This window comes from Podarcis melisellensis, assembly GCF_964234715.1.
Source record: "Podarcis melisellensis genome assembly, chromosome: 4".
In the NCBI taxonomy this organism is placed as follows: Eukaryota; Metazoa; Chordata; class Lepidosauria; order Squamata; family Lacertidae; genus Podarcis; species Podarcis melisellensis.
Genome location: NC_138531.1, coordinates 45,817,962 through 45,890,050, shown reverse-complemented (window position 1 = coordinate 45,890,050; position 72,089 = coordinate 45,817,962). Strand labels below are relative to the sequence as shown.

The 72,089-nt window shown below is 41.7% G+C and overlaps 1 protein-coding gene across 1 annotated transcript; it reads left to right on the top strand.

Moving 5' to 3' along the window:
- The first annotated feature begins 35,104 nt into the window (after nucleotides 1-35,104).
- Nucleotides 35,105-65,312, top strand: TMEM47 (transmembrane protein 47). The gene is made up of 3 exons (XM_081908842.1): nucleotides 35,105-35,696; nucleotides 55,427-55,567; nucleotides 61,979-65,312. Exons 1-3 carry the CDS (start codon nucleotides 35,471-35,473, stop codon nucleotides 62,155-62,157), a joined length of 546 nt encoding a protein of 181 aa, XP_081764968.1. The 5' UTR covers nucleotides 35,105-35,470; the 3' UTR covers nucleotides 62,158-65,312.
- The last annotated feature ends 6,777 nt before the right edge of the window (nucleotides 65,313-72,089 follow it).

The following is a 72,089-nucleotide window of genomic DNA, read 5'->3' as shown; positions in this document are numbered from 1 at the left end:
TTAAAACAGAACAATTTGGATGGCATTGAAAGAGGATTAGATAAATTAATGGAGGATAAGGGTATCAATTACTGCTATCCACAATGACTATGTTTTACTGAGGCAGGATGCCTTTGTACATTGATTTCTGGGAGTCACAAGTGTGCTTAGGTCCTGCTTTCAGGCTTCCTATAGGCATCTGGTTTGCTGCTTTGAGAACAACATACTAGACTAGATGGGTCATTGGCCTGATACAGCAGGTCTTTTCTGATGTCCTTAGTAAACTGATATTAGTCTGTAGCTACTACTTTCTTGTGCTGCCCTTATGCCTTTATTATATGCAAAATATAGCAGGTGTTCTGGCACAGACATAATGTGACTATTTCTGTGTGTCAAAAGGTCTGTTTACTGAGTACCACCCTCAACAATACTTTAATAACAGAATAAGCTTAAGCTACATGATCTCCAATACAGCATATTGCTGTTCTGCCTTGCTGTGGTCATTTTATAAAGCAGCCTGTGAACCTGCTGTGAACTATGGACTAGACATCATTGTTTCTGAACTTCATTTGTGCCCTATGACCAGATGAGGTGGTCCAATAAACCCATGGAGCTGGACAACCTTGGTAACAATTGCACTTTTGCTCTGTACTCAGTTGCCCTAAGCAAGTAATTGAGAAATAAATAATATTGACTTTCACTCTCCGTAGGATTAAGCAATACTTTAGGCGACTTGTAGAAAATTACAGGAAATTATTGTAGTGCCCTTTACCCTGTTAAGCAACCATGTAAAAATGTTAAGTTTCAAGATCTTAAGTCTGAAGTTTTGCCCATTTTCTGAAAAAGGAGCAAATCACAGTCTGTCCTCTGTCCCCTTTGTGGGAGCGACAAACATCATTTGTTATTTTTTAAATGACTGTTCCCTCCTGTCCCACATAGGTTTTCTGGCTCTAATATAATACAGGAAAGGGAATTTAGATTATGTCCTTCATATCTGCATAGGATAATATCAGCTACCCTGCTGAAAATGTTTTCCCTGCTGCTCTGTTATTCTCAGCTTCACCAGACAGCCAAAGAAGAAAACCACCAGTTTTATATACCTCTGTTCCCCCTATTATAGCTTCACTGCACAGATAATGTTTAAGACAAAGACCTGGGCCTAATCTTTCATGAAGGGTCAAAACACAAGCTGGAAAATTGCTATCTATATTAGTAAGCATTTTTTTAGTTTTTAATATTCAGTGCTAAAATAAGGTACAGCCAAAAAGTGGTGTGGGCGTGTCCTATACTGTGTGTATTTGCAATTTATGACTGACATTAAAATAGGGCACATAACGTAAAGGTGTACACCTTCCAAGCCTGTATGTTGAAGCTTTTACAACCAAGGTAAGAAATTGGGTTTTAATCATGTTCAGTCATGAAAATGCTGGCGTGGATTATGTTCCTAATCACTGCCCATAACAGTTAAGAAAAGGTGTTGTGTGCTTTCTTCTGCTATTACAGTGGGAATTATCAAATCAGCCGCAGGAACAGTCTCAATGATCCACAGCATTGTGAAAATGCACCTTGCTTAATCACTTTCAGATATGTAATAAACAGCCCTCAGAAAAAATTTCAGCCAGTTAAAGAATGCATTAAATCCCTTCCTTGCTCCACATGCTTTCTGTTAACATACTACCGTACAAGGTTTTTAATCCAGAATGTTTAACCTGAAGTAATAAAGGCACAGAAAACCTTCACAATGCAGCACATCTCACCTCATTAGCTGTGTGCTGGTTGGCTGATTGTACAGAGATTCAGAGATGTTGCCTTTCTCCAGTTATGGAGAAAGTAATGTTCTTTTTTATGTGTGGATAATTAAACATGTACAGTACAATCCTATCTATACATGTCTACTCTGAAGGAACCCCCATTGAGCTCAATAGAACTTATTCCCAGGTATGTGCACATAGGATTTCAGCATACATCACTATCAATGCCATCTGACATGCACCGATAAATATTAGCAAGACCAGTGCAGCTTGGTTTTAATAAAACTTGGTTGCCAAAATTAGTAGAATTGTATTTTCCAAACTATCTTATACAAGAGAAGGGGGATTTACCCTCTACCCTTTAGAGACATGAGACACAGGAGGTGCTTCCATACTTGAGGTTGTCTCCAGCTAAGAACTCAAGTCAGTGTGCAAAGGAAGACCCCTGCTGAAAGCAAACCCTGCTTTGGTAAGGATGGGGTTATGATGTCAGGTGGGCATGGCTTTGGGAAAACCTCAAGGGTCAATGGAGGACACCTGTTGGACATAATTAGGTCTGTGGGCTGGACACTCTTCTCTGTGGTTGTGTAGTGTACCAAATGGAGCAGACCTGGCCCTGCAACTTAAGTCAAGAAAAAATAGAAAGTCTTTAGGTATACAGAAGTACATATATCGAGGGCACTCGAGAATAATCATGGAAGCCATCGAGATAGAGAAACACCCTCACAACATGAACAAGCGTGACGACACATCCCGCTTGCCAGACATCTGGAAATTAGCCCTCCCCACAAAAACTGACACCAGATCCAGAGGCACACAGAACGCCATCACCAATCAACCACACCAGACCCAAACCCAGACCCTCTCCACAGATAAATTACAGACACCATCCAGTAGCCAAACCATGGTGGCACCTCCGGATGCTGCACCCCCCTGCAATCCCTACACAGATCTGGCTGACACAGGCCACAAAACCACAGCTCGCCCCTATACACGAAGCCAAGCCAGAGCACAACTAAGTGCAGTACAGCCATCTTCTCAGAAAAACTCTTCACAAAGTTCAAGAGGTCAAGACACAAAGACTTTAGCAACTAATCCACACCTAATGACCCACCTAAGTGGTACTCAGGATATCACTCAAGAAATCACTCAAGATATCCCTCAAGTAATTAAGGAACAAAAGAAGAAAAGGCACACTAGCCTGGGAACTTCCTCTCTGCCCAGAACATTGGAGGCTATACACCACACCCCCTCAACAGTATTTATAGGAACTCAAACACTGAGATCCTGCTCTGTTCCAGTAACAAGAAGCCGAAAGCACCAGCCTGAAGATGACGAGTGAGACCTCGTCGAAACGTCGCCTAGACACCCCAACTTTTACACGGGAAGACACCCGAGGACACCAAAACCTGCATATATATATATATATATACATAAGGTAAAAAGGTAAAGGACCCCTGGATAGTTAAGTCCAGTCAAAGGCGACTATGGGGTTGTGGATCTTGCTGTCAGGGTGAGGGAGCCGGTGTTTGTCTACAGGCACCTTTCCAGGTCATGTGGCCATCATGACTAAACTGCTTCTGATGTAACGGAACACTGTGACAGAAACCAGTTTGAAAGCACGCCAGTGCAAGTAGTTAAATAGGTTTTGCTGTGGCAGGAAGGTAAATATGTTTTTTATGGGGGGGGGGAGGAGAGGAAGAGGAATTGCCATTGGGCAGCCAAAAGTGCTTGCACTAGTGGAACTGTTTCGTTGGATACTATGCTTTATATCCAGGAAGAGCTGTAAAGCGTGTTCTCATTAAAAAGAGAGCACGTGTTGCGGTTGGGGCCAGCAAAAGCATTCCTAGTTGCCAGCCGGGCTGTGGCAAGGTAATTGATTGATTGGTGGTTGTTGTTACTAGGCTAAAACTGATGTTGCCAGTTAAGGGGTGGGATCAGAGGTTATTTATACCAGGTCCACAGAATGTTCCTTTCTCTTTCGCTGTGGACACCGGATCACATGGAGCACTGGGACTGTCTGGAGGACAGTGTTTCAATCTTCTCATTGTCTGGTTACATTTATTTATTTCCCCCTTCTTTTAATCCTCTTTAGTCCCTTAAATAATTTAATTCCCCCCTTTTCCTGTTCGATTTCCCACCCCACCCCTTACCCTGCCCTGTGGGAAGATTCTCCCTGTATCTCTGGCTTGCCTTTCCCAATAGGGAGAGGGCCCCTGGTAGGGGCTTCCTTTCGCAAAAAGGTTTCCCCCATTTCTCCTGTTGTAAATTGTGGGGCTAGTCAGGGCTGTTCCCAGCTTAGCTGGAATCATTTTCGTTTATAGCACCCCCGAAGATTGGCTTTATTTGAGTGTGTGCAGCGCTGTTGGCCAAATATTAATCTAGCCTTGGGCGGGAGCACTATTTTGAGTTCTTTTAATATTGCTATGAGACTAAGATTCTCAAGAGCAGAGGCGGGGAGGCCTATTTGGCCTGCACATAACTTCCAAGCCTAAGTCTGCTACAGGTAGCAGTTAATTGTTAAGTCTCTGACCTCTCTTAAGAATGTATCTTCTTGCAGGCTCAGTTGCTGCTAATGTATATCTGAGGCAGACAGGGCGGTAGAGGCTCTCTGTGCCTCCAATGACTATGAGCACTCTGTATATGCTCTTGAACTATGCTGTTTCTGAACAAGTTTATTTTCGTTAAGTTTGTTTTGCCCTGATAGTGGCGACTGCCATTTTAGAGACGAGCCATTGTGGCTTAGTGGCTAAAGTGTACGACTAGGACCTGGGAGACAGGGTTCATATCGCCCTCTTAGCCATTGTTATAACAAAACAAACTGCTCCTTTTGGGCTATTCTGTAGTTCGGCCCATTTGTGGTAAAAGAACTTTGGGTTTCTTGAAGGGGTGCTTCCCTCTAAAAGGGCAAGCAGGGGTACCTGGACAGGCTGTGGGCTACCTCAACTCTGCTATTTCACTGGAGACATTTATGCCTGGCCTAGCAGGTGATCCTAGGGCTTTGCCCTAGAATTCGTTGGCCTGGAAGCGTTTCCGGCCTGAATAGTGTCCCCATGTGGTCCATGAAGCATTGGTTTCACCGGTTCCTTACATGGTTAGTTTTTGCAGACTATGACAGGGTTTTGCAGATGCCTCCAGAGCTTGCCTCTCCTGCAGGGGATGACTTGCGGACGCCCCAGGTGCCTTCTTCCATAAGGAAGCATCTTTGGAGGCTGCAATCCAGGAGGAGGGCAAAGAGGAGCAGGAATGATAATTCAGACATCACCTTGGACCTCTACAGGGGTCAGGGTGTGGCTGTCCTGCATCTTTAGGGATCATCCTGGATAGCTCAGCTGGTCAGTGCATAGTGCCGGTAATGTCTAGGTTGCAGGATTGGTCCCTATATGGCACAGCTCCATGCTCCCCCATTGTTCTACCTGGACACTTAGGCCCAATGTCGAGGGACTTTTGGTGGTTCCCTCCCTGCGAGGGATGTGACAGGTGCCACGTTTGCAATATGCAAGCAGGAGAAAGCACCTTTCTGTGCCCGCACTGCAGTTTGCTCTGTGCGTTGCAGGACACGGCGCTGCACGGGCTACATTTGCATTGCATTGTGTGAGAGATTTGCATTTGCATTGCACGGAGGTGTGCATTGCACAGAGGGTGTGTGTGCATTGCACAGAGGGTGTGTGTGCATTGCATGCACAGAGTGTGTTGTTGCATTGCACGGAGTGTGTAGTTGCATTGCACCAAGTGTGTGAGCATTGCACGGAGTGTATAGTTGCATTGAACGGAGGGTGTGTGCAGCGCACAGAGTGTGTTGTTGCATTGCGCAGAGCATGTTGTTGCATTGCACGGAGTGTGTAGTTGCTTTGCATGGAGTGCGTGTGCATTGCACAGAGGGTGTAGTTGCATTGCACAGAGGGTGTTTTTTGCATGGCACAGAGTGTGTAGTTGCATTGCACGGAGTGTGTAGTTGCAGTGCACTGAGTGCGTTTTTGCATTGCACGGAGTGTGTAGTTGTGTTGCACAGAGTATAGTTGCATTGCATGGAGTGTGTGTGTGCTGCACGGAGTGTTTTTTGTTTGTTTGTTTGTTTGTTTTTTGCATTACACAGAGTGTGTGTCTGAAAAGGAAGCTGGCTCGGCGGCAGCTTTGTCGGAACTTCTTTAGGGGTTCTGGCCAGCGTAAGTATTATGATGGCAGCACAAGATGCCCCCTGCCCATGAGGGGGCTGGAAGCTGGCAAGCAATACCTCAATACCTTTTGCCATATTCCCATTTTATTTGGGGATCCAGATGGATATCGTTGCTAAACATACCACTTGCCTATGGAGAAGCTGTCTGCCTTGAAGGAAGCTATTTTGTAATACTTCCTCTGTGGCAAGTGATGCTTCATCAGATCCGATCTTGCTGGATCACTTAATTAATCTTGCATGCAGAGTGGTTGCCCCAGGTCGCCCCTTCCCTTCCCACTAGGCCAGGCTCCCTGCGGCCTGTGGTCCCCTTACCTTTCTCATGCAATGGTTGCAATTCCTAAATGTTGAAGTCCTCTTGCCTTTCTCATGCAATGGGATCTCATGCAATGGTTGCAATTCCTAAATGTATGCAATAGTAGTTGGCCATGGCAGGATACCTGGAACTTGCACAGGGATTTTCAGGTTCATGCTGATGCTGCTGGATCTTTGCCCTTTGGATTTTTAATTTATTATTATCATTTATTTATTTATTTATTTATTTATTTATTTATTTATTTATTTATTTATTTCAGGAGCTGCTGGTGTGCAAAGCCATGGCCTCAAGCCCGGTGTGGTGAGGCAATCATGTGACCTAACTTTTCTTGAGTTTTCCCCATTGTAGTAACAGTTCACATGTGGCCCGAGGAGTTCAGTGAACATCGGATCTGCTTTTGGTCTGATAACCAGGCAGTGGTGAGCGTCTTGGCAAAACGGTCCTCACGCTCCAGCTGAGTCTCCGCCCCTCCACTCACGCTTTTGAGCTGCACCGCTTAAGGTTTAATATTGTGCTTTCTGCTCCTGATTACGGGATCCTCTAATGATGTCACTGACACTCTATCCCATTTTCAGATGGAGCGCTTCAGATCCTGGGCTCCAGACACTCAGCTACTGCCAGACTTTTCCAGACCACCTGTGGCATTTTGACAACAATTAGTAATTACAGAGAGCAGCAGCTTCCATTTCCCCTTCTGCTTTTAGCTCTTATGGGAAGGCCTGGATGGATTTCTTAGCCTTAAGCTGGCAGTCCTTGGCCATTCAGATGAACTGGCCCCCATCCTCTGAGCAGATCCTGCAGTATTTGGTCCACCTGCTGCAGATTGGGCATGCTGTTATAACTATAAGGATTCTGTCCGCTGCAATGTCTGTTATACTGAAGCTTTAATTTTCAGAGACCCTGGTAAGGTTTGTGGTGTACAGGGCCTTGGAAGGTTGGAATAGGCTCCAACCTCATAGGACAGTGGGCAGAAAGTCGGTCAATTTTACCTATGCAGTATCTGCAACAAGTTAAAACTTATAAGCTGGTAAAAGATCAAGGCGAGTCTCCTTTCAGTATTCCATTGCATTTTGGTGCACTGAGGGTTGGGGTAATGGTTGTTGGAGCTAGCACGGGGCTGAGAGTCTGGAGGCTTATTGCTTCAGGACTTTTCCTTATCTGGCTTTGGAGCTTGTCATTAGAGTTGGGAACTCTAAAACAGACTTAGTGGGCAGGAGTGCCACAATCTGGCTTCCTGTCACAGGTAAGGAGGGCCCTTGCCCAGTTATGGATACCAGAAATATTTGGCTTTTCATTACCGTCCGGAGATTTTCCCGGATCATCTCTGGAACCTTGGCAGCACTTAGTTGTACAGGGAGTAGCTGCATCTGTTGCCCCATCCACTCTGCGGTCATATAAAAAGGCCTGGGCTGACTTTTTATTGTTTAATGGTCAGCCGGTCGATGGGGTACTGACCACCCCCCACTCTACCTCGCAGGTGCTCAAGTATTTGGCCCATTTATTCCAGATGCGCCGAGCGGCTAGGACGCTGCGACTTCATTCGGCAGCGATTTCCTTTTTTAGTAGGGCAAATTTTAACAGGGACCCGTGTGGGAAGTTTGTGGTGCGCAGAGCTTTGGAGGGATGGGGGCGTCTCACTCCTTCCAGGCCTCTTCCCAGACGGCCCATTACATTTGAGTTGCTGTCTCAGATGCACGGTAAGTTGCGTGGCATCTGTTGGTCTAAGTTTGAGGCTCGCCTATTTGCTGCAGCCTTCTCATTAGCTTTCTTTGGGGCCCTGAGAGTGGGAGAGGTGGTCCTTTAGCCTAAGAGGGACGGAGGCTCTAGGGGTTTGTTGCTGCAAGATGTGAGTCTATCTATGACAGACCTGCAGCTTAATGTGCGAAATTCAAAAACAGACCAGCTGGGTAGAGGAGCTCTCCTCAGGCTCCCGGCGACTGGGGAAAGTGGCCCTTGCCCGGTAAAGGATCTTAGAAAGTATCTGGCGCTGCGGCCTGAGGGTGAGGGGCCCCTGTTTATTCAAGAAAATGGGCACCCGTTGGTACGGCATCAATTCACTAAAGTGTTGCGTAAAGTTATTGCAGCTTGTGGCCTGGCGGCCTCTGAGTTTGCCCCCCACTCCTTCCGGATTGGTGCTGCTACGACGGCTGCCCATTGGGGCTTATCGACAAAGAGGATAAAGAATTTGGGCCGGTGGAGGTCGGATGCATTCAGAGCATATGTGCGGAAATGATGTGTGTTGTGTACTTACATTTCTGCTTTAACCCTAGGTCTGGCCACTATTCGTATCTGGATAGTGGGGCACAGTATTGTGCATTGGGCCGCTGTCAGAGCTCGCCAGTCTGGATTGGGAGATTGCCTGGGCCTTCCGCAGCACGTTCAGGTGTCCTGGATTTGCAGAAGGGGGATGCGCTGGAAGGAATTCTTACCGCTCATGCAAAGGCGTGTTCTCCGGCTTGGCCCTCCTTCGGCGATTGTGGTGCAGCTTGGGGAAAATGATTTGGTTTCCTCTTCTTGCTATGTGCTGCGAATGGCTATTTTGCAGGACTTAAGGGATCTGGCGGCTATGGTGCCTGATTCTACACTGATTTGGTCACAGTTGCTGCAACGCCGCATCTGGCGGGGTAGTCCGTGCCCTGCGTCCACTGAGAGAGTTCGGAAGCGGATTAATTCCGCGGTGGGCAAGTTGGTGGTGAGCTTGGGTGGATTGGTGATTCCTCATCCTATGATATCCTTTAGGGCTGCTGATTTATACAGGGATGATGGGGTTCATCTTTCTACAGTTGGGAATGGTGTGTGGTTGGATGCGGTGGTGTCCAAGTTGAAGGTGTGGTTTGGTTTGTGAGTGGTTGGCGGCGAGCATAAGGGCTCGGGTGGCGGTTAGGCATTGGTTAAATTGGTTGGTGGAGGGGTATGGATTGGCTGTGCCTACCCCTCCAATGCTGCTGCGGAATGGGAATTCCGTTAAAGGAATTCTGGGGCTTACCATCCCCCTTGTCCAAACCCCTGGAATCGGGTGCGGGCCGTGTAAGACGCCAAGGCGCACGCAGGGAGGAACTGAAGGGTCTGAGTCGCAGCCCCAGTTGCCCTGCCTGTTCCTCCACACTGACTTACGCTGGAATCCGGGAGTCAGTGCTATCCCCAAGGCAGGGGGATAGCTAGTCATAACCAATGCCTAAGCAACCATTCACAATCTTGTATGATAATAAAGTTGTGGCCAAAATTATGCCAAAAACCTTAAACAAAAAATTATGTGTGATGTGTGAGTTATTTGGGGAAGGGATGTTTTGGGGACCTCAGCACGCAACACAGTAATTCTTCCAGTTCTTCCTGGTTTATTATATCTGAGAATCACTTATAAATTTCCAGCCACCAATCACCACTGAATTTGCTCATAGAACTGCAACATTACACATTTATAGAAGGTACAAAGGAGTAAGTTACAAGACTCAAAATATTTCATGGAGTCCAGTGCACACCTCCACTGCATATACAACATGCAAGCAGACAGCCTCTATGTAAACAATTGGCATTATATTTCTAGAACGTCGACTAGGCTAAATTGTTCAGCAGAAATCTAATTTGATGGGTAACAATCAGTAATAATTTTACCATAAATGACCCCATGCCCTCCCTAATCTCTGTGGGTAGTTTTGGCAGTTTCCTTACTTACCTCTTGCAGCTCTCCTGAGTTTAGGGAAGAGGGGCTAGGAATTAGATAAGTCTGCTTTTAAAAGCAAACCAACCCAATTCACATTTTCTGTAACAATACATGAACAAAAGCAGAACCATACAGTACTTCAAAACTCTTCTTTGAATTTTGAAATGCTTTCCTCCAGCCAAGTAAAGAGGACAAAAACACAACCATCACCATATACTAGGATAATGTTGTTGGCACCCATCTGTTTTGAGAGACAATGGAGTGTGCTTCTACGGGAGAAGTCAAACCTGCTGTGTTAGCAGCACTGACGTGACCTCTCCAGGACGCAAGTCTGGGCAGTGTGTGCGGAGGTCCTGGGCTCTCAAGACGACATGACCCCCTTATTGGCCTCACTAATGTGGTCCAAAGTAAAATAGAGCAATACATTTGGCACCAGCTTGGCTGCAAGAGTTGCCAAAAGGAGGCGTACAAGGCACCATCCAACCATCTTAGGGACTCTGCTCAATATTTGCTTTCCTTCTGCTTGATGGGCCCCATCTGATCCTCACTTTCTTCTACAGCACATACAAAAATCACCTTCTTGACTACTGGGCCTTCTATTGGTCTCGTCTGCTCAATATCCCAGAAACTGTCTTCACATTGCAGAGGAAGTCCCCATCTCACCAAGGGTTTGATACCCATTGGCTACCCTGGCCACATGACCCAGAAAATTGCCTGTGGACAAATGCTGGCTCCCCCGGCCTGAAAGTGAGATGAGTGCCACAACCCCATAGTCACCTTTGACTGGACTTAACCGTCCAGGGGTTCTTTACCTTTACTTCATGTGGTTTAGCCATCCAGTCAAAGCATGTTATATTCATGAAAATAACATACAAAAATGTATTATGTTTGGGGAAATTAGTTTGCAAAAATGTGTATAGTGGGAGAAATTCACACTAAGACACCAATGAATTTTTGTGAGGTTTTCTCTTTTAAAAAATCATTAACTGATGGGGAGACATTGAGAACTGAACTTAAGATTGGAAAATGAGAAGCTTGAAGAAATGAAAATGACAAATTCGCCCATCCCTACAGCGAAATTAACTCTCCATGCAGTGAATAAGGCTGATTCTTGTTGCTTTTTATTAAACTAGCAGCAAACATAGCCTGAAGCTTATGGCTTATAAGTTCCAGTGCCAGGCCTTATTGTTGCTGATTTGGCTCCTTATTCCTGATCTCTTGCCGTTCCACTGCAAAGCCATCTTGTCTCTTTGAATACAGTGGCCTGTCAAGAAGCACTCATTATGCAAAATGTGACACCGATTTCTCTCGCATATGCTGCTGTCAACAAACCCAGGGGATGCCGAGTGTGGAGTCCCCGTTTCTCCCTTTTGTTCATTATGCTTTTTGATGCACCATTGCTAATGGCTTGTGAACATTCTTGTGTTGAGCGCTGGGTGCCTTTAGCAGAATTCCTGCATTTGGCAGAGGAGGAAATGGGCAGCTGCTGGGTTCTGTTACACCATCTGGATGGCTCTTTTTTTCCTGAACCCGGCAGGGACAGGAGATTGTAAATTTTGACATGCCACTTTTCAAAGGGTTAACAAAAGAATTAAGGAGCTGCATTAGCATCAGCAAGGGAGGACAGCTCTGCTACCATGGCTTACATATGTAGGGTGTTGAGAGGAATTTGTCACTGTGCAGTTGAGGCAGCCAAGGAGAAGGACAATGAAGAGAGTTATGGAACCAGAGAAAATTATCTTTAGGGAATTTAGAGTTGGGAACAGAAAGAAGCATTTTAAAGAGGCAATAGTCACTCACGACATATTCTTGTTTTAGCAATGAAGTTGTGATATTCCTGAGCCTCAGTAGATTATAATTTGGCAAAATTTATGTTTTGTTTGATTCTTAGGCCATGCCTGCTTCTCCACATATCCCATCACTGGTTGCCCATATGTCCCATGTGTCAAATCTGCCGATGATTTATGCAATGTGCCTTGTGCCAGGGGCCAGTTTTACTGTCTTCTGTTGTCACTGAGGAGGTGGATAAAAAAGAGGAAGAGATGAGGGGCTTCTCTGGGTCTCTGTTTGGCCTTTGATGACCATATTTTAATGCCTACCATGTTTTTGCAGAATTAATGACCTCTGTCTGAGGATAGGATCCCAACTAACGGTGATTCTCCCACCATATCATGAATTCACTCAGTTTCCTTTCTTGGGATGGCCAACTCTTCCCAGTGTAATGTTGGCTGTGGCAGTGACCTTCTACCCCCCCCCCCCAATCACTACCTAGCAGTCATAGCTTAGAGGACAGGTTGGCATAGTTAATGTATCTTCCAAGGATTCCATAGACAGGAATGTGAGACATGATTTAGGCTTGTTGTCTGATAGTTTTAAGTATTGTATTAGATATTGTTAGCTCTCCTGAGCAAGGTATGGCAGAATGCTTACACCGTGTATCTTTGTCAATCATTTATAAATTTGCAAATACTACACTGAAGACTTTTCTTTTCTGAGAAACTCTTTCAGCATAAGAAACAGGCTTTTGAGAGGCTAAAGGCAATGCCTGAACATTGTCAAGTTTCTGACACAGAAGCAAAGTAAACTCTGCAGTGTTTACCAAAGACACCTTCTTTTCAGAGTGCTTATTATGTTTATTCTCCTTTCCCGTACTCAGTTATGTTAACAGGGGTCTATAATTATCAACTATCATTTACATGGGGAGATTGATTAGCACAATTAGTCACTGAAAGGTAATTTTCATCACCAAATACTATATGGTTTCTTTTCCCCTCTTGATTTGTGCACTTCCACTTGGTTATAGGGCAGATTCAGCTCTGCAGCAAAATGTTGTTCCTAGGACAAAATGCCTATCTAAATATAGTCATCGTTATGCATATATGTGCAATAATCTGTGTGCGTATTTATATATGTAATTTAAAGGAACTTTATGAGTTCATCAGTCACCGCTACGCTAATCAGGAGAAAGCGTTAGATATGATTAATAAAAACTAATTTGCATCTGCAATTAAAAAGGTGACTTCAGTTCTCCATTTTTATATATGGATTTCATCCTACCCGCTCCAATGTTGGAATTATTTGAAATAATAATTACCCTTGAAAATCCTCTTGGATTTCTGAGAAGACCCCCTTATCTATATTTACACACATGCATCAAATTCCAAAAGGAGGTTGTGCGATTCAATAGGGAGGTGACATGACCACACTTGTAAATCACACCATTGGTCCAGCACAGCCTCACAACCCCTCAGGGATTCTTCAGTTTAAAGGGGGAAAGCTTAAGAACTACCTGTGTTGGATCAGACAATGATTCATTGCATCAGGCATTCTGCCTACAACAAAGACCAACTAGACACCCCTGAAAAGTCCGTAGCAGAGTAGAGATACCCAGTTAATGTTTTTACCCCCAGAAGAGAAGAGAAGGGCTCATTAGTAGGATCAAATGTTACCATGTACTTTGAAAGCTGGATATATAGCTGAGATCCTCAGAGAGAATTCCCACCTCTGCCATGCCATCTTCAGCTTTCTTTCCATCTCACAAAAGTTAAGCTATCCTGACATACCATGTAATACTGCCGTGGGGATGAACCCAAAAAGCCATTGGAAATTAAAAGCATTGACATTCTGCCACATTCTCTGGCCATTTGTTCTAGATTATTGTAAGGTGCTTGAGGGGAGGCATTGGTCGATTTTTGCTTCACCAGCAACATCCCCTTGTGTGCATCGATTATGCCAGTCTTTGAAAAATTAATGACTGGACACCTAGAGTGCTTATCTCATCCTGTAAGCCATTGGCAGAGAACAGCCCTCTGACAATTACCTCAGAAATTAGTCTTCATTATTCTTTCATTCATTCAAAAACATTTATACGCCACTTTCCTTAATATGAAGTCAGTTCACATAAAAAGCACAAAACAACTCCAATCCACAGTTAACATAAAGCATGGTGGTCAGCAATAGAGAACAGCAACAAAAAGAATTAATCAAATCCATATCTAAAACCTACTCAGAAATACACACACACGCGTGCACGCACACACACACACACACACACATTCTAGAAAGGTTTCATGAATAACCTATAGAGGTCATCACATAGGCTTGGAGAATTAACACGCAAACCAGCAGTTGGATATTTTACTTCATGTAGCATAAATATACAGAACAGGGATCCGATAACATCACTAGTGCAAGGAGATAATCATACAGGGAGAGGCAGTGTCTAAGATAAATTGGTCCCAGTCCATAAATGATTTTGAAGTATATACCTTGCATATATAAACTGCACAGATAAATTATTACTAAGGTATTATTACTACTACTACTACTACTACTACTACTACTACTACCACCACTGTATTTACTTCAAACAGGTTTTCTATGTTCTTGCTCCTCTTTCCTATACTGTCTGCAGCTTCTAAATTGTCTGAAGGGTAGCCCCACACAGGGTGTTTATAGAAATCATCTCTAACACCCCATGTAAGTTTCCTGGCATTCTGAACTCCTACAGGCTCTATAACTCTCTGGCTTTGGACCATTCCAACTGGTCCTCCACACTTGCCTTTGAAACCATATTATGGAGGCACATATGGAAACATAAAGGCTCAAGGGACTACTAGTATTTGGGTGGCGTGTGTGCTCTGGTACAGAGATGTGTGATTTCTGCACTCTTGAGAATTACTAGACTTTCCGGGGCTAAACAGTCCAACCACTTTGTATAGGCTTTATAATAAAGTTGACATAACAAGCAGCATAAGCTTCACAGGTACAGAACATGCAAAATATCACACTGATAGTGATGCGGATGTTTCAGAGAGATCTAAAGCAAGAGCTTATATGTCCAATGTGAGCTTTCAGTCTGCATTAATCCTTGTGTGCTGCTTGGCTGCATGAGCATGAGCGCAAACTATCAGTATGTCCATGGTGAGTCCCTGCAGGAAGGAAAGGCTATGTAGCTAAAAATAAGTCTGAAAGTGATGTGTGTGAATTGGCTCTGAATTATTCGTGGGTTGCAACCCAGGTCCAATCCTCATCACAGTTACATGGGAGTAAATCCCAGCAAATTTAATGGGATACTTTTTGGCCCAAGTGCCATAGAACACATTACTTGCTGTTAATTATTTTCTGAGATAGTGGGGTAACATCAACAGCAGTGCATATGAGAAGTGCCAGGATTGCATACTAATAAAATGAGAAGTGATAGGAGTCCTCCCCCATCACCGCTATGGTTTTGTTAGCAATTACAGTACCTTGCAGTCAAAAATTAATTAGCACAGCTCATTTTGTTGACGTCTTTTGTGCTACTTAAAAAAAACAAACCAGACTGCTGAACTAGAAAATATCTTTAGATACAACAGTGCAGTCACCAAAATGGAGCACTGCCTCTGAGCTAACTAAGAATTTATCTAACTTGGTTTCCAACAAAACAGCTGTAATAATGGTGATAGGGTCTTTCTGTTTTTCCTTTCCTAACGGCTTTTACAGATTATTTTATTCCAGAAGTTATTTTAACATTCTTACCTTGACTTTCAAATTATTCCTCATTATATGTCAGTGAAAATTATGCTACTTGATTAACTTAACCTCTTATTTATAACTAATTTTTTGCAGATATCTCAGGTGAGGGACAGACTTTGTATTTCTTTGCATAGCGATGTTACTAGAACAAGTACAGTTTGCACTAACGTTCAACAGCTCTAAGAACATAAAGTTGACATTGTCATAATGGATCAAAAGAACTATCTAATTTGTCAATGACTGTATTTAACAGTAAAAGCTGGAGTGATCGCCTCAAATGATGAGGCGAATATTATTTCATAGAATCATAGAGTTGGAAGAGACCACAAGGGCCATCGAGTCCAACCCCCTGCCAAGCAGGAAACACCATCAGAGCACTCCTGACATATGGTTGTCCAGCCTCTGCTTAAAGACCTCCAAAGAAGGAGACTCCACCACACTCCTTGGCAGCAAATTCCACTGTCGAACAGCTCTTACTGTCAGGAAGTTCTTCCTAATGTTTAGGTGGAATCTTCTTTCTTGTAGTTTGGATCCATTGCTCTGTGTCTGCTTCTCTGGAGCAGCAGAAAACAACCTTTCTCCCTCCTCTATGTGACATCCTTTTATATAATTGAACATGGCTATCATATCACCCCTTAACCTCCTCTTCTCCAGGCTAAACATGCCCAGCTCCCTTAGCTGTTCCTCATAAGGCATTGTTTCCAGGCCTTTGACCATTTTGGTTGCCCTCCTCTGGATACGTTCCAGTTTGTCAGTGTCCTTCTTGAACTGTGGTGCCCAGAACTGGACACAGTACTCCAGGTGAGGTCTGACCAGAGCAGAATACAGTGGCACTATTTATTGAAATTTTCTTCTAAATGACCTATCTGGAGGCTTTATAGAGCTCAGCCTCATCCCCCAACAGAGGGCATAAGAAGCTAAATCACTTTGCCAAGTAAGGATACCATGGATTTTGTGCTCCTGTGCTTCCATCAAAACTAAAATCATTTTGCGTTAAAAAAAATGATGGGGAAATACACTGGAAGGTGTGGGATAACAATTGCTTGATGTGACATCATAAAACCTCCCTGCACACAGATGATAATTAATGTTCAATAAACAACCAATGCCGTATAACTTCCCTGCAAACTTTCTGCAGACAAATCAGTATCAGCGTTCAATAAACAGGTTGTCTGTAAGTGATCAGAGTTTGAAATGTTTGACTTGTACCCAAGACTGCCAATGAAACTTGAATGCATGAAAAAGAAATGTTCCATCAGAGTTTGCATTAACTTTCTAAATTCTATGGAGAGCATGTGAATTGATTTTCTGCAGAACACACAAAATAAATATGTACAATTAAATGTATTTGGGAATGTCTAAAAGCTAATGGAGAATTGGTAACAAAAGGAGAAAGAGATTCATTGAATAAGCTTGTCTGTCAGGGCAGTGGCAAAATCAGATTTGCAGCAGCACAGCTGAAAAATGTGCCATGGTTCCTCTTTTTATATTGTGTCTGTCTTCAGCTTTAAGAAATGAGGTCTTGGTCTGCTTTAACTGAGACTCCTGCCCAGCTAATATAAAATCCGTAATACACAGTGAAGCAGAAAATAGAATCTAGATTGCCTCCTTTGGTCTGGAGATGTGCAAAATTTCATTGAAAAAAAGACATACTTGAAACGGGTCTCCAAACTGCAAACAACAAGGTTAGCTTCCAAAGTGGAACTGAGAATTGAAAAGCTGTTTCTAGCACACTGGCAAAAGGAACATGTTTTCTTAAACAAACAGTAAGATCAAAACCCTCTTCAGTAATGAGTATCGGAATACTATTGAAAAGCTGGGAGTGGGCCAGTATAGAATATAATCTCATTTGTATGGGTAGCCTAGGAAACTTTCAATATCTACAGTCGAGCAGGGAGATTTATTTATTTTATAGTCATGTAAATTGGTATGAAAGGCTCATAATATTTGGCATACAGGGTTTAGTTGTGCAGTTGGGTAATTTTAGCCTCTGGACATAATGGGCATTTCTTTAAGAAGGAATGTTTATCACTTCACTTACTGAAAAAGGTGGTTCGCCAGCTCTACTGCTCATTTTTATTGAGTGGGGCCCTGGACTTCTGTCTCAATGTTCTGCCCTGAGGGTACTATTGACAGTGCTGGAAGAAGGAGACAACTATCTGGTCATCCTAGTCAGTGGTGTGGCATGGGGGGGGAGACAGGGATGGTTGCCCCAGATGCAAAATTGTTCGGCGCACAAAATTTCAACACCCGGTGCTTCCTCAATACAGCTGTGCGCTTCTGTTGAAAACAGCTTTTCCATGCAAACTAGGAAGTGACCTCCCCGGACAACGGAATGACTCTTTTCTTATTTCTTTGGCTGCAATCACCTTGGTGTTGTGGGTGCCATTAGGCAGTCAAATGTGCATGCATACTTCATTTGTTTCCCTCCCACCCACCCCTTCCATGCAGCCCCGGGTGCTGGCAACCCATTCTACATCACTGATCCTAGTACATGACTAATGAAGAGCTCAACCAGTCATGGATATGCTCCAGCATATTCCTTCTTCCCTTTCCACAGCTATATGCGACCCAATTGCCTGACATAAGAAGGGCCAAAGCTCTGTGGCAGCACATCTGCTTTCCATGCAGATGGTTCTTGGTTCAGGTTCTAGCATCTCCAGGTAGGGCTGGAGATGTTCCTTCTCTGAAACTCTGAAGAGCTGCTGCCAGTCTGTGCAGACACTCCTGAGGTAGATGGACCAACAAACTGAGTCAATACAAGGCAGTTTTCTACCACTGTGCTCTTGGGGTGGGAAGCAGCATTGGCCCATGTGTGTGGTGCGCTTACTTCTGCTCCTGGCACGTTTATCACATGAGTTTATGATGTCCTGATGCTCCAGTGGGAGGACTGGACATCTTGCTGCTCTGCCATGGTCTTGCATATGGTTGTGTACTCAGCATGGTAGGACCTTCCATATCCTTGCCCTCCACACATGGAGAGCAAGATTATGCCCAAAGTCATTTTATTGTCCACCAAACTAACATTAAAACCCCCAGGGTTTGTTCTAATATGCCTTCTAAGTTGCTGCCGAGAAATGAGTGTAGGACTCATTTGTTGCCACAAGGATAGATTCTCTGATGTGCTTCCCTAGAGTTGGAGATGTAATTGTGATGTAAAATATATTCCAATAAATACAATCTCTCATGTTTTCAAATTTCAGGCCAAATAAGCAATTTTTAGCTGTCTTGGTTTTGGGCATTAAAGATTAATACATCTAATATAATTTGCATATAAGCAAGCCATTTTTCAACATGCACACCAAATTGGATCATCTGATTTATTCTGGATATAGCAAGGTTATTGCAGTCATGCTAAACCCCATTGCCTTGGAATGGAATTGAGTGGGTGGGACAGGCATGCACAGTTTAACAGAATAGAAATACCTTCTGCCAGTCTATCTGGTGGTTGCAAGTTACAATTTTACCATATCAAAACAGTCCTCCAAAGGCAAAACTATTAATCTTTACTGGATTATGAAGGGAGCATGTATTTGATTCTGAGACAGAAAAGTGACAGCTGAGAAAAGAAGAGCAATTTTTTGCTTTAATATTACCGTTTCTGTTTCTCTGCAGGTGGCCCTACCTCACATTTGTTCTCATCTACACAGCATTGCATAATAAGGCTTAGCATTTATTCCTTGTTTATACGTATGCTATGTTATGACTGTTAGTAACAACTTTAAAACTTTTGAATAAAAGTTCTGATTTAAAAAAAATACATCCAGTACTATTTTTCTAGAAAAAGAGGTGCTGGAACTCACCATGAATTCCTCCTTTGTTCTCTTAAAATGGCAATGGTGCCTACCAGAGAGGGGCTGGAATTGAGTTCCAATAAGTTTGGCCTTAACAAACCCAGCCCTGATTACACCAATATTTTTCAGTATTCAAATCACTTCATATACAATATTTTTTAGAAAAACAATCCTGTAAGGTAAGCTGCTGTCATTATCTCAACATTATAGATATGAATCTGAGGTTGGGCAAATGATGACTTGCCTTAGGCTTATGAACAAGTTTGAGGAGTATCACAAGATATTTATCAGAGATTATTATATTATATTATATTATATTATATTATATTATATTATATTATATTATATTATATTATATTATATTATATTATATTATATTATATTATATTATATTATTATATTATATTATATTATTACACCTTTAGGCGCCAGGCAAAAACATTCCTTTTTAACCAGGCCTTTGGTTGACCTGATCAACATCCCATACCCTTTTAAAATGTGGCTCTTTTTTGCGGGGCGGTGTATTATTGGGTTATTGCTTTTATTTTTATTTTATATATTATGATATTTTTATGGGAACCGCCCTGAGACCTCCGGGTATAGGGCGGTACATAAATTAAATAAATAATAATAATTATATTATATTATATTATATTATATTATATTATATTACCCACTCTTCAGCCTAAGGTCACAGGGTGGGTTACTGCATGAAAACACACTATGCACAGTGTGCAGCATTATGGGGAATATTTGGGTGTTTTTCAGAACCAGAGCCCCATTTGCTTACTCATGTTCTGGGTCAATAAATCATTTTAGTAGCTCCACTCCCACTCTGTGGCTTCCACATTTCTAATTATTATAGTGCTTGTCAGTCCCACTTGCTGCCAGACTCTGTTGGCTCCTTCTGCCTATGGATAGAAAATGCCAGAAGGAACCTTGTAGACAGCATGTCACATTGGTTGGCACATACCTTTCTGGTTCTCAAGCCCTTGTTTCTTCTGCAAGCTTGTGAGGCATGCCCCTGCCCTGTGTGTGTGTGTGTGTGTGTGTGTGTGTGTGTGTGTGTGTGTTTGTGTTTGTGTGTTCTGGAGGGTCTGGACCCTCTTCAGATACATCTTAAGTCCGACTATGGCAAATCTGTCATCTACAATTTTCTCCTTCTGGTAGTAGGCTTGCAGCAACCCAGGCCAGACTGTCCTGGACCCTTCCTCATATCAGTGCTTGGAACCTGACTCTCACAGGTAGGTAGGAATGCCAGCTATAAATCTGGAAATCATCCCTACTCTTTTAAAAGCATGGACGCAATTGGGCAAGGTGGGTGGAGGGTGAAACCACTGTGCTATTCCTATTCCTATTCTTCCCTGGCTCCTTTGGCCAGCTTCCAGTTGTGGGTCAAAATGAAGTTCCACTTCATAGCCTAGACGGAAGAAGAGGGAGTAAAGGAACGGTGGTCCATCCATTAGGGTCACAAGCTGCACATGTTCTCACTACTTCAAACAGTTTGATCCTCCTGCACCCAACAAGCCCTATGTTGCAGGGTGGAGGAAATAAATGTTTACCACATGTTGGAATCAAGTAGACATAATTTTTTCAAAAATTCTGATTTGACAGCTTTCAATTGCAGATCCTGTAAACAAACTTTCTTCTCACTAGTTTCTTGCCATCATATTGCACCTCCTTAACTCCAGGTGACCTTCATGCTGTCTCATCTACTCTGCCCTTGCTGTTTATTTGCCTTCATGCCTTGCCAGATTTAAAGATTTTCTGTTCTTCTCTTCTCTCTCAGCTCATGATCCCAATGTTAAAAAAAGAAATCCTAATGTGAGGATAGTTTCACCGCTTTGTTCTTAGATGCTTCCTCGACCCCCAATTTTTATCTGTGCAATTTGATACAATGCCTCCTTTTCTGCTGCCAAAAAATCATATTGCTTTGTCTTTATGGTTTTTACACTCTGGAGTTACAACTTTCATTAGTGCATGATCGGGGCTTATGGAAGATGAATTGACAAGCCAGTTCCCTTGTGTTTTCAACTGTCCCATTATCTCTTATTAATTCTTCTGTAAGGTCTCATACATGCAACGTTCAGCAAGACTGTTATAAAATGTTCAGCTGCTTCCCCTCATTACCAGCTCACCCTATTAAAGGTTGCCCTTAAATGTGACCTGTATAATATTATGTCTCCCTATAAAGTTGCCATCAAAAGCATTTTTTTCTCCAATTGGGGCATAATCTCACTGTTTCATTTTAGTGAGAAGTGACGTGTCAGGTATGATCAGCATTATCACTGGAGGCTGACGTTAGCACGTTTATGTAATGTTCCTGTGATTTATTGCATGGGGTGGGGAAATCTTTCAAGTCTTTGTATAGTTTTAGTTCTATTGTGTGCTTAAAAATACCCCGTGTTAGCATTGAGTTGCAAATCCACATATCCAGGGACAATTCTATTGATTGCTATAGAACTAATCTGAAATAAGTGGTGGTTGCCTCTGGTGGTGAAGCAGAACCATTTCTGCACTTTGTTCTCGGACCTGTTGGTGGACCTCATTGTAGCCCCCATGACAGTCACTCCCCATGGACTATGATCTCACATGCCTAAAAACCACCTGCCGCAGCTGCATTTTGCACAGAGAATATCAGTAGTGATTGGGTTTGCTGTCTTTCTGGGTAACTTGTCCACCATATTGATCTGCTCATTGACGAATTCCTGGCAAGCTTCTGAGGAATCCTAGGGCTCACCAGGATACAGTTTGAAAACCATTGACTTACTATACCATTCATCTCCCATAAGGAACCAAATATGTTTTCATTGATGCATTTATTATTATATTGCTTTTTAATTATTTATAATGTGTATAGGCTGACTTTTAGGGTCAAACCCAAGGCAGCTTTCAACACATAAATTCACAATTTGAAATCAATACAAGTTTGAAAACATAAAACATAAAAAACCTATTAAAAATACAACCAAAATACAAGGATTCAGTCTAGTAAGTCAATCAGATATTAGCACTGTCCATATACACAACAGACTAAGAAGATCTGCATTCAAGAAAAGGCTGTTTACAAGTTGGTCTTTAGAACCTACTAGAATGCCTGCAATGATGGGATGCATTTCAACTAGAACAGAGTTCCAAAGGTCTGAGGTCATAGTTTAAAAGGGCTATGTCCTGCGGGCACACAAGCTGTGGCGCATCTCAAAGTACAGGCAAACTGGTATAGATGAAGGTGGAAAGTAGTTTTGCTTGATGCTTTTTAAACATGATGTTCAGCTGCCAAGTCTCACCAAGCCCACTGACCATTACCCCTACTTTCTGATCTGTGTGGGTACAAGTGCTACTGCCAGAACAGCCTCCAATATATTGCAAGGGACTCTGAGACTCTGGGTAGAAAGCTAAAGGACCTTGGTTATTGCCCAGGAAGAGAAAGGAAAACACTGGAAGTAAACAGATTGTATCATCAGGAAAGATTTGGCTTCCTGGACCACTGTCTCCACTTCCACAAAGAAAGACTTCTGGCAAGAGATGGGTTGGCAAGAATGTGTTTGCTAAGAAGAGAAGACTGAGGGGTGATATGATAGCCACTTTCAAATAGTTGAAGGACTGTCACACAGGACATGGAGCAAAATACTCCAAAGGTTGAAATAAATTTCACTTAAAAAATGCACAAGAACATCCCTTCAGCATATTTTCTTTTCTCCTTAAGTTGCAAAGTAAAGTCTTCAAAATAAAAAAAATATATAAGACAGGTTAATGAGGTGGAACTGGAGAGAGGAAGGGGGGGAAAACTACTGGAGAAAGAAATATATGTTATCTGGGGAAATGCCAGAGAGCAGAGTGCCAGATTCAATTAAAGTATTCTAATTTTCCTCATTTCTAAAATACAGTCCATACTCTGGTTGCCAATAAAGACAAATGTGAGGATGTGTAATAATTTGCAATGCAGGGAAGATGCAAAAGGATTAATCTGTTTCTGTTCTCCCAATCCCAGTGGGTAGCTGGTGCCATTGGGTTTTGTAGGGCAGAAGGCAGAGTAACCAACAATAGGTGGAGCCAGAGCCACAAACAGGCAAGCCAGCCAATTCTAGTTTTGTCCCCATCCTCCTCCTTGCTGATCTCTACAAGGGCAACACAGGCAGTGCCTGTTAGAATTCTAGCCCGTCTCAGAGGTATGTGCCTATCTTTTCAGGCACCGGCTGAATTCCTTAGACCTCCCTCCGGCGACTCCCGGCAGGATAAAAACATACGAGGTCCGTTCCGGCGATTTTCCTCAGGCTGTGAGGAAAACACACCAACTGCTTCTCCTCCTCCCTGCTCCCTGCATATCCCCAGGGAGGGGAATCAGACACAGACAGAAACGTATCTACATGTCTTTATTTGTGTCTTTTAGCAGTCTTACAGTAAACATGTCTGCTCTCTTCAACAGACAGAGAGAAACTCCACTCCACCCATGTACATCCTGTACAGGTCATATGACAAACCCACTGAGCTAACATCCGGTGCTCAGTACAGAATGGACTGCCCCTTTGTTCCCATGGCAACAGTCACACAGTTCCTGTTTGGCTTTCCAGCCACAAGCAGCAGTCTGGGCTGCTATAGCCTTTGCTTGCTGCAGCATTGGTGCTTTAGAATAACATACTCCCCCTAAAGTATCAATGCGTGCTGCGAGCAAAGCGTCATCCAGAGAAGAAAACAAACAGTTGTTATACTTATAACATTCCCCTGTTGTTTCAGTTCCACCCTTGGAACTACCCGCCACTGGTTTTACCAATGTACCTCTCTGGTTGTGTGACTTCCAAGGAATGAGTGCATCTGCATTACCTTGGTTAACAACTCTCTGTTGTGCCTTTGTCTCTGACTCAGACACAGCTTCAATCTGATCTTGGTCGTTTACAACAGCAACAGATGCAATAGCCAGGTTTGCAAACTCTTTTGAATACCTCTTGGGTGGTACACCCTTCGTTGCTCTCTCAGACCTACGTAAGAGGTGCTGCTCTCCTCTACTTTCTGGTTCAGCCTTTGGACTCTCTGGAGAACCAGTACTAAGCTTAATCAGTGGTTTGTCCTCCTCTTCTGAGGGTCTAATCATTTTGTGAGATTTCCTCTCAATGACTGTGACAACTGAGCTGTCTGAGCTATCGCTGTCATCATCAGTACTACTGAACTCAATAAGATCAAACTCATCATCATCATCATCAGAATCATCATCACCTGTGGGAAATGTGTGAACAATCACTCTCTCCTGTTTAGGAGCACTCTCTAGAAATTTTGTGAGAATCACCTGACCAGATTCAGACAAAATTACTCTGTAGAGACCCTTTTCATAACCCACAAAAATGCCTCTGGCATTCTTTACTCCACCTGGAGCTTCTGTTCTCACATGAGACCCAAAAACCTTGAAATGGGCAACAGAAGGTTTTCTGTGGAACAGTTTCTCAAAAGGAGAACTTCCCAACTCTTTTGAAAACTTTCTCAACCACGTGTAACAAAATGACATTAGCGACTCAGCCCAGTACTCATGTGGCAGATGTGAACTAAGCAATTGCGCTTCCATTCCCTTTTGCAATTCTTTGTTCACCCTTACACAAACACATTTGTTCCAAGCTTCTTCGGAACTAGCAATTTTGTGTCTTATCCCTTTCTTCTTCAGGAACCTCTGGAACTCCTGTAAAAGAAAAATTGGCTTCTCATCTGTGCAAAGACAATCTATGTCAGCATCATGCATATTTTTAACCTTGTCACAAAACTCTTTAAACCTTTCTAAGGCTTCTTTCGGTCTCTCCAAAAGATAAATCCAGACAAAACCTGTAAAAGAATCAACACATATTAGGTAATACTTTGCATTGCCTCTAGAAGGTGCTAGAGGACCAATCACATCAGCATACACCCGCTGAAATGCCTTGTCGACCCTCGAGGTGACCTGCTTGGTGTTCTTCTTGGCTACACCTGTAAAAGAGATCATGTTAGAATCACAAGAATTACATTCCATGTAATCACTTTGATCAAAAGTCAACAAATACAGCCCATCTTTCTCTTTGGCAGAAAGATACAGCTTTCCATCTTTGTAGATCTCGCAGTTCTCATCATCATAGGACAGTTTTAGTCCCTTCTTGGCAATCTGCGAAACGCTGAGCAGATTAAACTTCAACTCTGGAACCAAGTAAACATTGCTTATAGTCAAGTTCAGCCCCACTCACCTCACAGAGTGTTTGTTGTGGGGGAGGAAGGGAAAGGAGAATGTTAGCCGCTTTGAGACTCCTGAAAGGGAGTGAAAGGCGGGGTATCAAATCCATATATATATATATATATATATGGATTTGATACAGTATTTATAGGAACTCAAACACTGAGATCCTGCTCTGTTCCAGTAACAAGAAGCCGAAAGCACCAGCCTGAAGATGACGAGTGAGACCTCGTCGAAACGTCGCCTAGACACCCCAACTTTTACACGGGAAGACACCCGAGGACACCAAAACCTGCATATATATATATATATATATATATATTTGCTTTCGTAGATTTTCACGGGTACAGGAATGCAGGTTTTGGTGTCCTCGGGTGTCTTCCCGTGTAAAAGTTGGGGTGTCTAGGCGACGTTTCGACGAGGTCTCACTCGTCATCTTCAGGCTGGTGCTTTCGGCTTCTTGTTACTGGAACAGAGCAGGATCTCAGTGTTTGAGTTCCTATAAATACTGTTGAGGGGGTGTGGTGTATAGCCTCCAATGTTCTGGGCAGAGAGTCCTCTCTGCCCAGTGTCCTCTCTGCCCAGAACATTGGAGGCTATACACCACACCCCCTCAACAGTATTTATAGGAACTCAAACACTGAGATCCTGCTCTGTTCCAGTAACAAGAAGCCGAAAGCACCAGCCTGAAGATGACGAGTGAGACCTCGTCGAAACGTCGCCTAGACACCCCAACTTTTACACGGGAAGACACCTGAGGACACCAAAACCTGCATATATATATATATATATATATATATATATACATGGGTGAGAATAGTAGGGCAGGGCAGGGAAACCTTTTGCACTAGCACTAATCCAGCGCAACTGTTTAGCTGAAAACTGTCCCAGGAAACTGTGATTGGTGGAAGGGATGAGTATTTTCCTGTCTCCCTATCCTATCTATAGATGTGCACACGCACAAAAAGAAAGAAAGAAAAGAAACATGTAATATCTGCCTATTTTCAAGAATGTTTTTCTGACTATATGTATTTCAGGATTACACACATGGGGAAAAACAAGTCAGAAGATTGTTGTAGAAACAAATTCCTAGCAGTCGTCAGCTATGCAGCATCAGTGTGTGGGGGTTGGGGTGGTCTTAAGGAGGATTGATAGAAAAAGAAGCAGGTGGAGAAGAGACCTTCTAATGGTTTAATAAAAGCTAAGTCTACCTGAACTTAGCTGGTCATCAATACTTTTTAATAGTCTGTCCCATTCCATGTGATGAAATGAATGTCACATGACATAAATTCATTTTCAGAAAACTATAGCCTCCTTTCTGGGCTCGTAGCTTGTAATTTTAAGTAAGCCCACCATGGCCTATCCTGTGGACCCATAAAAAGTTCCTAAGTATCTGATCAATCCTAATGAAGTATTTATGTGGAATTATCACTAGCAAGCTCAAATACCATAGATTATATATGGAAGAATGGCCACTTTAATAATGTTTATCCATCCCCAGAGTGAAATTTGCAAGGCCTGCAACTTCTGTTCATGTCAGACTGACTCTTAATTTCATTTGTCCCCTCTGGTTCTCATCTGAAGCAAATCAATAACAAACACACCATATTCTCTTTTTTACAAGCTAGTAATAGGTTTATCTGCTCCTGTTTACTCCCCATCAGTGTGGATTCTCTCTCTCTCTCTCTCTCTCTCTCTCTCTCTCTCTCTCTCTCTCTCTCTCTCTGTGTGTGTGTGTGTGTGTGTGTAATCCTGATCCTTTTAGATTTGTGCAGATGGAATTCCATATTAATGAATGTTTGCTATTTACTGAGGGCTGATTCATGTCTGTCTCTTGAAAACATTCAGATAACATTGCTGATCCCAGTAGCACACACACTCGATTTGTGTGACTTGGTACCTCCACGTGAAGGTTGCATGTGGAACTACAATGATTTGGACAACTGAGATAACTCAGAAGAATTGAAGAGTCTGAAACCCAATTGGATCACAGTGCAGAGATAGCTAACAACCCTGGCTACGGCTTTAGAGTCACACAAATTCTGGAGGACACCACATTGTCTGTTCTTGCTACAGTGGAACAGAAGACATTAATCCTCTTTCTTCTTCTTTGTTCCACAGTTCTTTCTAGAACTTGGTGTAAATGGCTTTTAGAAATTCTTCACCCTATTTGTGGACAGGGAAAAGGTTGGGAGAGTAGACCAATTCATCTATATTTTTCTATGGGGAGGATAAATTCTTCAAGAATTTGCTGGTGACTGAGCTCACCATTAGCAGAGGCACAACTCTTTGTTTTCTTTTTGCTTAGGAAAAGAAAATTGTTGACACCATCACCCAGCATTTTGCACCTTTCACAATGTTCCAAACCTAGCATTGATCCAGGGAATTGTGGGTGTAGAATGGCAGCTGTCACAAACAAACAAATTACACAGAGAATATTTGAAGAAAATTCTGCAAAATTCTGTATTTTTCCAAGTTTCTATTTTTTAAAATATCAAAAATTGTCACTGAAAACTCTTTTCAGAAATGGTGGCTCAGATCTAGCCAATACTTGTTACTGCATTCAGTTAGCCTTTGAAATAAGACATACTAACAAATGTATAGGACTTTCTTGATGACCAAACACTGCCAGAAACAGACACATATTTCTGGTGTACCTTTCCTTGTGCAGCTGAACTAAGGATCAGATATTGTCAGTTGGGTGTGATTTTTCTGCAGCCTGTAGAAATACAAAATTTCATGGATTGTCTCTCATTCTGTCCTTTACCAGTAATGATGGAAATGAGGTCATTGTCAGTCATTCACTGCAGACTGAGAACTAAAGGAAATCTTATATGCCCTATGGTTTTTTAACTCATTAGGAAAGAGTACCGTTGGGGGAAGCTTTGAAGTTTCACTATATCCCTCCGTTTCCTTCATATGCAGGTCCACTCGGTCAAAAAAAGCAATAAAAAGAATGAAGCGTTTTTTTCTTTAATCCATCACATAGCCTATAACATTTTCTTTCATTTAGTGATTGCTGTAACCTCTGAAAACCACACTTCTGAAAACTGCTTAGTCACACCGTTGGCCTACTGCTCTCTTCATTGGATAACAGGATTTTTCTTGTATATACTAGATATTACTGACACTATAGTTAATGAACGTAAGGTTCTTTGACAGCTATGTGCAGCTGCACTGTAATAATAAAGCTACCTGCTCATTTGAAAGAACGATAAATTGGGTGCTTGGCAGAGGGGCCCTGAACTTAAAAAAAAAAGAACATTATACATTTGTTACTGAACTTCTCATAGCTATAATTGTAAGACTGTGGGGTCGATCTCCAACTGTGGCATAAGCTTTTGTGGACCAAAGCTATTAACACAGTAGTCCAAGTCCAAGGTAGTCCAAGTATGGACAAGTTGCCATTCTGCGCTTCTTTGGAGAAAGGTACAAGGTTTAAGTCTGATATGAATAATAACCTGTAGCCCTCCAGATGTTGTTGGCCTATAACTGCCATCATCTTTGACTATTGGTCATGCTGGCTAGGGCGGAGGGAGTTAGAACCCAGAAAAACCTGGAGGACTACAGGTTGCCTATCTGTGTAGAGCCTAAGGTAAAACTTTTGCATTGATACCAAGAGCCTGGTAGTGTCATCTTGCACACAGGCCATAGTCCAGCGATTACTCCTATTGGATCAAACATAGAATCACAGAATTGTAGAGTTGGAAGAGATACCAAGGGTAATGCAACCCCCTGCAATGCAGGGATCACAGCTAAAGGATCTCTGACAGATGGCCATTCAACCTCTGCTTAAAAAATTCTAGTGAAGGAGAGTCTACCACCATTGAGAAGCGGTGGAGTGCAGTGCACTCAGAAGAATTGTTACGTACTACCTCCCCTGTGAACATTGGATGGGGAAAGACTATGTGTGGAAGTGTATCTTTTATCATTTCCTTTATACAAGAAGAGACTGGAATACGAGGGCAGAACCATGGAATGAGTCTGGGGATGCAGGAATGTGGCTGCAGGTCTTGGGTTTTTATTTTTGTCTTGTAAAACCACTCCTTCCAGTAATGACATTTTAACAAAGTGCTGATTTTGTACTTCAAGTGGCATTGATTGGAGCCACCATCCAACTAGAAGGATTAGGAGGCACTATCTTTATGGGCCTAAAAGGAACTTCAAGTAAGCTGGTTGCTTTTCAGAGACTGTGTCATCTGTAGCAATTGGCACAACAAATGAATTCAAGGTCCCATAAACAAGCAAAAAATTGAAAATAATAAAACAGCAGCAACAACATCAATTCCATCAGTAACAAATAGATTCCTGTTCTAGCTTGCTTCCAGGCACGCGTGAAGTCTCAAACTATGAGTGAAGAAACACACTCTGCCAGCCATACAAACAGAAACAATTTCAGGAAAAGATTCCAAGATTCAATGTGAACAGAATTCTAACAGGCAACAAAGAGCAAAATTAAGCCAGTTCCTCAAGTGCATTGGCTTGGAGGGTTCGTGGTGACTCACTTGGCTGCACGGGGTAATATAATGTCAGTAGATAATAAAGAGTCCTCATAATCACAAGCTCCTTCTCTTTGCTGCAGGATAAATGCATCCGCATCATCTCTGTTTCTCAGATAACCGTCATTTTCACAATGTGTAGCATCTTAATCAACTGCTGCCTTCCACTGCGCTGTGCATTATACACTTGTCTTGTTTTGGCAGGGGCAAGATAAAAACACTTCTAGTTTAGGATCGATCCAGAGCAGCATCCGCCTATGTCCCCACTGGTCTATAATGCTGGCTGAGGATTGCCAATATCAGGCAGCAGCTATGCAGATCAGGAAAGGTTAAAGCTAAATTCACAGCAACAAGGAATTAACTGGACAAAGGAATTAACTGGACCAGTTTTCAGCTGCAGGCTAGGATGTTGCTTCATTTGCACTGGTTTCTCCTCTGAAGGATGATCTCCTAGCCTGTGGGAACATCTCCTTCAGGAAATACAACTCCTGTTCTATATGGCTATTTGCAAAAAACACAGAATGGAATTTTCAGAGGGGAAAATGATGGAGAAGTGCAATCTTTACTAACACTGGGGACGTTTGGAGAAGAGGAGCTAGTGCTGCATCCAAAGCCCAACCAGCTCCTGTTGGCCAGAGCTGAAGGGGGGCAGATTTTTGCTGTGCTAGCTGTGGACCTTAAAGCTTCTAGCACTCTATCCTCTATCAGGACTTTGTACTGGCTACCACAAGTGGGAGACCTGTCACTGGTAGCTTTCTGCCTACTCAGGGGGAGCACAGGCCTCCACCATAGTGAACCCCACCTCTGGTGGTCCTCTCCACCACCAGCAGAAGTCACTGTGCAGAATCCTGTCCCCCAACCCGCACCATGCCGTCCATTGGCATTGGGAGTTGGGGTTGCAGCCTGGAAATTTTATTTTCTCTTATGCTACCTCAGTTGTTAAAGGGATGCACAGATGAGATTGGGCCCATATTATTATCTACTCAACTAAGAAAGGTTTATTGCTACTGCTATTAGCTATTACCCTTTCCAGAATAACCAGGGGAAGCATTAAACCTTTACTGTGGACATCTGTGTAGCCTGGGATTATTGTTTATATTATAGCTGGGCCCAATAATATTTTTTATCATTTTATAATTCCTTCCTCATTTTCTAATTATATTTTCATGTTGTAATTAATAATTATCATCAGGTAGAATGAATGCTGAGATTAGCCCAGCAGTCTGGTAGGCTTATGGATCAATGTCTTGTAACATACTAATTGAAATTTTACCAGACAGTAAATAAACCAATGCCCTTATTTTCTTTCTTTCAACCTTCAGTTTTTAAGAAACATTTTTTAATACCAGCACAGGGTAATTCCTGAGTATAAATGGATGTTTTACCCCAAGACATTTCTAAAGTATTAGAAGACTAGAAGTCTAAACCAGATTTTAAATCCAGTGCATGATCCTCAAGCCCAATGGTTCAGAGTATTCAGAAACTGGTGGATTTGTCTTGGACCAAGGTGGCCTGTATTGAGAAACAATGTGGTTAAGTGTTTTCAATGTAGAGATGAGCAGATCTTTTATTTTCCATTGCATTAGTTTTCTGTAGGTTAACACCGATTCAAGTTCAACTTGCAGAACAGACAACACCATTTTTGAAGTGGTGCACACACAATTTGACAGAAACTCTTAATCATGTATCCGCGGCCCATTTACAGAAAACCAGCAGGCAAAGGAATGCAGAAGAAGAAGAAAATGAATATTTATACAATTGCAATTGCATGATTCAGATAACTTTTACTAGAATATTCATGAACTGGAACATATATGCATTCAAAATGTATTTTTTAAAAAGAGAGAGAAACAGGTGGGGACAAAGTCAACTTTAAAGGTGGCTAACATGAAAACTTCTGGAGCTACCCATCTCAAATTTGGCAGGGTTGATCCCCTCTGCCGGGGCTACTATGAACCTAAATTTCATTTACCTACTTGAATATTGTTTGTGAGTCATTAAAGTGCCAGAGGACCTTTGTCTGCTTTGGGTGCCACATAACATTTGCTACCTTCGTTGGAATTTACTTCACAGAACAGTTGTGGTGATAAAATAAAAAGACTCTACATACACTCGCATGAACTCACCAGGGAAAGGGAAAAACACAGGTGTAAGGAATACAATTTCTTCTGCACACTTTAGGAATGCGTGACAGTGCTTCATTGATGTGTCCCAAGGTAGTGGTGATGATCCTGTTGTCCTGGCCTTGAATAATCCAGGTCTGCCTGAATATATGGTACATGTCTAGGCAATGTGGTGCAGAATACATTCTCGTGATATATTACCACGGTGAAGAAAATACATTACCATGGTGAAGAAAACAGCTACAGCATGTTTGTGCCTTAGAATGAATTAGTTGCATACTTCATTGCAAACCCTGACCCAGAAACATAATTTCGTGTCTCTTCTTTAGTTCTTCTGGAAAATAATTACATTTGAATCAAGACTAACAGCTGGAAACTGTTGGCTTCAAAGGCATTCCTTTGCCTCTTGTTTTCTTTGCTATTCTTTATGTTTGCTCTCCTCCCCCCTGCCCAAAAGGATTCATTATTGACCTAGAAATAATGGTTCGTCTGAACTGAAGCAGATTGTGACAAGCCTTTAAAATAAAATAAAAAGAAGAAACCACACAGCATTGATCAAGTATGTTTGGGGAAGATTCTTTCACCTAACACTAAATACAGAGTTTATGACAAGCCAAGCCTGAGCAGTTTGATTAGCAGACATTTCTTCTTTGCATGTGATCTGGGGTGTTGTGAAGGTCAAATCACACATTTAAAAGATGAGTTAGAATCCCTTATAAAAGACTGCCTGGGCCATACATTCAAAGGAAGCAACCGTTTGCACAGTGAAGTGTTTATTGCTTACATGACATGAAACCTAGCATGCCTCTCAGCCAAGTTGGAATCACTCCCAAACAAGCACTGCAGATTTAATCGTACTCCTGAAAGTGTTTGGTTTTGGGTTTTGTCTGAACAAATTGCTAGAGAAATGAATGCAGCCAAATTAAAAAGAGAAGTGGGTGGGGGGAAAGAACAAGTGTGGGGGTGAACTGGAAAATGGATTGATTTCAAAACTGTGAAAATTGATTTAAGTCTACTAGGGATTCAGAGGCCTCTGGGGCATATTAAAAAAAAGAAGGAGGAATGATGAAAAGGCACGACAAGCATAGCAAATGAGGATAGATTGATGGTGTCTAGAGTACAATGTATGTGGAACGAAGCTGTCTGGACTCTAGTGTGGAATAAGCAACTTTCAAAAAAAAAAATCTAGAGTGAATGAAATTGCCTGTGGTGGAATGATTCTCTTTAGATTTTGAAAAGGAATGGCAATACCCACAAGAGAATGACAAGTACAAGTGGGACCTGCAAAAAAAAGTTGCAGTGCAGAGTGCTCCTGTTTACTGTCCCAGTTAGTCATTCACAGACAAACCTCAGTTCCCTGTTCCCTTGCCAATTAGTCAGTCAGTATTCCACAACCACTGAACATGCTCATGGGGCTCCCACCCCACTAAACATGTTTTGTACTTCTGCAAACCTTGGCCTTCCGCAAGATGATGATGCTTCCCATATCAGTTACCTATGGCTAAACAGGCAACATCACTCAGGCCTAAACATTAGAAACAGGGGAAAGGAGCGGTACCAAGAACAAAACATTGCAGTGTGGAATGCTCCTGTTCATTGTTGCAATGTATCAGCCATGCACTCTGCTCTCCCAAGATATTCCAGCCTATTCCATTCCATTTCTTCCCTCCAAGTCCAGTCAGCATTCCAAGGTGGCTGAGCATGCTCAGTGCTCATCGGGGTGCCTTTGGGGTTTCCTCTCCTTATGTCCCCCCACGTAAATACTTTTTGGACTTCTTCTACAAACCTTGGGCTTTCCCCAAGTGGGCTCATACCGTCCTTTTTTTTTTCAAAGGTGATGTCATTTGAGATACATAAGCAACAACACTCACTCCTATGCAGTGCAAACGGAAGGAAGGATCTAGCTAGGAATAATGGTGGGATAACAGTCTACAGTGGAATATTCTTTGATATATTTCATGCAAACTGTTAATTATGGAATTATTAGGGTTATGTTGTGGTGATATTATTGTTTTTATTCTGTGCTCTTCTTGTACCATTGCATTTAAAGACTGCTTATTTTCTGTGAATTGCTTTGGGAACCAATGTATTTGTGGGAAATGCTGCATATAAATAAAATGAATGACTTTATTTGTTGAAAGACTTATCGAAACAGCATAAGATTATAGCATGAAGACTAGAAAGAAAGGATCTCAATTAGAATTAATGTCATTATAATTCACCACTGTCACTTCAAATGAAATGCTTCCTGCCAATCTCTATGTAAATATCTGAGTGGACGTTTTATTTATTTTTTTACACCATTTGCTACTCCAGGGTGAAGTTAAAAGTACTTTCCTTGCTTCGAATTCACTGCTGCCAGTTACTCCTGCCATTCCAACGTTCCATTATTGATTGTATCATTTTGTATTAAGTTACTATCATTATTGTAGGGGATATTGGTTGGTCTCAAGACATTATAGAGACAACGCTGTCACACCAGCCTAGTTATTATATTTTCATGCATAAATAAAAGCCCTCCAATCCAGGCATGGCAATTCAATTCATGGGCTTTGCTCCCCATTCACCCCACTGTAGTGAATGAGATGCCACTATCCCTCCACTACAGCACTCGTATTTGATATTTATTCAGCACTAAATAAAGGAAGCAGGGAGCAGGTTTCGAAGAGAGGCTTGAGGAGCAAAGGGACCACGTCTCCATCGACCCATCACTCCAGAAATCCCTCCGCCGCCCGGCTGCTTGCGGCTGCCAGTCCTCCGCTTTCTCTTCGATTTGTCCTGGACCTTTGCAGCCCCCGCGGGGAGTTTGCGTCAAAAGCAAAGCAAGGGGCGCCGAACGGGGGACTAACAAGAGGCAGCTGAAGATGGCAGGTGGCCAAGAAGAACGGGCACACATCCCTAGAAAACCTAAGTTTTAAAAAACTTTTTCCCCCGTCTGAAAGCCGTTTGTTGTCACGGGCTAGAGCCCGAGGAGAAAACTCCAGAGGAAAGCTTGGAAGCGCTCGTCTTTCCGAAAAGCCTCTCGGACGCCACAAAGGCCGCAGAGAGCGAGCGACCCGCCCCACCTGCCGCCTCCTCCTCCTCTCGCCCCAGGGCGAGGAATGCGCGGCGAAGGGCTGGGGCGGGAAAAGGGGCGCGCGCCGGCCGCTGCCCGGGGCATCCGAAAGCCTTTCCCGCCTTCTTTCCCTGGAGGGAGCCCTGCGAGTGACGTGCGCGGCGCGGCTCGACGCCGGCCCCCGTGCCGCTCCTCCCGCCCCTTGCCCAGACAGGGGGAGGGAAGAGGGGAGGAGTGATGTGCTGCTGGGGAGAGCCGGGCTGCGCGAGCCGAGAAGTGGCGACTGGAGGGAGCTGCCGCCTCCCCGCCTGCCTCGTCCGTACCTGAGCGGCAGGAGCCACAGCAGCAGCAGCGAGGTCCGCTCGCTCCCCTGGCTCGGCGCTGCTAGCCGAGGGGCGCCGGCTTCCCCGCTCGCCCATGGCTTCCTCCGGCAGCGGCATGGAGGAGGTGCGCGTCTCGGTGCTGACCCCGCTCAAGCTGGTGGGGCTGGTGTGCATCTTCCTGGCGCTGTGTCTGGATCTGGGAGCCGTGCTGAGCCCGGCCTGGGTGACGGCCGACCACCAGTCTTACCTCTCCCTCTGGGAGTCCTGCGAGAAACTCAACAACCCGGAGACCTGGCGCTGCATAACTACCTTGAACAGCGGTGAGAAGGGGGGGGCACCTGCCCGGCACCTTTTCCCTGCCTTCTTCTTGACTTGAAATCCCCCCCCTCGTTTCCTCCCCGTCCCGCGCCTCTCCCTCTGACCCCACCCATTGCAGCAGCGCCCCCAACATCTCTTCGGGGAGGGTCCCCCCTGCTCCCCCTCCATCCCGCCCCTAGAATCGCGTCTCCTTCCCTCATCCCCACCCGCATCTTACCCGCCACCCGCTCAGGTTAGCCTTTTCCTCCGCAGCACCGGACTTCTCCTCTGCCCCCGCTTTGCCCCCTCTTTCCTCTCCAGGATCCATCAGCGCCACCTCTTAACAGAACGCCTTTTCTTCTCCTGAACACTTCTGCTTCCATAGCGGTAGCCTCGCCTTCTCAAAACGCCTCTTTTGTCCCATCATCCGGAGTCGGCAGGCCGTTGTTACCCACGTAGGGCATTGCTCATTGCCTCCTGCTGCCCACCTGGACCCAGCGAAACCCGCCTCTCCATCCCTGACCACTTTTCCATCCCACCTGACTTCACACCACAGCACACCCATCCCTGCATCCTAATCTGAACCTACTCCTTTTTTCCTCCCACCTCATCTCAGATCCTCCCCAGTAGTCTTTCTCATTGCCCAAATCCAAATGCCACATTCTGCTTTAGTTGTGATCAATCCATCATACATGCCCCCAATGCCCTTCCTTCCCAGCACCCCATGAGCTGCAGTCTCAAGTCTGCCATTCCAAGTTCCAATCCTCTACCTTTCCCTCTTTCTCATGCTGAATTAATTCTTTATGTCTGCCTGCTTATTTCCCCAGCTGTCCCTCCTCCTCATAGCCTCATGTAGACAGAGAAGCAATATGTTTAAATGATGCGTCTGTGAAGCAGGCAGTTAAGGATTTACATCTACACACATACAGCATTATGCACTCCTTTTCTCTTGTCTTGGATACAGCAAGGGCTAGAAAACAGGGCTAGCTTTTTCAAAGCATTTGCATCATGGGATACCCTGTTGTTGTTTTTGATGAATTGGCGGATTTCGTTCATGAAAAGAGCCTCAATCCTGCATGTTGTGTTGTGAAGGTGGTTTGTGGATTATCTTGCTGTTGTTTTTAACTTCAAATCAGTATTTTACCCTATAACCAGTTCCCAAGCTGAAGCTGACAAAAAAAGTTGTGGCTTTCAGTTCATTGAATCTGTAGCCAACATAAGAAGCAACACTCTCCTGTCACTGTATTCTGACACTTTCCCTTTTCTGTTATTCCTGTGCTCTCCTCCTTCTCTGTCCCTGATGAGAACTTTCACTAGGCAACATATGCAGCTTTGTCTCTCAGCCTCTTCCCCCCTCTCCCATGTACCGTATCTTGTTGGCCTTACTGGCATTTATCCTGTTTCATTTTTTCTTTCAGTAGGCAAAATAATATCTCCCCCTAATGGAAAAATTGCCCCTTGAAATGAGCAAGATTGTTTCAAAATCATCCCTCCATCCCCATATCAAGTGGCTTGCTCAGTCTGCAAAAATCCTTTTTGTGAGAGTTGCTTCTATTTTCCACTGTATCACAGCTGCTTCTATAATCTCTATTGGAAACATCTACAAGTTAAACTGTAGCCTTCACTTACTAAGCCCTAAATCTGATTTTGAATCATGTATTACCCTTGTGTTTTAAGAAATTGTGCAATAAGAGATTGGTTTCCTATTGGTTTGACTGCCTGCTGTGTATTTTGCTACATGCCTTTGTTTCTTTGAAAATTCTTAAAAATATTCTTGGAGATCTTTGCTTCAAAACTGCAGCAGAGGTCCTTTCTTTCATTTTGTACTTTTTATCACTCCGTCAAGTAAGATTTGGTGTTGGGTGAGGTTTGCTGTCAATTGTGTCATGTAAAGTAAATCATTTTGATTTGATTTTTTAAAGAATTGCTTCTTTGCGCTGTTACCAGGGAGTCTAAACAAACTTTGTAACAGAGCTGTATTTTAAAAAAATCTCTTCTCCCCTCCCACCCCACCCCCTGAAATTTATGTAGGAATGTCAGCTTTGACTTGATGTGTCTCCTTAGCAACAGGAATCCTTTTGCCCCTTTCTCTGTCTTCTAAAATGATATCCCTTGATTGCATAAAGACTTTTCAGATGAATTGGGTGGAGGTGGGAAGTGGGGGACCAAGTTTCAGTTCAGCTGGTTTTACTTTACGTATTTCCTTACCTTCCAAAGTATGAGGGAGTAGGTAGGTTAAATAGTGCACAGATCAGCATTAGAGGACTGCTAAACACTCTCCATTTGCATCTGGCAGACATCTCCCTTTTTAGATTTTTCCTATAGAAGTGTGAGTGAGGGGAATGGGTTGGATGTGATCTGAAGGCTTGTCATTGCATTTTTGAACAATAAATGAATGGGAAGAGCAGGTATTTGTTGTTGTGTCTTCCTGAATGCCTTCCTGCTCCTTCAGGAAATTTCAAGGCTCTCCCATTCTATGAAGTCATAGACTAAGCTTTACTGGGGTTTTTTTTTGTTTGTTTAAAATAGTTTTCCATGTTTTACAAGCTGCTGGGAATGACTACTGAGGCTATTTTAAGCAAGACCTTTCCTTTAATTGTATCTGGGTCTAGAGTCAAGCTTTGAAAGCTTTCCTGAAATATGAGAATGTGCACTGTTTACACAGACATGCATATGCACAAATGTTTGTCCTTTGATACAAACAAATCCTCTGCACAAGCTGGCAAAAGGCCCTCATTGCATTGGGTGAGTAATGGATGGGGTCCTAAGTCTATAGTGTGATTTGTTCTACATTCACAATAGCCCTTTGTTGTTAAGAACTTAGCCTTTTTTCTTCTACATGCCTTTGTTTCTTTGAAAATTCTTAAAAATGTAAAACAAAGTATCCCTATTCTGTCTCATTGCAGGCAGGGCTTTTAAGGTTAAAATAACTGGGATATACTGGAAATAAGCAGAAAGAGCTTCCTTTAGGAAGACTTTTTAATTATGACACCAGGGCAAAGAGCATTGTCACTGGAGAAACAGAAGGAGCCAGAGGCACAAGGCATCTCCCCCTACCGTCTTAAAACATTTGCTTCATTGTCCCTTGAAGGAGAGCACCTCAAGTGGCACAATCAAGGGCAACCACACACCGGAGCCTGCTAAAGCATATCCAGGGTTTAATTAAAAACCTTTGTCTTAATTAGACTTTAGGTCCTGACTGCTCTCAGACAGGGCACATTTGGTTGTATCTGCAGCAAGGAACATCCTCTGAGCAATTACCAGAAAACAGTCTCTTTGTCCAGTTTTGCTAACGGCCAGCATATCCCTTGTTAACTATATAATGTGCTATATAGCTGTAACACTAACTGAGCATCAGCATGTTTCTGCTAACACTGCTAATACCGAAGTGGGAGAGAGGCTGTGTGTATATTTTAAATATTTCAGGAGGCATCCAGCCATATTAAATTTGCCTGATAATAAACTAGACATTCAGTTTTCCCTCATCTGTGCAGATGATTTGATAAAAAAATGCATGTTTTGATCATGGCATTTTAAAATAAGTCGGTAGATTTCAGCTAAGATCCCAGACTCCCGGACAGCCCTGTTGATTTCTCTGGAGCTACATGGTAGTAAAATTGTGAAGAGTCATAGCTTGGAAGTCTTACATTGTTGTTTTGATGGAGCTTAGGCCATTTAAAATAGCAACATGGCTTATTCTTACATCAGAGCTATGTGTAAGTGCATGCATACTGTATTTTCTTATGGCATTTAATGTGTGAAGAATGTAGCCCACATGTATGGCACACTGCATTAGGTTTTCAAAGCCTTTGCTGTAGAATTGTATGATGCTGAATTATGCTTGACATACTATGTCGTTTATTACAGATCAGACATACTACCTTTGTAGCATTGGCAAAATTAAGTGGCACTTTGAGATATGGTATTTCTAGACAATGTGTATTTTCACTTAAGCACATACACATGCATTTATACAAAAAAAAGCGTTTTGGGAGTCTGAATCATCAAAATAATATTACACTGATAAAAACATAAACAAACATTATAAAGCTTTCTTCTTTACAGGATATTATTGTTTTCTCTGGTGAAACATGTATCATGATGTTTATACAGCAGCATTCAAATGTGTTCCCTATAACTTTTGGGAACCCATAGGACTAAATACTTACTAGTTTTATCTAGGATCTTTCAATGTATTGTTAAAAATGTAATGCAAATTAATTACTTCTTTATTTTCACATTGCATTTAGAATATTGGGGATTCAAAATTCAGCCCAATCGGATTGTTATTTTAAAAGATAAAGTTGAATTGATAGCTTCTGGGGTTTGTTCTTTGTTTTGGATGAGGAAATGAAGTGAGATCTAGCTTTACCGAAATATTGCAATATCCCATTTTAAATCTATTATCTACTAACTAACCTATGTTTTAACAGTCATAGTTTGTGTGTCTGCTTATTTTGCATGAGAGCAGCTGTTCCAAGCGGAATTGACAGCTCAAAAGCAGCTTCCTCCTGGGAATATGTAGATCATGGCTTTAACTGAGTTGATAGTGATGGATATTTGCAAATAGCTCAGCAAGACTGATAGTCACAACACACTGTTCTTCCCTGCCTTCCTGGAAATGTTTTCTTAAAACTGAAAAATAATAGCTAAGCAGAATGGAAAAAGCAATTGTTAACATAAAAAGTTTTACAGACGCCATGGCCAACAAGCTTTATAAAAGGCAAATTCATGTCTTACTCTGAAATGTAACTAGAAGATGGATTTTAAAGAAGGATTTATTTTAAAGCTTTCCAGAATGTACCCTCTTTTCCTCAAAGGAGTAATTGTGATATATTGTATAAGAATGCAAATCTTTACAGCATCCTTGCATCTCTGGTGGAACCCCTCCCCATTTTGAACCGTTTCTACAAGTTCAAGATGCTTCCTCTGCAATCCAGGAAGGCTAATCTACATAGAGCAGTGTTTCCCAACCGGTGTTCCGCGGCACACTAGTGTGCCGCGAGATGTTGCCTGGTGTGCCGCGAGCGAGTCCAAAAAAGGTTGGGAAAAACTGGTTTCTCTTTCAAAAAGGAAACGTGGGTTAAAGCGGCGCCGCCGCCTCCCACTCACTTTCCTGCTCTGGCTTCCCTAACAGTTTTCCGAGTTGCGTCACTGGATCCAGCCCCCTTTTCCACATGTGACATGGGGCTGGAGGGAGGGAAAGAGGGCTTTACGTCGCGCACAAAGGCAGCCTCCTAGAAGCGCTCTGGGCCGGCGCCGTTTCACCGAAGGCGCCGGAGGACCCCCACCCTCAGCTCCTTCAGAAAGGAAGCCCCGCCCCTCGGCTCCCTACGCCGCCAGGCAGCTCAGCTGACTGACGAGGACGTTCTGCGGCGGCGGCCGCCGCACAACCACCGCAGTTGCTGGCAGCGTCCGCAGCGCAATAAGTAACAGCGCCTGGTGCTGCCAACTCTTTCTCTCTCTCTCCCGCCCCGCCCCCAAGCTCTCACGCGCCCCGCGTCAACATCGCCGCGCGCAGCTTCCCGAGCTTGAGGCCAGCCGCTGCACGCACGCGCCGGCTCGTAATCGGCTCCGGTTGTTGCCTTTCTCTGCCGAGGTCGGTGGACCCCGAGCCTAGGCTTCCTTCCCGCACCCCGCTTTCCAAAGACCGCACACCAGTTGGGCCAGTACATATTCCCCTCCCGTGACTGGAGCGGAATAGCCCTTTCTCTTCTTCCCCAACCCTTGTCGTTGGAGGAGTCCCTCAGTCCCTCGCTTTGCTGCCTCCTCCCCCCCCCACCCCCAAAGCTTGGAGGTTCCCCGGCAAGGGGGAGGGGAAAAAAATTGAAAGTTACACTTTCGTGCGTCCCTCCCGGCGTGACGCTGCACGCTGACGTCACGGGGCTGTAATGGTGGTGTGCCTCGAGATTTTTTTCATCAAACAAGTGTGCCTTTGCCCAAAAAAGGTTGGGAAACACTGACATAGAGTGTAGTGCTGATAACACCAAGGTTGCAGGTTCAATCCCCTTAAGGGCTACCTGTGTATTCCTGTATTGCAGGGGTGGACTTAGATGACCCTCACGGTCCCTTCCAACTCTACAATTCTACAATTCTATGATTCTTCTAAATCTTTTCTTTTCTGCTGGCAAGGCATGCAGCAACTGGGGGGTGTCTAAATGGTCCTCACCGGCAGCCATACCACTAAATAGATAGTAGTTACTTTGAGGAATTAGATAGAAAATGTGCAAAATCAAGCAAGTACATCAACATTTCTGACACTTCCAATTCAGAAATTCTTATCCAGTTCAATGGTTTGTATAGTATAGTGGTGCCTCTGGTTATGAACTTAATTTGTTCTGGAGGTCCATTCTTAAGCTGAAACCGTTCTTATCCTGAGGCACTGTTTCACTAATGGGGCTTCCTGTTTCATGTGCACACCTCTGGTACGCAACTTCCGCTCACATCCTGGGGCAAGGTTCGCAACCAGGAGCAGCTACTTCCGGGTTAGCGGAGCTCATAACCTGAAGCGTTCATAACCAGAAGTACCACTGTATTGTTTATTAATTTCTACAGATTTGTAGACTGCCCTTCATCACTTCAATGTGATCTCAGAGTGGTTTCCATCAATTCACATGCACATACACACAAAATAAGCAAAAAAATAAAAACAAATGTTGAAACAATGCATTTAACAAAATAGTAATAGAGTAACAGCATAAAGCATGAATGGTTATAGTAATAGGATAACTAGTGGTTGCTGGTTAGCTCCAAAAGCCCATGTTATCTTTACCTGCCAGCAGAAGCCCATAAGAGTCTCCATTATTTGGACTTCCAAAGGAGGGGACTTCTAAAGCCAGGGGTCACACCAGAGAAAGCCCTGTCATGCACCACCATGTGGTGGACTAAGCCCATTGAAGCGACCACAAGAAGCGCCTTCCTGTCAGCCACATAGCCCTAGACAGATGGCAAAGTCATGGACAAACATGAGCGACTTTAAAAGAGGATTAGACAAATTCATGGAGAACAAGGCTATCAGCAGTTACTAGCCATTATTCTGTTCTTTGTCCACTGTTATAGGCATTAGGACTCTGAATACCAGTTGCTGGAAACTGCAGGTGGCCAAGTGTGGCTGCACACAGGCATCCAGCCAGCCACTGTGACGACAGGATGCCGTGCCAAATAGGCATTGGCCTGATCCACCAGGCTCAACTTATGGTCTTTAAGGAAAAGGTGCATCAACACTAGGGTCGCCCACATTAAATACGTGGTTAAGGGTAATTGCATGCAGCAATGTGCGTGTTAATCACTACTTCACTTGAATCTGTGCTTTGTTAATATTTCACTTGAAAATCTTTGAATCAAAGTTAGGTGTTTTGAGGGCTCCATTCGCCTCCTTGGTAACCTGCCCAGATAATGTGTGACCTGATTTTATTGATGTTCCGGACTATGAATAAAATAAAGGAACAGTGCCACCACAGCTAAAGCATTGTTCTGTTCCTTGCAAGTGTGGCAAAACCACTGTAGTTTTGTATAAGCACTGCTTATACACTTAAGTGCTGTATAAGCACTTAAAGTTGTTCTGGGTTGTACTCATTCATTTCCAGCCGGATTATTCTGAAATGAATTAAATATGATTTGCGGGTGGCAAGATGGGGTCTAGTTTGTCCAAGCCTTGTATTTCTGCACCTGTTGCACAATCGCCCTAGTGGCCAGTTCATAAGAAGAATGTTTCTGTATGGCAAAAGTATGCCATCATTGGTATTCCATTCATTCATTTATTACATGTATCTCCAAGGAGGTAAGGGTGGCGCACATGGTTCTGACCCTTCCCAATTTATCTTGACAACAACTCTATGAGGTAGGTTAGGCTGACAGTGAGTGGCCCAAAGTCACCCAGTGAGCTTCATGGCTGAGTGGGGACTTGAAACCTGTCCAGCACTTTAACCCCTGTCTAGGAATGAAAAGGTCAGTGCATGTTCCTATGCTCCATAGGGTCACATCACCAGCACTATAGCAATGTTTCACCAGTGCCATGCATTTCCTTATGTAGTCATCAGCATCAATGCCTGTACTTAAAGGTAAAGGTACCCCTGCCCACACGGGCCAGTCTTGACAGACTCTGGGGTTGTGCGCCCATCTCACTTAAGAGGCCAGGGGCCAGCGCTGTCCGGAGACACTTCCGGGTCACGTGGCCAGTGTGACAAAGCTGCATCTGGCGAGCCAGCACAGCACACGGAACGCCGTTTACCTTCCCGCTGGTAAGCGGTCCCTATTTATCTACTTGCACCCGGGGGTGCTTTCGAACTGCTAGGTTGGCAGGCGCTGGGACCGAACAACAGGAGCGCACCCCGCCGCGGGGATTCGAACCACCGACCTTTTGATCGGCAAGCCCTAGGCGCTGAGGCTTTTACCCACAGCGCCACCCGCGTCCCAATGCCTGTACTTGCCTCTAGTCAAATAAGAGCTAGAGTCAGGTCCACTTGAAATCTTTGTGCATCTTGCAAGGTAGTCCTATGGGTGTCTATGTAGAAGTAAGCCAAATGTGGATTGCTTCCAGGAAAGTCTATATATAGGATTGCACTTCTAGGAAAAGTTGCTCATTTGCCTTTAGCATTGTGTGCCAACACAATATCAGGAAAGAAACACAGCAACCCATGTTTCTTTGATTATGATCTAGTTGTGAGTCTGCACATTATCACTTGGTCCTGTGAAGAGACACTAACACACACAGGAATGGGATGTCAGGGAGCAGCTTCCACAGCTTACCAACTGCCTCTTCGTGTTCTTGCACCTTAAGAATCAAGTGAGCAAAGGTTCCTTATCATGCCTGAGATGTCACCCAAATCAGGGAGAAAATACTGATGGAATATATGGCGAGTGGCCTAGAAAAGGGAGGAAAAAGCAAACAGAGCAACAGACACATGTGCTTTAAGATCTCCCAAAAAAAGAACATAAGTGAGCCCCAACCCCAATCCAATAAAATCCCTATTGGTCAGTTTTTAGAGGATAGACGTAGCTGTGCTGGTTACCTTGATTAACTTATGGTGAAAAGGCTACACACCCATCTTGTGTTTTAGACACAACAGGAATAAATGCAGACTGACAGGCAGTGGCTCTTCCATGTTTCAAATGAGCATTTTTCCAGCCCTATGTGAAGATGCCAGGGATAGGCTTGGGCCTTCCACTGAGTTATAGCCCCTTTCTCTGTATCTCTCATAACTCTTCTAGATCTTTCTGGGAAGTTTGTGCTTGGACCATATCATGTATAAGCCAACTGTTGTATTCAGTTTTGTTTTATTCTAAGCATGGAAGAAATCTTCAGTGAAGTGTATCCTAAACTAATTTATCTTGCTGTTACTGCTTTTGTATATTGCAGCATTTAAAATTTTAATGCCTGCTTCTCCTTTAAATATTTTTAATTGGGCTTCCGGAATTTAAAGGATGCTTTTACTGCTAGTGATAATATAAGTAGTCTAAATATTTTATGAGGTTTATATTTAGAATCAAGTGGACTGTAACCTTGACTCATACTCAGTTGCAAAAGATGCAGTAGGATTCATATTCATAATCAGTGGGAGTAGGTAGGTGCTAGCTTATGGAATATTGACTTCTTCAGTTAATATAAAGCAGTGTTTTTTCCTAGAAAAATAGATGCTGGTACTCAACATGAAATTGTTACAATAAGTGCCACACTTTTTAACAACAACAACAAGGTGCTGGTACTCCGTACCCTTGAATTCCCCTGAAAAAAAGCACTGATATAAGGAATAGTAATTGTTGGATCACTGTCAAAACGAGAAACAGTAACAGGTGGCATTCCACAGGAGCCCCTTCAGTTTAGTGCTGTCAACATATCACTACTGACTCTGATGGAGAAATGGAGAGTATAGAAAGTTAGGACACAAACCAGCCAAAGTTAGCACTTTATACATTTCAGTGGAAAAGTGAGCTCACACGGCCAGCTCTCTTCCATTGGAATCAATGAGAATGACCACTTGCTGAACCGTTCTCCAAGTTTGCCGTGCTAGAGAACTAGAGAGAACTGCAAATGCTACAGAGCACAAGATAACAATATTTTATGGTAGAGAATTCTATAGTTTAACTTTCTCTCACTACCCAGCTTCATTGGATGACCCCAAGTTCTAGCACTATGTGACAGGGAGAAAAACATACCTTTGTCCACATTCTTCAACACCATGAATAATTTCTACACCTTTATCATATGTCCCCTTAATTAAATAAGAAGTTCCAAACGTTGCAACCATTTGTCAAAAGGGAACTGCTCCAGCCTCCTGATAGTATCGACTGCTGTCCGCCTTCACTTTTTCTAGTTCTACAATATTATTTTTAGGATGAGGTGACCAGAACAGTACATGGTATTTGAGGTGTGATCATACCATAGATTTGTATAAATGCATTGCAATACAGGCAGTTTTATTTTTAATCCTTTCTTTAATGATCCCTAATATGGAATTAACCATTTTCACAGAAGCTGTGTGCTTGGTTATCATTTTCACTGAGCTATCTACCACAACTCCAAGACTCCTTTCCTAGTCAGTCACTGCCAGTTCAGATCCCATCAGTGTATTTTTTCTCCCAGTGTGCGTCAGTTTATACTTCTATTAATGTGTGTTTGCTATGTTATTGTCCATTTACCTGGTTTGGATAAAACCTTTTGGTGCTCTTTCCAATCCCCTTTTGTCCGTCCCCCCAAATAATTCAGTATTGTCAATAAACTCATCTACCTCACTGCTCACCCCTAACTAAAAGTCATTAATGAGCAAGTTAAAACCCAATATAGACCCTTGGGGAATCCAACTTATTACACCTTACCTTGTGAGAACTATCCATTTATTCCTTCTGTCTGCTTCCTGTTCTTTAATCCATTTCCAGTCTATAGGAGGACCTGTTCTCTTATCCCCATGGCTAAGTTTACTCATAAGTCTTTGGTGAGGGGCTTTGCCAAAAGTGTATGGCCAACTTATCCTGTAACTTTCTCAAGATTCAACTCTCTAGCTTGTGAAGCCAGTGTGTGCAAAGAGGGTATATTCTTGCATTGTATCTATTGTACACAGTTCAAGTGCCACTTTGGTTATGATGCTTGGTTTGCCCGATGCCTAGTTATGACACTTGGAAATAAATAAAATGTTATTTAAGACAAGTAAACATAAAATTTTGACAGAAACTATTTATGTTGAATATTTTGAAATGTGGCTACGGTTGATTTTCAAGAGCAGTAACTATGAAAATAGAGGCACAGTAACAAGGAAAAGAAGCAGCAAATTGGGGGGTGGAGAGGAAGAGCTGGAGGGCAGACAAACACAACACATGAAATCAATGAGATAAAACTAAATAGCTGAAAGAGATCATGGAAGTTACTAAGGCATGAATAAAGTTGACCCAAAATGCCTTCATTCAGTGCAATGATAGGAAAACTTGTCTATGGAATTGATACTCCCCACAGTTATAAGGGCCAAACTAGATGTGATATTAAATGTGGCTTTGCATTTAATATGCAGGGTTTTGTTTTTTTGTTTTTAAAGCAAATCACATCTGCTGGGGACAAAAGTCATCATTAATGAGTTTGCATCAGGCATGATATTTGCATTGTTGCTAATGCAGTGTTTTCTCCCCCTACAAATACCCAGTTCAGAGGAGATGTTTTCCTCAGTCCCACATCACTGGTGGAAAGGCAGGAGCAACATAGTGTGGCAGCCAAAGACAGCTGACAAAGAATAGAATTGAGGGGTTTAAGGTAGGGCTACAGTGATCCACACCTTCAATATTCTTATTGGCTGAGTCTGGGGAAAGATATTGGGCTTTAGCTATCAAAGAAAATAGGTTGCTTAAAGTTGGCTCCCAAATAAAAAGTGCCTTTCCCTCCACAAATTATTATGCTACCTCAACAGACTCCCATATGAACACACAAGGCAGCAGTGAAAATAATGCATGCTGTGTCGCTTGAAGTTTCCAAACTTTTATATAATGGTTGGGGTTTTCTTGATTTGTTCCTTCTGTACTGTAGTTTAGGAGAAACAGTGTCCCACCCCACTTTCTGAGAACAAAGAGTGGCTCAGATTTTAAGGTATTTACATAGTACAGTTGTGTGTTTTTACTTTGGGTATATTAATATGGTTTAATTGTCAGCCTTCTCTTAAATGACAGTTATCTAGTTACTTTCAGCTTTTTGTCTAAGGAGGTGATTGGTAGAGGGCAGTAACAAAGAGGTCCGAAGGAGGCATTATTATTATTGTTTCATTTTATACCCCCCTTCCTCCTAAAGGAGCTGTGGAAAGTGGAGGTTTCTATTGTCTGTGTAGAAGTGTACAAAGAAGTAAGAAACAACAGCATGAATGTTTAAATTCTAATAACACTCTGATACAGAAGTAGAGTGTGAGGTGAAAGGTAGGATATTGTGATATTTTGCTTAGATTAAACTGATTTGTTGTGGAAGTTCAATATAGCATGGAGGTTTATTGAACGCACTCCAGCAGCTTACCTATGGTTTGTTTACTGCCAGCATAATGGGAAGTCATGTACTGTTTGCTTACAAACCTTGGCTATTCTTACTATGACTTAGCATTGCATGTAAACCCAGCATCGTTCCTTAAACATAAACTACTCCACCTCACCAAAGTACAAAGGCACAAGGCAAGAGCAGCTGGGAAACAAATCAAAGTTTGGAGAAACAATCCATGAATGTCTGAGGGAGCAACTAATGGTTAACTTGTCTTAGTGTTTTGTGTGAACCAGGCCTTTTTGTTTTGCACTTGGAGAATCTAATCTTACAAAACAAGACATCACAATAGGGAATCCCTGAGGTTGTTATAGCCACCAGCATCACGATGAATACTCTTTTATCCTGTTAAGGAGAGAATGGGCAACTGTTTTACTGACATGAGGTGGATATAGTGGCATGAGAAAGGGAAAGAAGGTTTGAAATTGTGGTACAAGGGGATGAAATATTTCCTTTCTTCCTATCCCCCAAATACTGACCTTGCTCAGGAAATTTGATTACCCTTCTGCAAGCATGATAATAAATTGGTTGCACATCATGTGAAACATTCTTTTAATTTTACTGTTCTACTTTAAGTTGTCTCTGAAGATGGTGATACTATTTTATACCTGTATGATGCCATTCAGGAGAATTGCAGGCAGTGCAATTTTGCAGGGGAACCTTTCTTCAGTGGTGGTGGTGAATTATTTTCAAGGATACCACAGTATTTTCTGAGCCTGCCTTTATTCAGACTATCCTGGCTACACTTCTAACTAGAAAAATAATGATTGTTCATTGACACTGTCACAAAAAAAAGATACTTTCGCCTCTCCCAATTTATCCCGTGTAAGTGGAGTGCACAATGGGAAGACAGATATTGCATAAAACAAAATGGGAGTGAGAAAACTGTGGCCTTCCATAAGAATATAAGAAGAGCCTGCTGGATCTGACTATTGGCCCATTAGTCCAAATCCCGTTCCCATAATGGCTGACCAGATGCCTATGGGAAACCCACAAGCAGGACCTAAGCATAACAGCACTCTTCCCTCCTGTGGTTTCCAGCCATTGGTATTCAAAAGCATACAGCCTCTGACAGTGAAGGTTGGGCTTGTAGCCAGTGACAACTGTATCCTCCATGATTTGTCTAATCCTCTTTTAAAGCCATTCAAGCTGATGGCCATCACAGTCCAGATGTTGTTGGCCTCTAACTTCCATCACCCCAACCTTTGGCCATGATAGTTCTCCATTTCTCGACTTAAAGCATTTGTGGCTATCCAAAAGAGTTAACTAGGTTTGCATCAGTTTTTTGAAATAGCTGCCATAGATCATCATGTCTTATTTTCAGTTCCATATTGGGGGGGGGGCATTTTCTCATTCTAGGGAAGAACTGAAGCATCATAAGTACACTTTCATTGAAGTTATGTTTCTTAGTGTTATTATACTTTAGATTCAACCACTTAGTGTGAAAATGTATTTACCCAAGAAATCATCTTCTGCTGAAACATAGATCAATAGAAATAGTTCTAAAAATTATATTTTGGTCTGGTACTAAAGCAGCTTTATATTTTAAATTGCAAAGGTTTGTATACTCTAGTGTGCTGGAAAGTCTGACAAGTGATGTAATAACTACTGTGTTCAACTGTGAAAATCACACTGGGTAGTGATGTACAGAATCAGGCTGTGACTGCATTTTAAGACAGATCAGATCTATGTAAGTCATCACCCCCTTTTTTTAATCAGAAAAATATTTTCTTCACATAACCGGCAGATATATTTTTTTAAGTCACTGGCAATGGAATCCTATGCATGTGTAATTTCCCATTGGGTTCAGTGGGGCTTACTGAGAGGTCAGGATTCCAGCCCAAATACTAATTTCCTGGATGATCTTACCATATGTTGGTGTTTTCGGTAAACTATTTCCCTGCACAAAAACTAAAGGGGAAAGTCATCTCAGAAAAGTCCCTTCATATGTTAAACACAATGTCTCTCCCCAATTAAAGGGGCAGTAGGTCCATGCAGCAGTACCTGCACCTTAGGGTCGGATTGCTCCCTGTCTGAGAAGTGAAAGCCTATATATGTAAAGATCCAAACATGTAGACAGGAAGTGGGGAACTGAATGTGGTCTGTGGGACAGAACCTTATCTTTCGTATCCCCTGTGGCTTGACAGGTGGCTGTGTTTGCCCAACTATCCATCATAATGATGTCCCATGATAACCTGTTTATGTCTGCATCACTGATCAGCTGGTTGTTGTGGAACACTGTACAAGTCCTTTTGGCCCAGAAGCATCTTCACTTACTCCACACATTACATTATATGTGATACCATGTATAGGGCAGATGGGCACAGTATGGCCAAAGGCTAATTAGACCCATTGGTCAAAAATTTCCACTTAATGTGTGGATATCAGGGACAAAGCCAAGGAGCTGTGCAACCCTAGGGGTGTGAACAACACAGGCCTGCTGTGTTAATTCACATGGGCCTTTTCACAAAAGGGTCGTAGTGTCTTACACTAAGGAATCGCCATCTGAGTGAGTCCTTTATGTACACAGCTTCTAAACATTAGTGGCTTCAATCTGCTTCATAGCACAAAGACAGATTTATATATTTCTTGCATTGGGATTGCCTACATGTTTAGAGAGTTATCAATGACAGCAATGAGAATCTGTATTTCTGAAGTTTGAAACAAGTGCTAGTAAATATTTGTGAAGCAGACAGTTTGCTTTGTAGGGCTCTGATGCTTCAGTGTGGTCAAAATGTAGCTATTAAAACCACTAGTTCTGAAATTTTGAAACTGAATCAGGGATTGTAAACTCACTGTGTATGGATGTAAAAAACTCCTGTTTAATCTGCTTTAACATAATGGTGTGTGTGTTATTGAGTTACTCCTGAACCCTTGGGAAGACTGTTGGCTTCACCACAAACTCCCATTATATTGCAATGCCACCATTCAGCCCAGTTTAGGAAGCTTATCATATGTACAGTTAGTTGTGATCTTATTGGATAATGAAACAAATGGAACAAGAGTCTCAATACTTAACTTTCATCCGATAACCTACATAACTTTGTGCTAAAAATATATTGGTCCAAATACAGAGAATTCCGTGCTTATGAAATCAATTGAAATCAATAGGACAAGTTTGTTGTGACTAATTTAGGTCCTATTAAAAATCGGATGATAATTTATTTGGATTTGTATAAAAATGAATTAGTTCTACCTTTTTAATTCATCTATCTTACATGGCTGTTGTAAGTATAAATTATAATAGCAGTTGCAGAGCAGTTACTGTTAGCGATTACCGTACATGCATTTGAAGACTTCCCAGAAGGTTCAGTTGGTGGAAAACAGTTGTTAGAGTGCAGACTTGAAACTGGGTATTTGGAACAGATCTTGCCAGTCTTAAACAACAGTATTGGCTCCCAGTCTACTTCAAGGCACCATTCAGAGTGCTGGTTCTTACATTTAAAGGCTACAAGGACTGTCGTGTGCCAGGACACTGAAATCTTTTCATGAGACTCTCCTTTGAGTGCATCTGCCATGAGAGATGAAGCAGATAGTGACCTAGAACCAGTACCTTTTTTAAGTTTTAGAGCTCTCTCCTCAGATAGACTTTCCTTGTGTCAAGTTTGATGTTATTTCAGAGTCAGGTGTGACATTTTTCTTTGCTCAGGCATTTTCCATATTGTAGTTTTCTACTGCATTTCAACCCAGCTGTCACTAATTTATTTCAAAAGCTGTTTTATAGTCTGCAGTTTTAATGTTGTTTTGTTGTATTTTTAAATCTGCTCTAAGGTTCCCTAGCTGAAGAACAAGTAAAAAATAAATTAAAAGAATAAAAGAAAGTTAATTGTGACATAAACTAGATCTGTCTATCTGAGCCAGCAATCCAGATACTTTCCATAGTTAGCAGTGGTATGCATGATACAGTCTTGTGTATTACTGGTAACTCATTGTACTGCCACAAAACTACAAAAAAGAGCCTGTAGGTCCACAAAGGGACACAGTGTGAATATAGTTTAAATCAGCTGCCACAGGAAAAGTGGCCTGCATGCAGTGACCTTACTCAGTATACATTTCATATGCATTGCATTCCTGTGCTGCTGTAGACCTATTTTGCCAGTCAGTTATGAGGCAGGAGAGCAGGGTCATTTTCACTAAATGCACCCCTACCATTATGACTCAGGCAGGCCCCACCCCAATGCTAGCTAGAGACTGGGGACAATGTGTTGTTTCCAACACTGTCCATGAAGGTTAGGAGTACAGTGATTTGACTGAGGACTTTTTTTCTAAGCAGGTGTGAAAAAGTCCATTTCATTCAATGGGATACTAGAGAATTGACTCTTAAACAAAGGTATAGTGATTAATCATTTATCCGTGAACTGGCTATCACAAATTCACCATATGTTCCTCCTACCATGATTTCATTCAATAAGCTTTTCTTTCTTTTCTTTTCTTTTGAGTGGGGGAGTTGGGGGATCTGTATCTGTCTATGTAAGACATGTCAAAGGAAGTGGCTTGTTTCTTTCTATTTACGACTTGTATTCATGTATTAACAGTGTGGTATTGATATAATGTATTAGGTAATTTTCTCCACTCCAGTTGTAATAAAAATTGACCACAATGAATGTGTCACTATGCAATTATCCACACTTCCATTACAGCTTCACATATAGAATTAAGTTAAATCTTATGTATGACTCGCTTTCATACCTTTTAGAGAATCTTGCCCAGGGCCCCCACAATCCTAAAGTGATTACAGACTAAGCACCCAGGGTTTGAGGTCACAAGAGACACCCTACTTGCTTTTGGTTATGCTGCCCTGCTGCAGACTTCCTCCCAAACATTTGGATAGTGCTGGGAAGTGGCTGGTGCAGGGTGCCTCATGTGATGTTAATCATACATAACTTGAGCATCCAAATAGGACTTGTTTGAACCAAAGAAAGTTTCGTTGAATTCTTTCATAAGCCTTCAATTACTTACATCTCCCTGTTTAACAGTACAGTACTGTTCTGTTCTGGTGTGTTGAGTGTTTTGGTTTGGGGTGGGGGTTGCATAAAACATTCCACTACCTACAGTTCTATTTCTAAAGTAAAATAAATATTATACACATGTGTGAAAGAATTTGCTCTTGAATTTGAGAGCAGCTCTACCCTTGCCTCAGCTCTTGCTACATTTCATTAGCTTGAAGAGCCTTTAGAACTCTTGCATTAAGAAATTCTAAATTAGCTGGGGGATTTTAATTCACCACACTCATTAAATTGGCTTTGAAAATCTCAGCCCAAGATTATTTGGTGCATTGTGTTTAACCTGATTTTGTGCCATCAATTATATAACATAATGCCCTATTTCTTTTGCCGAGAAGTCCTGTTTTAAAATTAATACAACTGTGGGATTGGAGAGCATGCAAACTAAGTTCCCAAAGTTATACAGTGTAAAAAAACTTTTGTCTACACAAAGCACAAAATCCTGTAGTCTAATTTGTTGCAAATTATTGTCCTTACCTAGGCTCACCAAATACATTTTTCTGTGTGAGGCAAAGAAGCCAGTGGTGTCCCGTCCTAAGTCAACCTAGGAAGAAAAACCCCTACACTTAAAAATTATAAGTACGTCCAAGGTGGTCTGCGGTCCTCCCTGACATTTTTTCTTTCTTTTAATGACCATTTAGCAAGTGGTCTTCCTGCACTCATTGAACACATCTCACTAAAAAGCTACTGGAAGGTGTAGTATGGTATGACAGAGCACCCCTTCCTGGGTAGTTAACAAGAGAAAAAGATGACTGCCCCCAATGTACACATGGGGGCAGCTATATTTTTATCTGTGTGTGAGTGATCATAAAATCATAGAGTTGGAAGGCAGCCTGAGGCCATTTAGTTCAGTCCCTAGTGCAGGAATCTCAGCTAAGATCATTGACCTATCTAGTGCAGTATTGTTGCTGCTGACTGGCTGTAGATCTCCAAGAGTTCAAGCAAGAGACTTTTCCATCTCGACTAGGAGAATGTGGGACCTTTTGCATGGAAAGCATGTGCTCTGCCAGTGAGCTACAGCCCTTCCCACCACCAGGATCCAACTGCAGGGCCTGAAAGAATGGGTTGGGTTCAGTTCCCCTGTGCTCCTATTTTCTTGCAAAATAGCTGACTAATTATATTTTATATTATAAATGGTCTCCACATACTGTTGATCTGTGGCCCTGAATACCTGTGTTTTAAGATTAGCCGTCGGGGCTCTTCTTTGCACTCCACTGCTAGAGGAGATTCATTTGGTGGTGAAACAAGATGGATTTTTCTCCGTGGGATGCCCTCCCCTTGCACGTCGTCTGACATGGCTGTCATTTTGGTGCCAAGTGAAGTAGTTCCTATTTTTAGGTTTTGAATGAGTGTCCGTTTTAGCCTTCTCTGTTTAGCTGACTTGAACTTTGCTTGCTTGTGTTTTTTTATGTTGTATCCTACCCTGATATTTGTGCCAATGAATAACAGGCTATAAATCTTTAAAATAAATATAAATTGTAGCCTGGACAAGTATATCTGAAACAATAGAATTGTTTTCAATCAGAATTATCATTTGTTTTGGTGTATTCATGTTCCACCCACCATTTAAATGCACCTTAGGATTATTGGGCCATTAATAGCTCTAGCTAACTAACTGTTGCCCTGGGTGCCCAAGCACCCACAAAATTCCCCAGGCATGGAAAAGGTTTGGTGTCAGGGCCATGCATGCTGCAGGGCACCCACAGCCCTGGGCACCCATGGTCACAAAGCCAAGCTGGCACTCCTGAATGTGTTAATTTGCAAATAGCCCTCTGATGGTTTTACTATGAGTTTTTCCATTCTACTTTAGTCATACCAAGTTTTATTGAGCTCCTAACTATTGTAAACCTTTTATAACTAAAGCTACAGTTCTGTTACACTTCCCTAGGAGAAAACATGCATAGGATTGTGCTGTAAATTAAGGAAGGGGAATCCCATTAACTACTATAGGAAAGTGGTGAAGAGATAAATGGTCAATATTATAAGCACCCAATATCTGCATTACACAGAATCTTGCAGTTTTTCCTTTAGCACCTAAAATAGAATACATACAGATAGCATCTTAAATCTGACTAAGAGAACTGTCCTGAAAAGCTATTTTTAAAAGTCTGAATGCAATTGCATTTTCTGTTATGAATAACACCTTTTTGTGTTTACTGGAGTCTTGGGGGGGGGTTGCATTTTACATAGACATCCTTTTTATATGAGTTACTATCTAGTTTCAATTATTTGTGTTTCCTTCTCTCTGCAGATTGGCAGATTGCTACACTTTCTATGCTGTTGGGTGGTGCCGCCATAATTCTTATAGCTTTCTTGGTTGGATTAATTTCTATCTGTGTGGGATCCCGGAGGCGGTTCTACAGACCAGTTGCTGTCATGCTGTTTGCAGCAGGTAAATCAAACAGATTGGTTCTCTGAAGTATGCTAGAATTTCCTAGCTGTAGTTTTACGTTTGTGCAGAAAAGAGTGACTCATTGTGCACTGCAAGCCAATAATCAGATCATTGCCCAAGGTTATTTCAGAAGTTCTTGATTATACAGCATGATCACCCTTTGCTTACATGACAAGGAATCTCTAGCACCCATGGCCAAATCATTCACAGCTAAGCATTCATGTGCAGTAATTGATGCCTTAACTCAACCTGTCCTGCATTCTGAAGCATTATCATGCTATTTTTTTAAAAAAAAACAATCCCTTATTTCTCATTTGAAAACTCAAGAATATCAAGTGACCTGGGGGTTCTTTACATAGACTGGGCTTTTTGAAATTTTTTCATTCCCTGATATGTGAAAATAGTCATGAGATTGATGTGATTTAAAGGGTTATTATCAGAGTGTCAGTTCATTCTTATCAAATTCTTCCATTCAGTTGGGTACATACCTGTGTGGTGAAAATCTGTCGCAAACCAAGTTGAACATGTGGAGATTTGTAATCATAGCTGCACTTTATTACTGTACTTATGAATATGGAGACGACTGCTCATTCCCCATGTTTGCACTGCAATTCATCGTAAGCTGTCTCTACTGAATAATAATAATAATAATAATTGTACCCTGCCCATCTGGCTGGGTTTCCTGGGCCTTTCCCCCTTATTATTATTACCTGTAATTTTATATATATATATATATATATATATATATATATATATATATATATATATATAATATGTTTTAATTCTATTAGTGTTTAACTGCTTTTTAAATTACTATCTTTTCTGTTTTTTACTTTTTATATTTATCTATAAGCCACCTTGAGTCCCGGTCGGGGGAAAAGGTGGAATATTAATAACAATAATCTACACTGTGAAGACTCCATGAACAGGATTGTATGGAGCTTTCAACTATTCAACAACCCACAGTCCAGCTACTTGAGCAAATGAACTCTATATGCTGTTATATGACAGAGGTGCATTACTTTTACAAGAAGTCTATTGGTATTTAACCTAGTAATGTTGCAGTTTTGAAATTTAATATAGGGTAATCATCACTGTCCACATTCCAGGCCTTTGTAAGGACAGAGCCATTAACAGTGCAAATTATTTATGTTTAAGTGATAATAAATCCCACTATGTTTAATGAAAAAGTTGCAGCCTATATGTAGCAACTTTTGATGGTGTTGATGGTTTCTTTCTTTCTTTCTTTCTTTCTTTCTTTCTTTCTTTCTTTCTTTCTTTCTTTCTTTCAGCTTAATGCTATTCTTTTCAAATATTTGATTGTAAAAGTCCCTTAAGTACTAGCTCTCAAGACCATCTGTATGAAAATAAATAGGATTAAATTGAAAGGTGTTTATATCTTCCCCATGCTTCACAGGAAGAATCAATTTCATTGTGTCAGATTTACTTTTTGTAACAGCCATCACATTGTAAAGCCTTTATTTTATTCTGCAAAGCTTCAAAGGAAAGAATTTGTGCTCAGAAATACTTTTAAGAAAGACCCACATAAACAGATCAGCCCAAAGGATAATGCAGTGCATACGATCTGCATTGAAATCACCACTTGGTATGCACTCCAGTGTCCTTTGGGTTAGCCAGTAACAGTTTTTTCTCCCTGAAGTTTTCCAGGCACAGCATCCCTCCATTCTGTCAATCATATCTGTGCTGGAACTGAAACAGTAAGCCTGTATGATATCCCATAATGGAGAGAATGACAAGGCCATCTTCTCTGCTAGATGGATTTTAAAAATCCATTAACAAGGAGGTGGAAAGATAGGTCCTTAGTATTTCAAGAATTGAAATAGTGATAAGGGGAAGCATCCTACTGCCCCCTGCTGTTTCCATTATTTTAGTTCAACCACTGTAGTTTAGCAGAGGGCACATGAGTTTAGGCTACCAGAATTCTATATCTCCATGAGTCGTCAAAGAAATTAGCAAAACAGATTCATGAAATATATTGTTTTTATCTAGCATAATTGACGCAGTGCTGGCAACAGAATGATTTACTAAAAATGAGTTTTAAATTGCTTATTTAAAAAAAATGTCTTCTAGGCTTCCTTTTTCTATTATTATTTTTTTCTAGCCACTTCTAGTTGTTGCCTTCTGTGTAATTCCACAACAATATGGAAGCCTAGTTTCAATAACCTAGGCTCTCAGCCTAGATGAACAAATTATATTCAATATAAAACGCATGGGCCAGATTCAACTGATGAGCTGTGCTTGCAATAGCCAGCACAAGAGGTCCCAGTAATACACCAGGGCTTCCCCCTCTCATCCCTAAACTCCCTGCTCCCCCTCAGCATCACAAGGCAGGGGAAAATAATGCTCTATTTGGCAAGAAGAAATGCCAACTTCTCTCTGCCCCCAGCATGCAATACAGCACATTTGAGAACACAAGATTCCCATACAATCAAAATAGCACTTTAAACATGCTATAAAACTTAAACCACAGTCAAACAAAACAGCAAAAGAACATACACATAAATTAACAATTTGGTGGAGTGAAGATGTTCCAAAAAAGGATACAATGAAAGACAACTGACAAAGGACACTTCTCCACTACAGAATCCTGCTTTAGTTGCCCAAGTATGGATCATATAGCAGGGACGACTCATTAGAAGATCTTGATGTTTGTTTGGGACTTATGGGGCAAGGCACTCAAAATTTGTTTGGAATGACATGAGATAAGGCACTTGCTGGCTCAGTGCTCAGTGCCATTGCTCAGACCATTTAAACCAGTAGCTTGAGTTGAGTCCGGAAACTAACAGGTGATTCATGAAGATGTGTTAAATGAGGTGTAAAACAATCACACCAGCCTGCACCTAACAATAGTCAGGCATTCTATACCAATTGAACCAAGTTTTGATTATTGATTGATTGATTATATATTAAGTAATATAGCAATTATATGCAGCATACAAAAAATCAGCAACTGACAACTTAAAGAAAATGTTAAAAAATAAAGATGTTACATTACTAAAAAGTTACTAATATATATACACAATATCAATTCATTTTGCTTCACACACAAACACACCTCAGCCTCCAGGTTCTCACCTAGGGTCCAACAAACTCTCAGCTCAGTTATCTTGACTGTTTCAATCAGCAGAATTGGCACTACTACAGGTGCCACTTACCGTAATACCCATTCCGCATTTGCAAGAACTCTGCAGTTGTTCAGTAACCACCCACTCAAGTATCAAGTATTGTACGCCTGCCTATAATTGGCAAGAACTGCAGGATCTAAAGACAGGGACTATACCACTGTTCCTTTCAAGTCAACAGGGGTCCAAATCCAGACCAAGGCTGCTAACCTTTCGTGGCTATCTGTTACAAGCCAAGCAGAAAAAGGATAAAGCAGGCATGGATTCTGTGGAATGGATGTTGAGAGGAGCGGGAAAGGTGATTTGCTCCAATGTTTAAAGGAGAAGGAGGGTGGCTCCTTCTTTGCAAAAAAAAAAGACCTGAGATGTTCATACAAGAGCACAGGGGTTGTCTTAAAGCCTGCACAAGTCTTCCCATTCTCACTTTGAACTCTCTAATGTCAGGGGTTAAAGGGGACCTAGGGAGATTTGCAAAGCCATACAAGGGATTTTGACAGGTGGGCAGCCCTGCCCATCTATTGAATTTGGCCTGCGAGGCCAATCCTGCTTAGGATCTGGCCTGTGGAGCCAAAAAGATCCTTCACCCCTCAGAAGAAGCCGCTCAGGCGCCTGAGGCAGTGCGCCCAGGGGTGGGGTGAGCCACCCATAGAGGTGGGGTGCACCGCGGGGCCTCCGGAGTCTGCTGGCCTCCTCCCACTCTGCTGCCCTACAACTGGGAGGGGGGTAGGCAGCGGGCGGACCATTTGGGCAGCGTGGAGCCTGCACATGCCCAAGCTATCATGTCTCTCCCAGGAGAGTGCCGCCCAGGATTTTGTCACCCCCCTCAGTGGTGACACCCGGGGCGGACCGCACCCACCGCATCCCCTTCCTCCGCCCCTGCTCCCTCTGCATTACAGGGTTAGGGAGGGCTTCCTGGTTTAATCTAATGCACACTTGGTACCTTTGCCATAGGATCTAATTCATAATTGTAACCATAGTCTTGTCAGCTGACATTTGTCATCCACATACAGAGCCAATGCTCTATTTATGGCATCTTATTACTACTTGTGCAGGTACATAGACTTTGTTTAACTTTTGTCTTTCATACAGTTACATAGACCTGATAAAATTTCGGCTGCACAACTTTGCTTTGGTAATAATCAGTGACATCAAGGCTATTTCTTATCGAGTACTTACTGTTCAAAACAAATATTTGAATGTTACAAATTATTAGGAAGCTTTATTGCACTGTGTGGAAGGTAAGAATATGGCTGTGTCAGGAATGTAAGATATTAATTGGAGGTTATATGTATTTTTAATGTGCAATTCCAAATGAATTCTGTTGTAATTAGTTGATAAATGATATTCTTTATTACATTGAGTCATATAATTATAAATGAGCTTTCCTAAATTATCTATCTTCATCATCCCCTACTTTATTTTCCCCACTCTTTTATAGAAGCCATTAGCTTAGTCACCTGTGTTATTCTGTTATTGCAAAGAAAGTCTGATCTGCAGAAAAGGGAAAAGGATAATTGATATGGCTTATTCTTCAGAACCCTGAAATATCAGGCCATTGCCCTGTTCCAGAAATATGTGTCTATATACATAGGATTATATTTAGATTGCCATATTCTCTGTGGGCTAAATATAGTACATTACAGTAGTCTAAACTGAAGGTTACCAGAGCGTGGACTCAATAAATTTTAGATTAAATATATTTTACATGGACTGCACATTCCACCAGGAATGCTGTGCAAGGTTTATTGAAACAAATGCTGTTTTATGTGAATTGACATGACTGCCACTGTGCTTTTGTGCTAGTTCTGTCATTTCAACAGGACCTGTTTCAGAGAATTTCCAATAGCATTATGCCCATAAATTGGAAGCTAAATTCAGGTTTAGAAACATCAGCAGCTGCAGCGCTTACTGGATCATATCAGTTCATCTGGAAGATGAAGGAAACCATAGCTGAATGTTTTCTTTCCTTATACACATAACACTTAAAGGAAGATTTGTTAGCCACAAGTGGTTCTTTTCTTTTTCTAATACTTTTTAATTGCTGTCAGGATACTATTTCTATGGCTATTTGTTTCACCTTCTTCCTCCTGTTGTTTTATAGTGTTTACTGCTGTTTAACAACAGTTTGTAAAACTAAGTTACAGTTGTAGCTTACGTCATTAGCCCCCTTGAGCTTGTTGAGGAAAGACAGGGTATAAACATTCTTAATAAAGCAAACAAATGTCTAAAGAATCCCACCTTGTCCAGGTTGGGAGCCAGTGAAGTGCACAGATTGGCACAGAGTGCCTTCCATCTGCTGATGGCCCAGCTAAACCCCTGTCTGGACAGGGATAGCCAAACTTCTATTGTCTGTCCTCCAGGAACTTCTAGGTTAGATTACTGCAATGCATTATATGTGCCTCTGAAAACGGTTCAGAAACTTCAGCTGGTACAGAATTCAGTGACCAGGTTGCTCACCAGGGAAAGGCGGTTTGAGCGCATAACACCAACCCTGGTTTGACTGCACCAGCTGCCAATTCATTTCCAAGCCAATTCAAAAGTACTAGAACCATACAGCTGCCCTAAATAAATCAGGAGTATGCTACTGACAGGGTTCTAACACTTTCTATTTCTCAGAAGTGTTTTTTTTTAAAGAACGTTTCATGCCAAGATTGTTCTCATATCAAGATTGCAATTTGAAAGTGGTACAGTTCAGGCAGGAAATCAAGATTACATTTCTAAATGCAGGTGACTCTCCACTTAATTTGGGGGTTCCGTTCTGGAAGCCTGAGTCCCCTTAAACACCCTCTCTCTCCAATCCAGACCAACCAGTATTGAAGCTCTGGGCCTGGCTGAAGGCTGGAGGATGAGTGGAAAAGCAGCAGCTACTACTGCTGCTGCTGTTTTACTGCACACACCAGCTGTTAGGCAGGGAGACTGAGCAGCCTTTAAAAAAGGCTCCAGCCTCTTCAGGGCTTCATCCACCCTTACTGACATCCTCTTCAGGCTCCAGGGAGGGTCTCCTCATGAGCCACAAGGACTCTCTAACTCTCTCCAGCCATTTCCAGGTTTGAATTGAATTACTAGTATTTATTTATTTCCTGGCACACATATATACATGGTTGCACATGAGCCAAATGTGTGTTAAGTGGGGAGTTGCCTGTATGTAGTATGCTCTTAGCGTACACCAAAAACTCCACCAAATATTAGTGATTTAGCATTTTCTTTATTCTAAGAAAATGGATGAAGCCTCGTATTTGACCTTTCCCCCCTTTTCTTTTTTCCCCAGTGGTTCTTCAGGTGTGCAGTCTCGTCCTGTATCCAATCAAGTTCATCGAAACTGTCAATTTGAGAATATACCATGAGTTCAACTGGGGCTATGGACTAGCTTGGGGTGCAACTATATTTTCATTTGGGGGTGCCATACTGTATTGCCTAAACCCTAAGAACTATGAAGACTACTATTAAAGGGAGCTACTTTAAAAAGCAGCAGCGGAAGAAGAAATAACACAAGGATTGTCCTGTTTTTTCTAACTCTGTGTTTTTAGAACTTTTGTAGATTGTCCAGCAGTCTGCCCTGTTGAGTTATCAGCCTTTACTTTGGGCTACAACTCTTGCAATTAACTTTTTTTAACACCCCTTTAAAAGAATGGCAAAAATTACACCTGTTCATCAGTACATTGGCAAATGCTATAAGCTACTGATACATTACCTTTGGTAAGCAAAGATCAGTACCACTCGAGAACGAAGGTGGCAGCAGTCGTCATGAGAAACAAGCTGGAATGAAAATATGGCACCTGCATTTGCTGTCACCTGCAAGGGAGTAGCTGGCCTAAGTAGAAGCTCCTTTGTATTATACATGATTCAAATTCTCTATTGGTCACTGAGTTACACCACTATGTTGTATTGGTGCATTGGGACTTTTGCTGAAACAAACTTCTAAATGATTGGATGCTGAGAAAAGCGAACATAGTTGAAAGTACATATTCATCTGCTATTTCCTGACAACACAAGTTTGTACATTTGGCAATCCACATTTTCCAGCCAGCTGTGGTATATCAGGAAGTCAAAACTTGGAGCGCATTCTTCTAATTATGTGGTTGGACTTTGTGTCTCGGCTGTAACCAAGTATAAGCAGAGAAGGACACTGAATCTGTTGACTCCCGTGAGAGAATAAAAAGAAGAAAATACATGCATGAGATGTGCTAGTCCTGACCATCTTTTGATTTCTAAACACTGCAGTAAGGTTTCCATAAGGAACAACTATTTTTACAGAAGGCGTTTATTGGTATTACTATCAAGAGAGAACATAGTTCTGCTCAACCTATTCCTAACAGCGGGCTGAAACAGTAAAGGTTCGAAATGAATCTCGATTTTCAAGAACTGTTTCTGAATATTGAGTAGTCTTCAAAATATTTTAATGGATCCTTTCCCATATGAATTTTTCTCAAAATGCTTGATTTAAAGCTTGATGTGCCAGATTAGGATGGGGTGAACCAAGTGCTTGTAAAGTTAGAAAACATGGCGTTGGCTTCATTTAGATGATGAAGCTGGATTCAGCTACCTGTTCTGTTAGCAGAAACCAGTGCAAGGACTCTTGCTAATGCAACAGGGCTTTCCCCATTCTCCAGTCCTTCCTCCAAATCTATTATGGAGAGTTGGGAGAACCCCCAGAACAGCACGTGATGGGAGATTGTCCTGTCAGAAAAGCAGAAATGTTTGCACTGATGGAACAATCTCTTTAGCACTACATGGAATTCTACCCATGGTTTATTATAACAGGAATGAGCATAGGCAACCCTCAGACTTGTGGGGGACCCCCATGCCCTCTCCTCTTCTGGTTCAGCAACATGAAGTGGTTTAAAATCTTTTGATATGGCTTTTTATTAACTGAGGTTTGTTGTCTTGTTAAAACCCAACAAAGCGTAGTTAATCCTAATAATGTTTCATTCAAAACAAGCCACCTGCAAACTGTGCATTATGAAGCTGGTTCATTTCAGTAAATCAAAATGATAATTAACCACATTTTAGGTTAGACATAACATTAAAGTGCAGTTAATCAAAATATCAGTTCATCTGATATCACAGCTACACCAGAGAAGAGGGCTTCACTTTGGCTTTTTCACATTATGATAAACCATGGTTAATCATGATGTCCCAATGCAGCCATGATGTCTATTTGGCAGAGGCACTATGGTAATGATACAGTTATGTACGGTATATAAAAAAGGCCAATGTAATGATATCTTCTTTAATATTGTTTTAAAATGAAAACTTCTATAGAAATTAATATGATATTAAGATGGAGTAGAAGAAAAATATCTAATTTCCTAATGGTAGCGATTGGCTCAAAAAACATATATTGATAGGTGGGTCCCAATGGAGGGAAGTTATTACAGAGTTTCATCAGTAAATGAAATTATTAAAATAATAATGCTTTCTACGACACAACTAAAAGTTCCTGAAGAAGAAAAATATACTAATGTGGCAAATTGCTGTTTCACTTATATTTTATTTTTAAAAGTAATCCAGTGAACATATGTTTTCTGTAGGAGACTAGCTGTTACGAAAATTATAATTTAACAGTATAGTATCAGTATCACTTCTCCTCAAAATGTAATGGATTAGCTGACAATTATTTGCATTTATCTCAGCTTGTTTATTTCTTACTTAAATTTTGCAGAAAATATATAAAGTATTTAAGACCCAAGATCTGGGGTATAAAATTTAAATTGATTTACACAACGTAACATTTATTTTTGTTTACAATCAGCTTATTGGGTATTTTCAATTCTGAAAATATTTTTATACAGTGTATACAATTCTAAGATACATATTTAGAAACAATTATTTTTGTTAAATGGAAATTAAGATATATCCTAGCATGGATTTTCTTTAAGAGCACAGTCCTCAAAACTATAGAACTATAGTTCTTTAATATTAAGACCTCAGAAATAATTTTAATTACAGCAAATCAGAGAGAGATTAAAGGTGTGTTTTATAAACCATAAAACCATGATAAATATGTTTACCCATGCCATTATTAAAAATGCAATATTGTTTTATAAAAAATAAACTGTACTCTGATCTGCTGATCTGTGTGCAAACATAGGTTTGTGCATGAGGCAGAGGGAGCGGTAAGAACCTGCATATTCAGGAGCAAGAGTGCATCTGTGGTGATCCTGTACTTCAGGGCTGGAAAAACCACAGCCTTTCAGATGTTGATGGACTACAGCTTTCCCCATTCCTGACCACTGACCATGCTGGCTGGAGTTGGGAGTCCAGCAACATCTGAATGGCCATAGGTTTCCCCACCCCTGCTACACTACACATACACTGGCAGAACGGACTTATTAATGTGGTCAGCTCCCTCTTACTCTTCATCCTGCAACAGATGCTATGGTAGTAGGTAGCTGATGGAGTACAATAAGACAAAAAAAATTTATCTGTATGTAGCTATAAATTCATCCAAGAAGGATAGAGGGTGTTTAGAATGAAAAGGAGAATCACTGAATGTGCAGCACAGGTAGCAAAGGATAAAGGGATTGTAGCAACTGAGACTGGAATGTACATTCACAGGTGACTGAAGCTTAAATAAGCCAAAGGATTTTGAATAGGGTTTAGCAAGTATGGTGGCATATTATTATTATATTCTGGAATGGGATGTTAGGCTATTGTTTGGCTCTGCAGAGTTGTAAATATATATGCGATAATATAAAATGTGGAGCTTATGGCATTGGTAAGCCCAGTAGTGGCCACCATTTTCAATGATTGTGCCATTTTTTTCATTCTATGATATAAGATACTTCTATTTCTGTGCACACTCCTATATGCACTAGAGCCCAGTGACAATGCTTTGTATGATGAAAGGCATAAATTCGTTCATGTACAGCAGGGATGGTAAACCTCTGGCCTTCTGGATGTTGTGGGACTTCAGATGTGATCATCTTCAGCCAGGAGTCATTGGGGTTGTGGTCCAACAACATTACAAGTGCTGAGAAAGATTTATGGCTAAGACTTTGGATACCTGCCGCCAGAAAAGATAGTACAAAAGGCAGCTTCATCTTTTTATAAGCAGTTGCCAGTGTGCGGCTTTCATTTTATTTCAAGCTGTAAACAGTGGTAACTTGTAGCTGAAGTGAAGGCCTGACTCTGTTCCATAGGTTTAACTTCCTTTGACAACATGTGCCACAGAGTCCTACTGTTTGTGGGATTTGATTTACCACACATTACATACAGATTTGTTACTGTGCCCATGGTTTAGATCGGTGGGGAAATAGTTTGGTCTTCTTGACCAGATACTCCAGCTTCCATTGAAAGAAAATAGAAATGACAGTGACAAACTGACAAGGTTGATTGGTTAACCTTATGAATCACTATGAGATGTGAACCCAGGATTGTTATTAGTATTCTTTTAGTACTATAGCATTGCATTCAAAGTTAGAGAAGACCCCTTAAAATTAATGGACAAAACTATTCTAGCTGTGTTAAATTCTGTGGGTCTACTCTTGAGTATGGCTTAATTGGATAGAATCATAGAATCATAGAGTTGGAAGAGACCACAAGGGCCATCAAGTCCAACCCCCTGCCAAGCAGGAAACACCATATAGAATCATAGAATCATAGAGTTGGAAGAGACCACAAGGGCCATCGGTGGTCTTGATACAGCTCGGTAATTTTACTGTGTTTTTGTAACATAGCAATCAACAATTAACTATGGCATGAGTACAATGTTTTTGAGTCTCTACCATAAGAAATCCGGGGGGGGGGGGAATTAAGGAATGAAAAAGATTACATCTTGCCCCACCCTGTTGTCCCTGTTACCTCAGTGCAAATTTTAATGCTTCATTTACACCTTATTTGAAACATTGACAGTTCTACCTTGCATAGGATTTCTGTACTGAATTATAATGCACATCAGAAATACCCTTTTCTATCTACAGGATTAGACACTTTAGTGTTTGATTGTATGTGTAGAAGATCACATTTTAATGTATGATTATCATTATTGTATTGAATTGTTAGCACTCAGTTGTATTTGGCTTTATGTCACTAACAGGATGAATTCTCACACTACACATATATTGTTTTAACTTGCAGATGCGCGTGCACACACATAAAACTATATATAGCAAAGCTGCAACCAGGGCTAGATATTTGTATTTTTAAAGCTTAAAGTATTCTGTCCGGTGCTGACAACTATCTAGGACCTCTCTTGGATTTCCTGCACAACTACGTTCAGCTTTTGTAAGCTCAACATGTAAATTTTAAAGACATAAATATAGAGAGAACTATGTGTTTGAAATATAAGTGAGAGATATATAGATATATATATATATATGGATTAGCATGTAAACTGTATATTATTAAACATGCAATGAACTGACTGATAAAGTGAAGTTTAATCTTATGGCTAGCAATGTAATTTATTCAGACTGTATTTTTGTACAGAACAGTGCACAATAACCTATTGCCTCTGTGTCCTCTATAATGCCTAAAACTGTGCCTAGAGATTTCATTTCTGTCTCTTGACGATGAACAATGAAGGGTTCTTCATGCTGTTGATGGTATTAGTTTCTTTAATGTTTTTATAATTTATTTTTTTTCTAAATGTATGCTATGTTTTATTAAACGATCCATCACAATGTGGTTTATCTTAGTCGTGGGAAAAGCTGTAAATGTACTTTTTTAAAAGAAAAAGAAGAAATCAAAAATTGGTGGGGTGGTTTCCCCACCCCCACCCCTTTCAGTTCGTAGTATTACCATTTCACAACTTTTGTAGCTAACATTAGGTTGTATGTTGAAAAAGTAATCCAAATAAAAAAAAATCCTGATACATAACTGTAACACATTGTTTGTCTTATGTACATATTTCAAGTATTACCAGCTTGCTTAGATGCACCTGTGGAGTAATGAAATGTGTGAGAAGAATGCATGGCATCAAGCTAAGCACCATATGGTTGGAATTCTCCTCTGCAGTGTCCTGGCTGGTCCAGGCCCTCAGACATTAAAAATGCATTAACTAAACTTAGTTTGGTGACCTGGCCAAAGGAACAGAAACTAGGCACTGACTGGTTTCCATTCTTGTGCAGCTTGCCGTGTCGCTCATCTTATTTATCTGATTAATTTGGGCTTGCTCCAAGGTAGGTGGTAGAGAATGGCAATCCCAGTCTCTTATACCAAGCTTTCTGAGTTACTGTAGTTTGTTGTGGGAACAACTGGAAAACAATACCATTCTTTCAGTCTATGCCACAAGACTACATTAAAATGAAACATTAGAAGCCTGGAAATGTTGTTGGAATCTTGTCTGTTTCGAGAGACAATGGAGTGTGCCTCTGGGGGTGAAGTCAAACCACTGTGTTAGCAATGCCAAAATGACCGCCCTGGGGTTCAAGCCTGGACAGTGTGTATGGAGGTCCTGGGCTGCCCAGACAACACGAACCTTCTCTTGGCCTTGCTAATGTGCTCCATTGGAAAGCAGAGCAATACATTTGGCATCAGCTCGGCTGCAGGAGTTGCTGGAAGGAGGCATAAAAGGCGCGATCCAACTGTCTTAGACCCTCCACTTTGGATTTGTGTAGGGTTTACTCCTCTGTCTTTTCTTCTGCACATATCTCATAATACAGTGGAGGTTTAGGATCAGAGTTTTCCTTCTCCTAGATGGGCTACTTTCTTACCTCCTAGATGTGCTCAAATGTTTTCCATGGGATATATTTCCTTAAACAGCAGTTTAAGCTTTCACATTTCAGAAGTCTTTTTGCCATTCAATATGGTCTAGGCTAGTAGTCTACCTGCTGGTATGACCCACCTTAGATCAGACTGCAACTTGGTACTCACTCCTGACTTGACCCACTAGTTGAAGACCACCAGGGTATTCCCACCATGTTACTCAGCTGCTGAAAAAACATGCACTGGTGGCCCATTAGCGACCAAGCTAAGTTCAAGGTGTACAGCTTGGAACCAGGATACCTGAAAGATAACCTCACTCCTTGTATACCCAATTGATCACTGTGCTTTGCAGGGCTCCTACAGAAACATAACTTATCGGGATATCTGTTTTGCACAATACAGATATTGGGCCATTAGAAAAAAGCATCAGCATCACAGCTAGTTAAACAGTTTTCTAAATTGTGACCATTACACATATACTTTGGCTAGCCTGTTAAAATGTTCCAGAAAACCAAGTGAAAGCAGCTGATAAGCAATCAAAACAAAACATATGTTCTTCCATAGGTAGAGCAATTTATACAAGTTTGTTTTGCAACAGTGAGTAACAACAATAATCATTATAATAAATATCTGCAGCATGATGGCATCAATAAATTCTGTCTTCCCAGCCTCCTTTATAACTTTATGACGACTTTTCCAATCACTTTTCCAATTTAACCTCTAGTGACATATATGTTCTCCAAGTCACTGAAATGGTAGCAAGCTGATGGACTAACATGTTGCATTCTTGAATCTAAGCCAACTGAGCACCACAGAAGATTGCTGAAATCTTAATTCCAAGTGTTTCCAAGTCAGACTGTTGTGGATCAATAGCTGAAAGTGTGCCTGAGTATTAAGAACTGTTATCTTAATAAAGGAGGCTGTATGTTGCAAGTAAACATGGAGGTGAGGTTTGATCACACATTGCAGGATGCCACACTTTTAAATTAAATGTTTGAAGTATAGTGTGGGCAATATAGTCAATGATTAAAAACAAAAATCCGCAGTTTTTATTTGATTTCAGTGCCAAGACAATAGATACTAGGAAATAATTAACAAGCCTTACAATTGTCTTTTGAGCAAGTTTTTTTTTTAATATAAAAAATAGTTTTCATAACTTATTGAGAAGCCTGAAAGCAGTTTAGTTAATTAATTTTTCTACAGTCAAGCCAACATGGTCTGCAGTAAGCTAACTGGATGTCTTGGGATTCAGACAGCTGACATGTGAAAAAAGCACAGTTGCTTCTCATAGCCACAATACACTTGGTAGATGAAGAAAAAATACAAAGGACTAAGATTAACTAAAGCTGTGTCCACAGCCAGTCCTATCTGTGGTTCTTAAAGCATAGCTTCTCCAGTTGTTAATTACCTGACAATCATACGGTGTTCTTAAGGTTCACACATTTTTTGCTCTCAGCCTAGCATATTAATTGTACCGAACAAAGGCTAAACTGTTCAGCGGGGAAGGAAATGTGTGGTCTTTTCAAGCCAAGATTAACAAAAAAGCTGGAAAATGGTGTTCTTTGTCCAACTCTGTCTGTGCTGCTGACCTTAGCTCTGGCAGACATACTGAATAAGCTCTCTACTATTTGCCAGTTAAAGACAGCACACATTTATAAAATATATATTATAAAGGTACCTCTACCAATTAAGGCTGGAACTTTCCTTCAATAATAATAAAAAAACTATTTTAGCATGTGCCGGAACTGTTGAAATAATAATAGGTTAGGTAACCACGAATGCTAAAGAAAAATAAAACAAGGCTCGCAATACTACTTCTTCCCTGGGATTTGATTTGATTTGATTTGATTTACTTACTTACTTACTTACTTACATACAGTACATACATACATACATACATACATACATACCTATAGTCTGTTACTGACAATTCAAAATCTGTAGTCCCCACCAGAATTTAAGCAAAGAGGAACCCAAATAATATTGGAATGTCAGAAGAATAATGGACTGGAACTAAGCCAATCCTTTCACCCCTTTTCCATAACATGCCAAAATGAAGGTGTGATAAGGGTTCTGATAAAGAGATGTGGTCATGGAAGAAGAACAAGAACAAGAACAAGAAGAACAAGGGGAGTTTGGATTTGATATCCCACTTTATCACTACCCTAAGGAGTCTCAAAGCAGCTAACATTCTCCTTTCCCTTCCTCCCCCACAACAAACACTCTGTGAGGTGAGTGGGGCTGATAGACTTCAGAGAAGTGTGACTGGCCCAAGGTCACCCAGCAGCTGCATGTGGAGGAGCGGAGATGCGAACCCAGTTCACCAGATTATGAATCTACCGCTCTTAACCACTACACCACACTGGTAGGAGGAATGTGATACTCTGATCTGCATGTATTAACTATGGGGAGACTAGATGCTCACCATATCACTGGCCTCTGGCCCTTGTATTTTGTACTGTTATTATTATTATTATTATTATTATTATTATTATTATTATTATTATTTCAAATGGAACACTCTTCATCTGTGAAACAGAGCAGTCAGGCAGACAAAAGACTTACACAAAACTCTATACATAAAGGCAAATATCAAAGCTTCACAATGGGCTGGATTGTGCCCAGCACAGGAACAATATCTGATTGTTGAGTCATAGTGGTGAAGGAAACATAGGGAGGGTGGAACAATCACAGTGGCAAGAAGGGCATTATTGCTCCATTTCTCTGATCTACTTGGGATTTGTTTGGCCCCCTCCCTTCCTACTTCAGCAACCTGTTGGAAGGGTGGGAGATAAAGCTTCAGAATAATCAAAACGACATAAGCTTCTGCTTCTGCCACAGCAGGTAAAGTGACTACCTCATATTATATCTTACTGGGTAAAAAGCTTTCCTATATTCTGCATTCAACTGCAGCCACATTCCATCATTTGAGAGCACATCCGTCCTTCTTTCATAGACTTCAGCACACAGCAATTATTTTCTCATGCAGATTATAATGCAATATTTTATTGCTGCCACTGTTCTGTGCCAATCATTTTACAAATCCATTGTATCACTGTACCTACACTGGGTGAACAGAATTCTTTACAATGTCCTAGTGGAAACTTTTAAAGCCATGGTCTTGCAGGGTTTTACTAGCAGGAAATAAAGATATCATATTCCTTGGGGGAACTACAATAATCCATTCTGTTAAAAAAGACTGTAGGATATTGCAGTAACTTGAGTCAGTGTTGGCACAACAGGCCACTTTCCTTCATAGATTTAAAATGAATAGTTACAAGCTCTCAGAGTGTCCAACTTGGCAGTATGAAGACACCATGCATATGGCTTACAAATGCTGCAGGTAATACAGATTGCACAGGTGGTATCATTTTGTTTAGACACACTTCATCTCTTTTTGGATGGGTTCATTTAAAAAAAAAAATGTATGTCCTGGGGGGCAGGGAGGAAGATATGACTCTGCTATTTATCTTCGGTAACATTAACCATGACTATCCTTCATTTACCTAGTCTTTCCCAATACTAGCTGTGACTTCTTTTTTAATAACTGCATAGCTGCAGAGTGCAGAAACTTTCCAATACACCTTGCTGTGCCTCAGCAATTTTATCCATGGTTGAGGAACTTTTTTTTATTAACAAGGCAGCTTGAGACTTAAGCCTGCTGAAGTACTCTTTTAGATTATTCCCAGGCCTCTCCCCCATCACTCTAGCACATTATCTAATCCCACTAA

Excerpts from the sequence above, each read along its gene's own strand:
- TMEM47 (XM_081908842.1), top strand. The coding sequence starts at position 35,471 with ATGGCTTCCTCCGGCAGCGGCATGGAGGAGGTGCGCGTCTCGGTGCTG. Across the intron at positions 35,697-55,426 it reads CATAACTACCTTGAACAGCG|ATTGGCAGATTGCTACACTT; the intron begins GTGAGAAGGGGG and ends TTCTCTCTGCAG. Across the intron at positions 55,568-61,978 it reads TGTCATGCTGTTTGCAGCAG|TGGTTCTTCAGGTGTGCAGT; the intron begins GTAAATCAAACA and ends TTTTTTCCCCAG.